The sequence below is a fragment of the Phoca vitulina genome, unplaced genomic scaffold (genome assembly GCF_004348235.1).
Source record: "Phoca vitulina isolate PV1807 unplaced genomic scaffold, GSC_HSeal_1.0 scaffold14, whole genome shotgun sequence".
Lineage (NCBI taxonomy): Eukaryota > Metazoa > Chordata > Mammalia > Carnivora > Phocidae > Phoca > Phoca vitulina.
This window is the reverse complement of record NW_022589717.1, coordinates 31,751,859-31,823,947: the sequence shown is the minus strand read 5'-3', so window position 1 is coordinate 31,823,947 and position 72,089 is coordinate 31,751,859. Positions and strand designations below refer to the sequence as shown.

General features: G+C 35.3%; 1 pseudogene; it reads right to left on the bottom strand.

Annotated features, from left to right (window-relative positions):
• Window positions 1-14,358: 14,358 nt before the first annotated feature.
• LOC116637328 lies at window positions 14,359-37,777 on the bottom strand (annotated as a pseudogene).
• Window positions 37,778-72,089: the final 34,312 nt, after the last annotated feature.

Genomic DNA, 72,089 nt, shown 5'->3' with positions numbered 1-72,089 from the left:
AGTCATACAAATAGAGAGATCTAGAAATACAGATGTCAGTGTATGCACGGGTTACCATCTCTATATACATTCCTACCTCCACTGGTTGCGGCTGAAGTCACTCTAAGTAATGACACCCAGAAGCAATGAGCACACCTATAACCCAGATCTTGGAAGTACTTAATAAAAGATGTGAACTTGTTTAAAAAAATGTAGAAGCCTTCTGAAAGGAATTTGAAGGGCCAAAGCTGAAACAACTTGAGAGGGGAAAAAAAAAAAAAAAAAAAAAGATAATTATATTGGTTTTTAACCCATATAATAAAATAAACATCCAAGAGTCTATTTTAACATGAACAACTAATTGAATAATTATATAAGTGGGGAACAAGGAATATTTTTTCATGACAAAAGAATTTCAGTTAATAAATGCAGGGGGAGAGAAGAAAATAGAAAATCACCATTAGACAAACACCACAATGATTATGGCAAACAAGTCCGTTGATGGATGCTAAAAGTGTTGGGCAAAAATTTGAAGAGAAGCTGTATCCTTACATAGTGCCAAAGATATCTCTCCAGAAGGTGTTTATAAGGAAAAAGAAACACTGGTTTTTAGAGGAGAAACCCTGCAGACACCACTTTAGCCAAATGAGCAAAATTAGAATCACCAGTACTGAGACATATTGACATTATGACCCCTATCCCATGATGCCCCGAGAGGCACACAGCATCATGTTTACACTAGACTTGCCAAAATAATACACAATTCACTTGTCATGAGAAAGCATCAGAAAAACCCGAATGGAGGAACATTCTACAAAATAGCTCACCTTTATTCTTGAAAATGTCAAGGTCCTTAGATGTAAGGGAAGAGGGTGTAACTCTTGCAGACTGGAGGGCATCAAGGGCAAATAGCAGCAAAATTAAATGTCGGATCCTGCAGATGATCCTAGAGCAGAAGAAGTACAACAGTGGGGAAATAGGTGAAGTTCACCTAAAGTAAGTTCTGTACTTCAGTTAATGGTACTATCTCAGCGTTAATTTCCTGCTTTTCATAATCGGACTACGATGATGCAAGATGCTCACCTGAGGAGAAGCTGGGAGAAAGATATATGACAACCCCCCGTACTATTTTTGCAACTTTTCTGTAAGTCTAAAATTAGTTTAAAATAAAAAGTTAAAAAAAGAAAAACTTCAAAAACATTCCTCAAACCACATCATTGAATATATTATTGAAAATTTTTTTCTTTTTCTTTCTTTCTTTTTTTTTTTTGAAAATTTTTTTCTTGATGCTACTTTGCTTACAGTAATGGAATTTATGAAATTCCTCTCAGAGGGTTCTCTTTTTTCTGCAAAACACCAATGTTTTTCTAGATCAATTAGATTTGCTCCTCTCTTCTAGAATCCCTCAGTTCTTCATCTCAATCCATAAAGAAAAAACTTCTCTCTGCAGTTTACATTGAAGTCCCTGTAACTTATCCAGTAGCTTTCTCTGCAATTCCCTTAGTATCATCCCTATTATAAAATCCTATTTTCTTTTTTTCTTAAGATTTTATTTATTTGAGAGAGAGATAGCACAAGCACGGGGAAAGAGGCAGAGGGAGAGGGAGAAGCAGACTTTCTGCTGAGCAGGGACCCTGATTTGGGGCTCAATCTCAGGACTCTGGGATCATGACCTGAGCCAAAGGCAGACTGAGCCACCCAGGCGCCCCTAAAATCCTATTTTCTTAACAATTCTTTTTCCAAAATCAAAGTTTTTTGTTTGTTGCCTTATGTAAGTTTTTATTTTAGTCATTCAAATCACTTTCCTATATAAATGAACTAACAGAAATATACGGATTTTGGGCCATATACATATTCTTCTTTAGGATTTCACTAAATTTCATGAAATAACTGGTCTCTGTGCTATGATGTCTACTTATCTCACATCCATTAAGGCCTTTGCCATCAATATTTTCATATATGTTATGTCTCTTACATCAGTTTTAGGCCTTCTCTGCTTATTGTCTCTTTCAAAAGGTTGTTAGTATAAGAATTAGAGATGCCATAGGGCTTACCCGCAGCCAAGCTGCTTACTGGATTATGGAAATTCATGGCTCTGTTTCCTTGGGACTTACTAAACTCATGTATATTCATCATGTGATCCATGGAATTTCAAAGGCAAGAAGAAAAAACTCTCTTGCTGGGTCCTCTGTCAGTTGTTCTGTAAATCCCTTATCTTGGATATTTTTCCCCAATAACTACCAGATTTAATGGCAGATTCTTAATTCTGTTCTTGAATACTTTACATACTTTCATACTTGGTTCACACTGCCATATGGTGGCCAAAAGTAAACAATAATTTTTGTATACCTCCTCTGAAGTTATTTTTCTTTTGGTCCTAAATCATTAATTCCCAACATTTCACAATAAGAAAATCTTGATCACATGCATTCTTGGACACCAGAAACAGTGCTAACAGCACAGTTTCCAGAAAATAGTTGTATTTCTAATAAATTTTTGTTAAATTAGTGGACAAATAACATATCTGCTTTCCAAGTTCAGTGATTATCACCGCTAATACTAGCTTTATTCCCTGTTGTAATAGAAATTGGTTATCCCTAAATAATCTTTCAGTGGAGTGATTAAATTTTGCTAGGTCATGTTGCAGTAATAAACTGTATGAGAATCTCAGTGGCATACAAAAATACAAGTTTGATTCCCACGGCTGTTAAATATTGGCTAGCAGCTGCCTGCCATTCTACTTTACTTCTCTCCACTTAAAGACCCAGGCTAGATGAATAGCCACTATCTAGGACAGTCTTGGCACAATTGGAAAGAGCAATGGCAGAACAACTTGACATTTCATATAACTTCTCAGAAAGAGTCCACATCATTTTTACTAGTATTTCTTGGTCCCAAACTGCTACTTGGCTCAGCCTGACATCCTGTAAGGATGGACTCAGTAGGAGAAGGTATGTTGACACTAATACGATCTATTACGGTTGCCTTCTTAATTAAACATATTTGCTTTTCTTCCCAAACACATAAAATATACTCAACCCCTTCCCCAAGGTCAGCAACTCAAAGGTCCCAGTTTAGGGATATTGTGATAATCTTCATATTGTCTCTATGTGGATCCTCTTTTATCTGTAGACCCATTAAGTATAAAGACAATTTTTCTGTCTCCCTTCACACAAAAAAACAAGAGTTGAACAAATCCAGAAAACCACAATAAACACTCCTTTTCAGAAAGAACAGGGGAGGCACAGGACCATACTTAGTACACAGCAATGCTGTAGTCCCATTTTGAAAATACGAGGGCCCTGCCCTAAGGGTGGGCAACGTTCCTTGTCTAAACTCCCGTGCTGCTCCCTGGGACTAGCTCTCAGATTCATGGTTCTCTATGGCTCTTGACCCCACCTTCTGAAAGATATCATTCCCCTTAACCACAGATGAGTAGACATTGGAGAATATGCTATTTTGGAAGAATGCAGAGATCTTTTAACCTGCCTCCTGTTTATAGAAGTTTGGGAGCAAGGGCATTCCACAGGTTATTTTAAGTCTTGGACAGGACAGTCAGTCTCTTGGTTCAGCCAAGTGGTTCTTTTGATAGTGACACCTTCTCCAAACGGAGTTGGATTTTTATCTATGTGATTCCAGTCGGTTCTATGTATCCATAATCTCACAATTCTTTTTTGTTTGTTTGTTTTTAAGATTTATTTATTCATCTCAGACAGAGATAGAGAGACACAGAGAGAGAGAGAGAGAGAGAGTGAGCAAGAGCAGCGGGGAGAGGCAGAGGGAGAAGCAGACTCCCCGCTGAGCCAGGAGTCTGACGTAGGGCTCGATCCCAGGACCCAGGGATCACGACCTGTGCCGAAGGGAGACGCTTAACCATCTGAGCCACCCAGGTGCCCCAGTAACCTCACAATTCTTTACAAGGTATCACTCGATTATAGGTTTATTAGGTTTTTCAATTTATAGGTAGTCCCATGTATTGGTTTTCTTACTCTGGGTGATGATGCTTTATTTTTTAGTTACAATCTCCATTTGGTATTGTGTAACTATAATACTGAATTACAGAATTTAACATTAATTACACATCTTATATTAAAGAGTATAGGAATGGCAAGGAGGGAGAACAAATTGGTAAATAGGTACAAATAAATACTTGTCAAAGTAAAGGAGGGGCGTACATCTTCCTTAGTTCTCATTTCTGCAGCCAGTCACATGGGCGTTGTTGGTATTTGGAACATTCCTCTTCCATCAGCCATCTTGCTCTTACTTTAGCCTCAGTCAGTATCTTATCTAGTGAAGTCATCTAAATCTCATTACCTGGTCAGGTGGTCCAAATTTTTTTTTAACTTTTTATTTTGATATAATGCAAATTTACAGAGAAGTTGCAAGAATAGTAGAAAAAAACTCTCATATATCTTTTATCCAGATTCACATTTTTGTCTCATTTACTTTTTCATCATCTCTATTTATACGTATGCATATTACATTTTTGTGAACCATTCAAGAGTTCAGCTGGAGACTTTATGCTCCTTTATTACTAAATATTTTAGCAGATACTAAGAACAAGGACATTCTCTTGGCACAATTATCAAAATTAGTAAATGTATCATTGATAAAAGACTATTAGGTGATCCAAACTTTCAATCCTCAAGTTCCTGTGTCAGTATTGGTCTTGCTTCTTTGGCTTTCTGTATTTTACCACTACATTTTACCATGACATTTGCAAGTATTATTATGTGCCCTAGAGAATTTCCTGGGTTGTAGACACCAGTTAGTATCTTAACCCTTCTTATTGCTTGTTAGCAAAACTATTAATAGAGGTTACCTCTATGTGATGAGATGATAGTTGACATACTTTGCTTGTGTGTGGATGTGTGTGATTTCATGTGTCTAATTTTTTCCATTGAACATATAGTTTCAATAGAATTAGAGAAAAAGCATTTTAGAATAATACCCTGATACAGGATAATTCACAAGTCAAAAGTGAAGAGGACACCACATTGCAAGTATAGCCATTTATCACTCCAGCTCATTATCATTGTAGCTATCCACTCCCAAACCATGTCTTTTCACTATGCTCCCTCTGGGTGAGGTATGTCCCCACCTGTCTCCTTTGTCCCCTTTCCCCACTCAGTCCCTGCCCCGCCTAGATTTCTCAGGCTTAGCCACTTATCAAGTGGCATTTTACTTTTTCCATTCAGAAACAATATTAGTCTGGATTTTACAAAGTTACTTTACTATGAATTCAAGTCTGATCAAGTGACAAGTATTTAAGGAAAATGAATTAAGCAAATATGTGTTTTTCTTTCATAAACGAGGCTCATAAATGGCAGAGAAAAGTATCTAACTTATAAATGAAAAATATCAAAAAACTGCAAAACTGCTATAACTTAATTGGGCTAATTAGATTCTATTATACCTGTGGATCCAGATCCTGGCTTCTATACTCACTATCTATATACTTGACCCAGGGCAAGTTGCTTAACTTTTGTGCCTCAACTTTTATTTTCCATGAAAATGGAATCACAGTTATACCTACCAAATGGAGGATTAAAACAAACAAACAAAAAGAATATGTGAGATAGTTATTGTTAGGTTTGATGACCAAACTCACAAACCTGAGTCTTTTCAGAAATGTAAACTGGTTTGCTCAGAGCTTATTAGTCCTCTTAATCACAAAACTGTTTTTTTTTTTTTTTTTGGATAAGACATCTCAATATGTTCAAGGAGGAACAATTTGAGAATTACTTTAAAGGAGTGTATGATGAAATACTTCAGAAGTGGGATACAGCGCTCTGAGAAATTGATTTAGAGTGCACAATGGTTTAAGAGCATAACAACCTCCCTTTCTTCCTCCCTGGTCTCCTTCATAGGATGGGATAGAGCTGGTGCCCTGGGTTACACAAGATCAGAGGCACTTGAGCAATAGAGGACATCTGCTGTGACTTCCCACATGCCACCATCTCTGGGACTGGACTGAAGCTTTATTTGGGGAGCCTGGAGCACTTTGAAGACACAGACTAGTTAATGTGCAAGTCCTTTGTGATTTAGATTGTGCAGATGAAGACTAGAGGTATGTAAAGGTTAAGGACAGGGCCGAGGTTTAGTCGTGACTCAGTTTATTGGGCTCCTTAGCTTTATCACAGAGATTACAAAATAAATTGTTCCTATCAGCTATCCATGGGACCAGGAGACACAGAAAGATTAGTTCTAAAAATATTTTGTTTTCTCTCTTGAGATGAGCTTGACTCAGGCAATTATATCGTGTAATATACTTCGTCACCGTCCTTCAGATGAAAAGAAACTTAATTTACAGGTCTTTTTTAATTTTCGAATTGAAATCATTCTTCAACTACCCCTATCCTTTGATCCTCAGTAATCACCCAGCCATTCGTCTTTACAACCTTCCCAGCCTCACTTTGCTTGTCTGTGGCATTCCAGGGTGACACATCCCAGTCTCCTCGGAAAGTCAAAAACATTTATTTCAAGATCCAGTTAAAATTCTTCTGTTTTAAAAACCCTTTAGGGAACAGTTACTCCCTGGAACTTGTTTACTTAATTCCTTTCCTACAAGTCCCGTTTGTTTGAATTTTTGCTTCCAACCTGACTTTCTGGGAGCTGTCGAAGCAGAGAAAAGGGTTTATTGATACTTTCTGCTGTATCAATCAGCTTTCTCTCATTTCCTTAATGTGTCAATTTTCTGGCTCAGGTCATAAAACCAAAGTAAAATAATATTTTCTTCTGTTCTGTTAATTAGTTTATTTTTCTTCACATAGTATCAGATCCAAGCCCTTATATTATAGTTAATATCTTCACCATAAGGGAGATGATAAAGTAACAGGCAAGAAGTAGAAAATAAAAAAAGTATGATTGAAAAATAAAAAGTTATAGAGGAGAAGAAGAAAAGGCAGGTAGAGATAAGGGGGAATATCCTCAGTACTTCCATACCCCCCAAAAAAACCCAAGAAACAAAACTTCCCTACAAAGTGGCCTTACTAACAAGTAGATCAAAGTTGCTAACAACAGCTACACCCAAGCAGAGTGGAAACAAAAACCGAAACTTTAGGATTATTTTCAAAATAATGTTAATAATTGCTTTCACAAAGCCACAGGAGAATGGAAAATAAAATTCAGAATTACTTTAATTAATTAATAGTAATTCCAATTAAGGCATATATAAAGAATGATGGAAATAAAAGTCATGTTTTGGCATATATCACAGAAAGAACCACTGATGAATGCCAACATTTGTGAGCAAAAGTATGAGAAACAGGATATCTGCATACTATCAAAATGTTTCCCCACAAAATGGTTTATAATTATAAAGAGAAAATAACTATAATAAACTAATAGTAATTAGTATATTATAATGAGACATATAAATACCATGTACCACTTAATATCATGCAGGGAGGAGGGCACAGAACCACTTCTGTGGCATTTTTGCAAAAAATGAAACTTAAATAGACGCATGAGAAGATATCAGAAAAGCCCAAATGAGGACAATACACAAAATGGCTGGCCAATATTCTTCCAAAGTGTCAAGGTCATGAAAGACAAGGAGGCTGGGAACTGTCACAGATTTGAAGGACTTTAAGGAGAGCAGATAACTAAATAAAATGTGTGATCCTGATTGACTCCTGGACCAGAGAAAGGACATTAATGGGATAAATAATAAATTGGAATGAGGCATATAGATTAGTTAATGTCTTATTATCGTTAATTTCCTGGGTCTTTTTTTTTTTTTTATGTGATTTTTTATTGTTATGTTAATCCCCATACATTACATCATTAGTTTTAGATATAGTGTTCCATGATTCATTGTTTGTGCATAACACCCAGTGCTCCATGCAGAACGTGCCCTCCTCAATACCCATCACCAGGCTAACCCATCCTCCCACCCCCCAATTTCCTGGGTCTTGATAACTGTAATATGGTTTTATGAAAACATTAGTATTTGGAGAAACTGGGTAAAGGATATATGGAAATTATTTGTAATATTTTTAACTTTTTTGTAAGTTTGAAATTATTTCAAAATGAAGTTTTTTTAAGAAAGGACTAATGGAGAGGCAGCTTTTATAAGAACATGTGATCTCCAGTAAAAATTTGGAAGTTTAAAGATAAATTCAAGATATCCAAATAAAACTTTTAGAAAGGGCCCGTTTTTTATTTTATTACTTAAGGTAATAAAATAGAGGTTCAGTCAGCAAAGAATGACCTCTTTTGGTGTGTATTTCACTAAAGAAGATTGTATAGTTTATGAAGTGTCCATGGAGCTATAATGGTCTTGGATGACACTTCGTAAGTCTTCTGTGTTTATTTTGTTTTCTGCGTAACACCAAATTAGAAATTAAAAATTTTATTTTCATTCCAGAAGAATAGAAAATATCGAATTCCTTCTAATTAACAATAAACCAATGTGGGCCCACTTACCTGTCCCTTTACCCTAATCTTTTCCTAAAATAGAAAACACAGACACACATACCCCAAACATGCAGTTCCTTGGTGTTCAGACCACATTGTGAAAGGCATGAAGCTAGAATGTTTCCACTCAGAAGGACTCAAAGGAAGATACTAAATTATTATTACTCAAAAAACCCCTCTAACACTATAAATATAGTATTAAAACTTGGTCATTGTTTCCAGAACTTAAATTTAAATTGTAAAAAATTCTATAGTGTAGTTACAACCATAACTCAGTTCTTTATAAGTAATCTATATCTAGGAAACCTTCCAGGGTATTTCTTAAACATGATTTTTTTGTTTCTAATTTGACCAAAGTGATGCGGATTTTAAGGGAAGTACAATAAACCTGAAAACTGAAAACTGTATTGCCTGAAGTGGCAGATTTTTAGATAGTCACTCATTCTTTGACAATCCCTCTATTATAAGGGAGCATTTACATCCCATAGCCCCTCTCTTGCATCTGAAGGGATGTTGTGCCAGTTTCAAGGCCTAATTATTAAGAGCCTGGCAGCTTCCACTTCCTTTTTCATAGAATACTCACTCTTGAAGTCTAAGCTACCCTGTTAGACAGCAGCCACCCACGGGAGAGATAGTGTCAAGAAATCATGAGATTGCACGAGAAAGGAAAGTGGACCAGCTCAGCCCAGCCTTCAAATCACGCCCACCAAGTGTCAGACATGAATAAAGCCTTCTTGGACCCTCCAGACTAGCCCTGGGGCCAGCTGAATACCACCAAGTGACCCCAGTTGATTCCTGGAGCAGAAAATTCACTCAGATGATCCCTACCCAAACTCTTGCCCCATAGATCTTGAATATAATGAAGGAAGTATTGCTTAAACTATTAATTTGGGGATGGTTTATTATATAGCAATAAAGAACCAGAAGGCATGGATGTGAGGATGTTGTTTTCGTGCCTGAGACTGCAGCTATATGTCCCATTCTCACCCCATCTTTCAAATATGGATCCCAAATGTATTGTGCCAATATGCCTGGTATAAGGACTGTAATTTCCAGGATCCCTTGAAGATCTATGTGGTCAAGTGACAAATTCCTCAGAGCTACAAGTAGAAACACTGCTTCCACACTCTAGAAAATATCCTTAAACCATCTCCCCTTCTTCCTTCCTTGGACTAGTATATGATGTGACTATCATGTTACAACCATCACCTTGGACCCTGAAGAGGAGGACTTTACCCTCAAGGTGTTAAGGTTTAGTGCTGTAAGGATAGTGAAACACTGTGATTTCAAGCAGCTAGTGAACTTATTTTCCATGAGGAAAGAACACATATTATATTGTATATTACTTTATAATTTTTGATAAATGAAGCTGAGACTAACCAATGCAGCAGGTAATTAAACAAAGTAAGACAGTAGAAAAGGCAATAATGTAGTTCAAAGAACGGTAACAAGTTTAAAATGTCATATTGGCTGGGTCTCAAGATTCTCATATTCAATTATCATATAAAAGAGTCCTTCATTTGTCCATCTCCATCATTAGTCAAGATCCAGAAGTTAGTTGCATATGTCCTAGCATATGTTCGCCAATTCTTAGACATTTAATCTATCTAATTGTGGTTGTATTTTCTATTTTAAAATGTTAATTATTTTATTATATCAAAAGCATAGAATAATATAACAAATGATAATATAACCAACCTAACCAAAGAAATAATAATCACAAATGCAACTGAAACATTTTGTATACTTCTCCCCGATTCCATTGCATTTTTTCCCAGTGATCACTATTGTGAATTTGGGTTATTTACATAGGCTAGCTTTATTCTGTATGCATTATTATTAATAGGCATATAGTTTTGATTTCCATAGCTTTAAATTTCATAAAAATATTGTCATGCTGTATGTATATTCCTGAAACTTTTATTTTTCTTTCTTTTTTTTTTTTAAGATTTTATTTATTTATTTAAGGGGCACCTGGGTGGCTCAGTCAGTTAAGCATCTGTGCTCTGCTCAGGTCATGATCCTGGGGTCCTGGGAACAAGCCCCGCATTTGGCTCCCTGCTCAGTGGAGATTCTGCTTTTCCTCTGTACCCTCCCCCCCGCTCGTGCTCTCTCTCTCTATCACTCACTCAAATAAATAAAAAAAAAAATCTTTATTTTATTTTTTATTTTTAAAAAAGGTTTTATTTATTTATTTGCAGGAGAGCGAGAGTGATAGAGAGAGCACACGCGGTGGGGAGGGGCAGAGGAGCAGGGAGCCCAGCGTGGCTCCATCCCAGGACGCCAGGATCCTGACCTGAGCCCAAGGCAGACGCTTGACCAACTGAGTCACGCAGGCGCCCTAACCTTTATTTTTCTAACATCACATTTTGGAGTTTAGTCATAGATGCATGTAGTTGGTAAATTTTCACTGCTCTCTAGTATTTCCCTGCACAAATATCCTAAATTATATTATTTCATTTTATCACCAATATTTAGATTTTAGATCTGTGACTATTTCAAACTCTAACAACACTCTTGTGTAAGTGTGCTGCACACTATAAGCGTTTACTACTCAGGGAAGCCTGTCATTTCCTCCAGCCCCGGGGCTTCTAAATTTTATTTTGGAGGTTTTAGAAACAGTTGGAGAGAATAGGTAGGAATCGTGATTTCAGGATTTCTGTCTTCTAATATTGAATTTGACAGAACTGAATAATCTAATTCAGGACAAAACCAAAGAAATTTAGTACCTGGAATAAAAACTTTAAACCTGGTTTCTGTGGAATATTCAAAATATCATTTTACCTTGTCTTAGTTTAGATTTCCTAATCACCCAAAATCCGAAGAATGAGAAAAGGGGAAGAAGAACCATCAGTGAATTACTATAATGATGGTGAATTGCTTGTTCAGAAAATTATATCTTCTGATTGCTTGATTACACGGGATCAACTCAATTTTCCTGTCATTTTTACGGAATGGTCTTTTACCTTCTTACCATTAGTGTTTTTGAAAAACTGAATGGCGATTATGGAGTTTTAGTGTAATATTTAGATGGCTTTGAAGACAGGAAAACATTTGTCATTTGTTTCCATATCACCTGACTGAAAAACTAGACTTTCAGATTGTGGGGAGTGCTGGTGTGGGTCAATGAGATGCAAATTCATATTTAATTTACCTTGTAAAATCCCTTCGGCTTTATGCCTATGCTGCTTTTACTTTTCCATACTTAACCTTCTTCAGTAATATAATTGTCTGCTTACATTGAATTCAATTCTTACATCAAACATTTGTTCTTTTGTTCCAGATTTACCTGGAAGAAAAAAAAAATGCAGCAACAGTGGAGTTATTACTAGGCTCTTCTTAAGGTTCAGTGCCATTTGCTGAATGAAAGCTCTCAATTAATTTTTGAAAATTCAAAACTTTATCAGCACCTGGCAGTAATAGATATGAACCCCCCTATGGAAAAGGGAGAAGCCACCCAGGGGAAGGGAACTAGATGGAAATATGGGTTTTGCTTCATCTTAAAGATACAGAAGAAAAAGAGGAAATCTTTAGGATCCTACTCACTTGATTTTTAGTTTAGCGTTCTTGAGATTCTTTGAATATTGCAATTTTACTTTCATTTCTTCTGCAAGTTTGGTGCAGGTTGTAGAACAGATGGTGAAGAGAGAAGAGAAGTAACTCCAGTCTGTCTCAGGGTCCGCTCCGCCGCACTATCTCATTCAAGATCCATATCGCTCCTCCACCGTGAGTTTTCACTTCCTTGTGAAGCCCGTAAGTGTCCTGATTTTTAAACAGGAATAATAAAATCCTAACTTAAAAGAATACAGCATATAAGAAAAATCTCCTGCGTGTTCATGGGTTCTTTTGAACTCCTATTCCCAAGAGGAGTTTCGAAGTGTAAGTAGAAAACATGTTAAAAGCCTTAGAGAAAGCCTCGGTACACTAAAGCGTAGGATAATACAGAGTGACCCGGGGCAACATTTGTACACAGGTGCACACGCACACACACTTCTGACTTGTATTTTGATGGATAAACCACCAGGAAAGTGGGACATTTTAAATATAATTCTCAACGTATTTTGTATATTTTCTCACTGTATCTACTGTGTATTCTTACCATCTAGGGAAATCTTACGGATCAACTACAAATATGTGTATTGAGGGGCTCCTGGGTGGCTGAGTCCGTTAAGCGTCCGCCTTCGGCTCAGGTTATGACCTGGGGTCCTGGGATTGAGCCCCGCATCGCCTAGGGCTCTCTGCTCAGCGGGGAGTGGGCTTCCTCTGCTCCCTCTGCCCCTCCCCCACTCGTGTTCTGTCTTGCTTGCTCTGCTCTCTCAAATAAATAAAATTTTTAAAAAATGTGTATTGAATATGAATTTTCAAGCTATATCTTTCTCCTGTGTTAAATCATGCTGTTGGAAATCAAGAGAGTAGAGTTTGATATATAAAATTTTCTTCAGAAATCTCAGGAGTCAGTTTTCAAAATGGAAAGACTAACATGTCTCTGATGCTTGTGTTTCAAAGGAATGCAGAGGGAATGGAAGATGTGAATGAAGTTAACAGGACACGGGTATGAGGCGGCCTCTAAGACGGATGATTTGATGATGTACCAGAGACCCTTCCGGAAGCCTAAATTAGTATACATTTTTCTCACCCTCCTACAGTGCTGTTGTCCCTACATTTTTCAATGAGCTGAATCATCAGGATAATTTGATATAATTCAAATTAACAATTGCATCAAATCAATGTAAATATTTGTAATGAGTTGAAGTCAGTGCTTGGCAAATAGCAAGCCATATGTGTTTATAAATCAAATAATAAAAAGATCCAGAGATCAAGCAATTAGTTTCATGTGGCAGTCTGAAGTTGTTTTATTGACAGAAGGTTCTTTCTTCCAGCTAATATACATTAAAGTGCCTAAAATACTGTTTGGCCTTTAAGGCATACTCATATAATGGAAGAGTATTAACTGTAAAATATTTCACGAAACCTATTATTTTCAGTACTTTGCATTTATTTTTTATTAATTCCTGGAATTTGTATAAATTTTTTTATTAGTTCCTTTATGGCAGGGGTTATGGTTTATCTACATTTCTGGATCCTCGATAAATTAGAAAAATAGTCAGTGCTCAATAAAAATAGCCTTCTGTGTTATAATGTTAAAGCTGATTTGGGAGCTTACAAATAGATTCATTTTAATTTATATTTTTAAAAAGTTTTAGTAATTGCATAAATATGGGGCTAATTGCAATTTGCATTATTAATTTTTAAAAAGCCTCACTTTTTAATTTGTTATTTGGTGTGTTCCTTATTCAGGAGCAATGCTGTGTGGAATAACATGATGGTGTATAAAGCATTTGTAAATCAATGCGACTCATTGTGGGCAGAGAAGGCAATTCCATACACAGAATAAATACCTATTCCAGTGAGAACAAAATGCAATCCCTTCCAAGGTAGAGGTGGTTCAGCTCTGTAATCAGCTATCACTCAGTTCCTTATGGGTAACTCAGATCACATGGGAACTTGGTGGCTCACAGTCAAGTGTTCAGTCTTTACTAAGGCCTAGTAGCAACCCTGAGCTATTTTTCAAAATGAGAAGAGTTATTTATAAAAGATGGCAGAGCATTATTCAGAAATCTTCAGATTCTTTGCTATGATTCACCTGAAGGAGCGTGCTAATGACTCCACACATCGCCATCTACCACATATACCTGAAGCATCATTGGACCTGTGATTCATATGGCCCAAATGTCTGAGCAAACTGCATGGCAGCCTGGATATGCCTTATATCTTTCTCTTGGTGGATTTTGGAGTCACTTAGTAAATGGATTGGAGTGAATGTTCAAATGAGGTCTATGTCTCCCTCAAAATCCAAGCAAGCCTACTAGATATTGTTCTTCTTTTTTCATGATAGGAAAGATGTGATCCTTCATTTTCAGATGATATCTCCTAACGGTTCACTAAGGTAACAGCTTCCTAAAGTCTTGTGGCATTTGTTTCCCATCCTTTGATTTGCGTGTGTCTTAACAACATGTCAAAAGCATCTGCTACTTTCTCATCACCAGGTCCAATTATCACGTTATTGCCAGTGTAATAATCCAACATGTTGTTCTATGGAATGGAGAGGAAATATTCTGGAGAAGTAGACAATGACAAAGGACTGTAGAATTGTGGAAATCTTTTTTTTTTTTTTTTTTAAGATTTTATTTATTTGTCAGAGAGAGAGAGCACAAGCAGGGGGAGCTGCAGGCAGAGGGAGAAGCAGGCTTCCCACTGAGCAGGGAGCCCAAGGCGAGGCTCTATCCCAGGACCCTGGGATCATGACCTGAGCTGAAGGCAGACGCTTAACGACTGAGCCAGCCAGGTGCCCCAAATTGTGGAAGTCTTAAGGCAAGAGAATGAAGATACGTCACTGGCCCTGGCAGCTGAAAGAGAACCATTTCCAATGGTCTTTATTAAGAGGTACAGAATAAATAAAACATTCACTGGATGAGAGTTTATCAAACTTGGCAATATTGACATTTTAGTTCAGATAATTCTTTCTTGTGGGTCTGGTCTGTGCACTGTAGGATTTTAACAGCTTCTCTGGCCTCGAACAGTAGCAACCCTTGTCAGTGGTGACAACCCAAAGTATCTCTAGACATTGCTCAACTTTACCCAGTTTCCTTACTGGGAATATCTTATAACAAAGCTATGGTATATTTGTCTAAACTAAGAAATTAACATTGGTATACACTGTTAACTAAACTGGGGGCTTTATGCAGATTTCACCAGTTTTAACTCTCAAGTCCTTTTTCTGTTACAGGATTCTATCCAGAATGCCATGTTGCATTTAGCTGCCATGTGCTACTCTCCTCCAATCTGTGAAAGTTTCTTGGTCTTTTCAATCATGATTGAAAATTTTGAGGAGCAATGGACATGTGTTTTGTAGAATGGTCCTCAACTTGACTGTTTTCTGAGGATTAGAGTGGGGCTTATGGATTTGGGGGAATAATACTTAAGAGGTGAAGTGTTTTTTCTATTGCATCATATCAGGAGGGATAAGAAATCAACAAAACTTATTACTGGCTGTGTTAATCTTGATTAAGCGGCTAAGTGGTGACTGCCATCTTTCTCCGGTAGTTACCATTTTTCCCCTTTTATACTATGTTCTTCAGAAGCAAGTCACTCTTGGGGGGCAGCTCAAGTTCCACTTCCTAGAGGTAGGATTATCAAAAAATGTGTGAACTTGTATTAAAAACCACCACAGTGATTAACAAAAATTTGGAGGGACTTACTGTGAAGTTAAGCAAATATTCTATCAATATTTTCCCCATTAATTTAATTTTATTTTTTTAAAGATTTTATTTATTTATTTGACAGAGAGAGCGAGAGCGAGAGAGGGAACACAAGCAGGGGGATTGGGAGAGGGAGAAGCAGGCTTCCTGTGGAGCAGGGAGCCCAATGTGGAGCTCGATCCCAGGACCCTGAGATCACGACCTGAGCCGAATGGCAGACGCTTAAGGACTGAGCCACCCAGGCGTCCCTATATTTTACCCATTAATTTTAACACTCATCAATGGATTTTGCTAGTAGCAGTTATTACTGTGTTGTTTTAATGATAGTTTTCTAATTTCCTCATTCTCTTCTATATTTATTACTTAAATGTCTTCTCTAGAGAACATCTGTCTCTTTCCCATTTACTTACATATGTTATCATTTATATCAATATGGATTCGTAGATCTATGTTTTGTTCTTTGGATTATAAACCAGTACAATAATTATTTATTTCATTGCACAAATGGGGCCAACTTCCGTCATTTGGAGCTCTTTCTGGTTGGCTCCAGTGTTTTTCTGACATATTCCCTTCTTATTGGTGAGTGTGTGTCAGAGGGAATGAGGTCATTTCTGTGCTTTCTGGCACTACAAGGTGATCCAGACTCACTTTCTCTTTTCCTTGCATCAACTCTAAAATCAGATATTTTTTGAAGGAGGCTGATTTCTGTTACTAGATAATAGTATGTCAAAAACAACATCTGGGTGTGTGGTATGCTCACTGCTCCTGTACAAATTTTCCTGTAGACGTTCTCACTGGACAGAACTAGGAAATACGTGTATGTATATTAAACTGCACATGCACATATATCTATATTTATTTCATGTATATTTTTCCCTTTACATATTATAATTAACATAGATTCATACTGGTATCTTTGATTAATTCAGTTCCACAAGATTTTTGATCTTCTCTTACACACACACACACACTTACTTTCTTATGTGTGACTTCATACTGTGACAATTAGAAACATGGATCCCATTACTTATAATTTATTTAAGAATTTGTTTAGCTCTAGATATATGTAGTTTCAGAATTGTCAATCCATATCGCTGTAAGAAATAAATTCACCAAATAGAATTACTGTTTATGCACTGTTCCTTTTGTCTTCTAGCCTTAGAATATCCTGTCAAAACATTGCTGACTCGAGGCCAGAGCTTTTTATTCTAATCCCTGTTCATGAGTTTATGCCAAACATTAATAATACAGTCGTATTCATTTGTTTCCATCCCATCCAGGTATCCCATAACATTCCAGGTACTTATTATTTAATTTGCATACAATAAAGTTTAATCTTTTTGTTATATAATTCTATGCGTTTTGACAAAGTCGTGAATCATTATCAGCAATACCATACAAAACAATTTTATCATCCTAAAAAACTGCTTCTGTAGCCCTATTCATTGTCAAGCCCCCAAGCCACAAAACACAGATCTTTTCTCCATCTCTATAGTGTTATGTTTTTCAAGATGCCATTTAAATGGGATCATACAATATGCAGCTTTTTGTGTCTGATTTCTTTTACTTAGCAAATTGCAATTAATATTAATCCATGTCATTAGGTGAATACTAGTTTACTTTTTATTGCTGAATAGTATTCCATTACATGGACATATCACAGTTTATTTATCCATTCATCTGTTGAGTTACTTCTTGATTGCTTCATTTTTGGTAATTATGAATAAAACTGCTGTAAACACTCATGTACAGGTTTTATGTACTCACGTATTTTTATTGTTATATATTTTTAATTCACTTGGTTAATAGTTAGTTATAGGCTTGTTGGGCTGCAGGGTAAGTGTATGTCTTACTTTATAAAAAAAGAGAACCTGCAGTGGCTGCCTCATTTTGTATTCCCACCCCAAATTAATTAAATTTCCTCTTGCTCTTATCCTCCCTAGAAGTTGATATTGTTCATTTATTTGTTGTTGTTGTTTGCATTTTCAGCCACATATGAAGTGTTATCTCACTGCGATTTTAATTGCGTTTTACAATGACTAATGATGTTGTGTATCTTTTTCATATTCTCATTTGTCTTCCATATCTTATTTTTGAGGAAGTCTGTTTATATCTTTTGCCCTTTTGAGTTCTTTATTTTTTTAAAAAATTAAGTGTTTTATGTGATTTAAGTGTTTCGTGTGATTTAAGTGTTTATAAGTGATGTGTTTTAAATGATGTTTTAATATATTCTGTATATGTATTCTTTATCTGATATGTGATTTGCGAATATTTTCTACCATTCCATTGTTTTCTTTGATTTTCTTAATAGTGTCCTGCATATATAGAACAAATTTTTTTTTTTAATTTTCAGAAAGTCCAATTCATCAATGGTTTTTCATGAATCATGTTTTCAGTGTCATATTTAAAAACTCATCACAAAATTAAAGTCATCCAGATTTTCTGTTTTCTTACATGAGTTTTATAGTTCAATAATAAATTCTTTGATTGTTTGAGTTAATTTTTAAATTAACATATGAGGTGTATATCAAAGCCACAGTGAAGGGGAGGTGAACCCAGGCAGAAACAGGTGGTTTCCTTGCATTGGGGAGAGAGAGCTAGGCGTCTGGGAGGCCAAGGAGGCTGGAATTCACAAAGAAGAATGCTAGAGAGCAAAGAGCTACACATTGACCAAACTCCAGAGACCTCTAGAATTTTTCCATTGATTTCTGAGGTGCACATACATGTGAGAAACCTACCTGAGCCTGGCAAAGGACCACCTGAAAGGACCAGACACAACCACTCCTCAGGCTCATCTAGCGTCAACTATACGTTCCAAGCAGCCGCAGTAGGAAACACTGAAACTGCGTCAGGTTCAGAAACTTCTTATAGTACTTTACAGTACTTTAGTAGTAGGGAAAAAAGGAACCCCTAAAATGAGCAAGCTGTTTCCAAGTAACTTAACACTGTCCCAGAGCAAACTGCAAGAATATTTAAGGGAATAGTGAGCATCCAACAAGGTAAAATCACAGTGTCTGGAACCCAGTAAAAAATTATAAGGCATGGAAAGAACCAGAAAATTATTACAATAATGAGGAGAATAATTGATCAGCTGAAACTAACTCAGAACTAAAACATGAATGAACCTCAAAAACCTAAGAATGCTTTGATATATCTATCAAATACTCATGTTGGACACTTTAAATATCTTACAATTTATTTATCAGTTATACCTCAATAAAACTGTAAGGTAACTATAAGAATGCACACTTTATGATTTTATTTATGTAATATTTTTAAAGGACCCTAGTAAACTGTAATGCTTCTGGATATATAATTAGTTGACAAACACATAAAGAAAAGTAAGGAAGTAATTATTATCTATTTGGAGGAGAAAAAAAAGGAAAATGGAACAGAATAGTAGGAAGGCATCTTGGGTTCTGGCAATACTTGTATGTTGACCTTGGTTGTGGTTACACAGTTACATTTTCCTTGGTGCATTTTTAAAATGTATACTGTATTTCACAATAATAAAGTTATAAAATTAGGACTGTTATTTCATCAATTACAATGGAAAATATAAAAAAAAAATTGACAATGCAAAGTATTTAAGAAGGTATGGGGACAGTTATTCTAATTCCTTGTTGGCAAATGAAAGTACCTATTAGGAATGAAAAACAATGAGGTTTTTAAAAAGTAAGATTTTGTAGTACTACACACCTACTAGAATAGATAAGATCCAGAACACTGACAACGCCAAATGCTGCTAAGGATGTGGAGTGAGCGGAAGCCTAATTTTTGATGGGAGTGCAAAATTGTAGTCAGTTGGGAAGGTAGTTCAACAGTTTCTTATAAAATTAAATGTACCCTAACCATATGAGCCAGCAATCACACCTCTTAGTATTTACCTAAAGGAATTGAAATAATGGTGGATACATGTCATTATACATTTGTCCAAACCCAAAGAATGTACAACAGCAAAAGTAAACCTTAATGTAAGCTAGGGACTTCGGTGGTTATGATGTGTCAGTGTAAGTTTATCAATTGTACAAATGTACCAGTATATGGGAGAATGTTGATAATGAGGGAAGCTGTGTATATGTGGGGATAAAGGGCATAAAGAAAATCCTCCTACATTGCTCTCAATTTTGCTGTGAACCAAAATGCTCTAGCATCTTTTTAAAAGAAAAAAAAAAAAGGTTTTGATAAACTGCTTTTGTTCAAGAGAATTAGAATACAATTTATATTGTGTAAAGATATTGATTACTTATCTCCTTTGTAGATTTTACCCATTTAGTAATTTATTTTGTATATTTATTTCCAAACTTTATTTTTTAAAAGATTTATTTATTTATTTTAGACAGCGAGAGAAGGGGAAGAGGGAGAGGGAGAGAAAGTCTTAAGCAGTCTCCATGCCCAGTGAGGATCCTTACATGGGGCTCGATCTCACAACCCTGAAATCACCACCTGAGCTGAAATCAAGAGTTGGATGCTTAACTGACTGAGCCACTCAGGTGCCCCTATTTTGAAACTTTAGATGAAAATTTATTTTTCATAAAGTAATTGTACATATTATTTCTAAAGTTCTAGATCAGATAAATAATATTTGTAAATTCATTCTGAAAATGTAGTTTAATATTCATTATTAGTAAGTTAGGTGCCACAAGAACACAAATACTTTATTTTTGATAACATGCACATTTTGCCACAGGTATTTTCTTATTAGCAAATGAAAGGCTGCCTTGGTTTTCTGTTTTGTTTAAAATAGATGATTTTGGTTTGAATTTATTATGAATATATATCTTTCTTGAAAATGTGCTAAATATTTGATCAAAATAATTTACTATTTTCATAGGTTTCATCTGTTTGCCAAGAACCTTTAAAAGTCATATTTTACTTTATTTACAAACTGAAAAATTACTTGATATATTTCATGGGTGCTGAAAGAAGATAGATTTCTGAGTAAGAAACAAAGGATTTTTATCACTTGTGGTCCAGCAAGTCCCATGAGAATTATATTGTGTTGGTTTCCTTTTCCCCCAGACATGTGATGGAGAGGGGCCCAGGCAGATGACACAGCTAATATTAGCTGAGGGACCCAAATCTTTTATGTTGTGGGGTGAACCTAACTATCCTTTGTCCCAAATGGAAACATTCTCCTTACTATCTTGAGCAATATATAAACTTTCTATTTGCTCTAGCAGGAGATACTAGCTCCATCTTGTAAAGCCATTTGTTATAAAACATCTTTGAAAAGATAATCTGGAATAAAAGTAACTAGTGTTTCTTCTTGTGTGATATACAGAACATGAGAGACCCATGATGCATCATTTAACAACAGTATTCATTCATGATTTCCATATCTTCTTGGCTTCAGCTGCATTTTCCCATGAGTATATCCCTGTCAACCACTCTGATTAATTTTACTCACAGTGTCTGGGACCAGATTTGTTCAATTTTTCTCATACAGCATTTAATTAAGGTTTATATCAACAGGAATCCAAAGAGCACCATGAAGCTCACCTATAGTAATGACCTCAACCATGCGCTCCAGTGTCCTGGACCCAACTAGTTAAGCAAGTGGTCAGGCCTTTTTTCTTAAGTTTCCTTATGCACTTTCACTTGGTCTGAAGCGTTATTTCAAGTACAGTAGGGTGTACTGGTGATTACACAGCCTCTGCCTGGAAGCATAAGGAGGAAGACTAGGACCATTTTCTCATAACAACCTAGTCAGTGAGTTAAGATTGATCTAATGCCTTTGGGGGCCAAGGTACTGTCACTGATCACTACAACTAAAGTTAGGTGAAATTTTATAGTACTTATTCTCCCATTGGATGACTTCAATTGTAGAGATAACTGCCCATACGGTGCACATAAAGAATGACTCAGCATCCACTGAATTATTTTTCATGGTTCACTCTGGTCAGTTAATAAGTGTACAGAGATTTCCTCAAATGCCTTAAAAACTGTTAAGTCTTCCAAACTTTCCTGAGGGCCTGTGGGGTGTGTGTGTGTGTGTGTGTGTGTGTGTGTGTGTGTGTGTGTGTGTTGGATATAAAGCTCAGTGCTCAAGAAGTTTACAACTCCATCTTAGCCTTAACTTCTTACTTATGCAGGGCCTCAAGGTCAGCCAGGGATGAGAGACTGGAGTCATCTTAGGCATTTTGTGGGCATATCCACAGTCCTGCACATGCATGTGACTTTCTAGTTTTCCAGGCATACATCAGAGCTTTCAAAGTTCTCTATGGATATCTCATTCCAGAGAACTTTCTACAGGTTTGCCAGATGCTTGTTTGCCCCGACTAGCCTATACTTCAAGAAAATGCTGTGTTAAACAAGTGCTGCTGATTTGGGGGAACAAATCCTTGGGATAGGGCTTCTCCTGTTCAGCAAGACCACCTTTTCCAGAGATCGGAAAGGCCTACTGAATAGTGAGACTGTTCTGAGATGGGGAATTTTTAAGGTCTCCAGTCTCATTCTCTCCCCTCTGGTGGTGGCCAGGCTATGTTAACAGTTACCATGCTGATGAGACTGCTGGCTTCGAAGACTACTGTGGAGCTGGGGAAAGAGAGATGGGAATAAGCTAAGTTAAAACGCTACAAATTCGGGGCACCTGGGTATTCAGTTGGTTAAGCGGCTGACTCTTTTTTTTTTTTTTTTAAAGATTTTATTTATTTATTTGAGACAGAGAGAATGAGAGAGAGAGAGCACATGAGAGGGGAGGGGGTCAGAGGGAGAAGCAGGCCCCCTGCCGAGCAGGGAGCCCGATGCGGGACTCGATCCAGGGACTCCAGGATCATGACCTGAGCGGAAGGCAGCCGCCCAACCAACTGAGCCACCCAGGCGCCCCAAGCGGCTGACTCTTGATTTCAGCTCAGGTCATGATCTCAGGGTCCTGGGATCGAGCCCTGCTCCGAGCCCTGCATCAGGCTCTGCACTCAGCGGGGAGTCGGCTTGAGGATTTTCTCTCTCCCTCTCCCTCGGCCCCTCCCTTCCCCATGCTCACGTGCAGGCCTGTGCTCTCTCTCTTTAAAATAAATAAATAAATCCTTAAAAAAAAAAAAAAGGAAAAGAAAAGCTATAAATCCTGCTGTTTGCCCTGAGGTTCAGCAGTTTCTCTTGAGTAAATGATCCTCTGTTGTTGGTGTTTTGTTTTTTTTTTTTCCCAAAACTCATTTAATACCCAGAGTTCTGAAAAAGTAGATTTTGAAATATTGTCAACATTTTGATTGTTTTTGTTGAGTAGCAGATTTACAGAGGATCCCATTTTCATTCTTTGAGTTTTGATTTTCCTATGAGGGGTTCTATCGTAATTACTTTTCAGTGTCTTGTGATAGTTGCTTTCTGTATTCTGTTGTCCAGTGTTTTCAGAGGCATGATTATTGCTAATTGAAATCAGTAAGAAGGATATGCTGGCATATGATCACTCTGTCTTAACTGCAACTGGAAACTCGACAGCATGTGCTTTATTCAAATCAAAGCAGGAATATTATATATAACAGACTTACTCTATTCATCACTGACTCATAAACAACAACAACAAAATCTAATTTTTTTTTTCAAAGGCCTAAATAACCAAGATTATTGTAAATATGTTTATGCATTAAGTGTTATTATACTGAAAGACTATTTTTCCTTACAATACATATTTTATAACATATATTCAGTCAAAGTTTAATATCAAAATAGTTTTAGTTCATATAAATGTTTTGATTTGGTTATTAACAAAAATGTGAATAATATATGCATGTGTAACAAAATAAAAATTTCCTTGGACTATATAAAAGGCCTACATTAGACATTGCTTTCCAGGCACTTTTAACCATTCCATTTCTGGTTGTTATTAAGTAAAACGTATTTTTGAAAAAGGGATTTGTTAAGTGGTATAAGATTAAAGGATAGATGTTCACAAAAGAGTTTTCTAAAAATATACATTCTATGTTTAGCACATTGTCTGATTCTAGAGTGGAGCTCTTGACCTTGCTCTAGTTTAGGTATCTATAAACTAAAGTGTAATAATGTATGTTGATGTATGAGAAAGCCTGTGTATGTCAGATAGGGGTGTTTTAAGGATCACAATTTGAGAAACATTGAGACAGATGCTAGAGTAGTTATGGCGCTCCCCAAACATTCTACAATGAGGGCAAGGAAAATGTCCACAGACATACATTATTTAATATTAATCTTAAAATTCATTTGTGTTCAATAACATCTATATTTTACTAATAAAAAGGATAGTAAAAAAACAAAATATAACACTATGTATGAGAAATATGTCTTAGTCAAAATTTTACATCCATTGGTTTATTTGTCCTTTGCAATAACCATTTTGGATGGGAAAAAAAAAAGATTTCCTATTCAAAAATTCTGGAATCTGAGGTGCAAAAAGCACAGAAGTAGAACACAGCAGTGGTGAGGCTACCAGAGAACACATGTTTTATAATTCCACACAACAGATGAATACATTTCTCTATATTTTACAAATTTAACATGGTTCCTCTAAAATGTTTCAAAAAAACATTGTATTTAAATGATCTGATGATCAATAAGAGACCCACAGATTGCCATAAATAATATTCTGCAAATATTATTTTTATTCGTAAGCAAAATGGCTTGTTGCAAAAGAAAAAGGAGAAATGGGATTTATATGGAGTGGTGTTATCATTTGGCACACTTCATTTCTGGCATTACAGATTATATAATCTTTCTCCACCTAGACAAACATGTATTATTATAATGCCATTTTGACTATTTATTTATTTATTTATTTAAGAGAGAGAGGGCATGCACCTGAGTGTGGGGAGGGGCAGAGGAAGAGGGAAAGAGAGAATCTCAAGTAGACTCCACACTGAGTGGGAGCCTGACCCAGGGCTTGATCTTAAGACCCTGAGATCATGACGTGAACCGAAACCAAGAGTGGGATGCTCAACCAGCTAAGCCACCCAGGAGCCCCTGATTATTATTTAAATTAAGATCTTCTAACCTTGGCAGAATTAAGAACGTTCTGTCTTTACAGGAGAAATGGAATGTATATACTGAAGCAAGTTGGAACTTACTATATTTCTGATTTTATGACACAAAATTAAAACTATAATCAGGAATTATCAGGAAAACTTAAAATATGTGATAAGCTAAAGTATTGTGGCCTGAATTATAAAACAAACAAACAAACAACTATATCTGTTCTTTATTGCACTATTTTTTCTGAGACACAAAATTATTCTTATTTTCGTTACCGTGATGAAATCTTAAAAACGATTTCTCTGAATGCTTCTTTTGGTTTTTTATTATACTTTTGGTTCTATTTTAGACCCTGAATGCTTTAATTGTCATCTCTTAGCAGTCGAGGGACAAAATTAAAGGAATTGTAGGTGAAAGAAGTGATAGTTTTTCCATGCTCTTGGATAGACATCAAAGGAAGAGGGTTTTATTTTATTCCCTGTGATTTTCTTTAGGTTTTGGGAGCCAGCAAGTATCATCAGAGAACAAAACTTCCAGTTCAAAATGAAGAAGAAAAAAAAAAGTGTTTCACTCCCAAAAAATGGTCTCAAAGTGATGAAAGGTTTTGAAAGGGATATTAATAGATCTCCGCACACAAAAACAGCTCTGAATGAAAGAAAATGTTTTCATTTTACAGAACTGTTTGCAATGATAAGAATGCAATGTTTGCAGACAAATATATGGCAAAATCATACTATTTTCTGTAGTTGTCAATCAAACAGCTGTACCAAGGAGAAAGAGTGACTCAAGGAACTCATGAACCAGTAGCTGAGTGAAGACAAGCATAGTTGACTCTAGTTTTAGATGCCGCTTTCCACCTAGAAAGGCCCCTTTGCAAATGGGGAGTAAATAGAGGAATTCTTAGTTCCACATTTGTGAAGACTTTTCCCAGCCACTGCCAGCCAGGCATTCTCATTATTGCTACCAAGAATCAGATATGATTGTTTTTAGTGATATAAGGACATTCATCTCTTCAAGGATTTGGGTAGAATGATTGAGGATGGTTACTATTCCCCAAAGCTTTCTGCTTCTTCAGTCTGACTCAAAGCAAATATACAAGAGCCAGTAATGAAGGTGTATAAAGCTCTTAAGAGGTCATCAAGTTGATGTAAACATACCCATACATAATTGAAGATATGAAGATATGAATTGTAGTTAATAACAGTCACTGACATGAGGCCATGTTCATCTATACTGTTGCATTATTTTCATTTTAAATATAAATGTATAAAATATTTTCTTCTTAGATGAATGGAATGAAATGAGTCCAATTTCTTACCTTATGCAGGTAATCTATATAGTAGTTCAAAACACTCTGTCATTTTGGATAGTTCTATCCCACATACTAAGGAAATCAAACGTCCCATTCAGCAGTGACATGTAAAGGACCAACAAGTGGCAGGGTATAGGCACTGAACAATCACAGTGTGGCACAGGCTATCACAGTGGTCCTGGCTGCAAATGACCAGCTGGACCGTACCAGGGTTACACCATACCAGGTGGTGTGTCAATCCTGGTCCTCTTGAGGTATCTATGAGTTCCCAAGGGCTCACTTTTCAATAGTCAGCTCCAATTTTCTGCTTTTGCACAATGACTGCTTTCTATACTCTTTTGTGGCTTTTCGTTTACTTCTGCCAAAGCTGTATTAGTCAAATAACCAAAGCAAAAAATGAATTTATTAGGTGGCCATTAGTTTACAGAATCTATGGATCTAAGGGTAATCGCGAGATCCGAGAACCAAGAAAAAGAAGTAAAGTAACAGAAATCAGAGCTGCTGGTTAATGGATGGCCCTGTTGCCATGCACCCAGGAAGAAATCTTGAGCAGTCCCTGTATCTATGCATTGCTTGCTGAGGTTTCAGTGTCCTGGGCTAGAGCATTTTCTTTGCCGAAGCTCGGTCCACTGGAACTTGCATTATTACACCAGAAAACCATTGGTTGAAAATTTCCTATTATACTATCCTGCTATTAAAAAGTCCTCAATTTTTCCATTCCTTACTCTATAATCCTCCCTACTTGCTAGATTCCCCTCCCTACCAAGAAATCCTGTACATTTATTAAAAACTTTGAGCCTTATTCTAATTCTTTCCTTTTAAGGCTTTTCATTTCTCACCTTATGGATTTTCTTATAATATTCCTAAAAATAAATACATACATGCATACATACGTAAACACATAAAGTCATTTTCTTCCCTCAAATGAACTTTCTTCTTTGCTAAATTGTGTTAGTTTTCCTCATCATAAAATTAGATGATCTACCTAGTGATAGTGTTGGGTTGCTATCTTCCTAGTGATTGTGTAGGATTTTATGACTGTGTGTGTCCTAAAAATACTTTCAATGGGAAATGGTGTAACAGGGGGTGGGGGACATCGTTTTGTCAATTTTTCATAGTAATGGTCATTTATCCCTTCTTCTGTTTATGAAACTAATAGTAAACTTCTTTATTTATGTCAAGGAGTTTGCAAGCAATGAAAACATCTACATTTAAATATTTAAAACAGTTTTTAGATTATTAACATGTGGAAAATTAAAAACACACAAGTTTGAGAATAATAAAAATTATAAATATTTAATATTAAATATTAGATTTAAACGCTTTGTAATCGGAAAGCATTTATTAATTGCTTATCTGTATATGATATTAAACTAGGAAAAACTTAAAAACAAGTTAACTAATGCAGTCTGGACCCAATTAGTCTGTGGATGATTAACTCACTTGCTTTGAGCATGGTGCTAATGAGGCCCAGATCCCAGGTTTGATCTCCCCGTGGGCTGGCGAGGTTGGCTTTTTGCCATCGCCGCATATCTCACTTCTAACTTTCATAAGGAACTCTTACACACAGGTCAGCTCGCAGGAGGACAAACAAGATGCAGAGTATAGATGCACATTTCCAAATTCATCAACTCAGTTGGAAAAACAAAACATGCCCTCTTCTAGGGGCAGGTCAGTAATCTTCATTCGGCAATAATGCTTCCGCCTGTAACAGTATTGCCATTGTTAAAAATGAACAAACCCTGTTTATGTAGAATGCTTGATAGGGCATAAACAGCGCCTTCATGGATGCTATAAGCATTAAAAGATACTTAAACTCTGTACATCTATCCACTCCATTTATACACTGATAGGGCACTGAAAGGTAGAAGATAATTTGAAACATATACTTCAATAAGGGCTCTCTAAAACAGTTAATTACATATAATTTAGCTATTACCTCACTGTTCAAATGATTTTTGTACGTGAAGCTTAGTCATATTTGGTTTGCTTCAGTTTCAATCTTTTTTTTTTTTTTTTTTTTGAGGAGTGGGGGGGAATGTGGGGGGAGGGGCAGAGGGAGAGAGAGAGAATCTTAAAGCAGGCTCCACGCCCAGAGCAGAGCCTGACTGGGGGCTCGATCTCACAACCCTGAGATCATGACCCGAGCCGAAATCAAGAGTAGGAGGCTTAACCAGGCACCCTAGTTTCAATCCTTTTTGAAATTTTGTGTCAATGTCAAAAACTGCTCTGGCTGCACCTTTCTTAAAGCACAGCATTCTACAATTACTGGTTTTGTTCATTTTTAAACAATAAATCAATAAGTGAACATGTGAATTAGAGTACAAGAAATATTTCAAAGGTTAAAAGCTAGTTGTCTTGAAATTTCTATCTCTGTCAAATGATTTTTTTGTTGCGTATGTGTGAGCCATTCTCCTAAACTCTCTATATTCTTGCAAATCTTGCGTGAGGAATTTGTGTGGGTCTTTAATAATATTATAAAGATCAGTATGCTATAGCTTAAAAAATATATTTTGGACATTAGAAGTTCTCTAATTTATGGGGGGCTGAAAACAGGTATTTAGCCAAATAACTCAGGTTAAAATTAAAATAACTCCCAAGGTTTTGAAGTATTATGCTAGTTGTTTTTGTTTTTTTTAATTTTCTGGAGCCTGAAAAAATGGTTTATTTCCTCAATCTTTAATTTCTGTACCAGATGTATGTTGATAACTAATGGGAGGCTATAAATTTTGTTATTAATTATGAATGCCTTATGAACACTATCTTTAAATATAGTTCTGGTCAATAAAAATTCATCTTTGAAAGATTTATTAAGCTTGACTAAGGAATTAGTAATCAGTTCAATGAAAAGTGATTCAACCTGCTTTACATGGACTAGACTATTTTTATTTTTTTTTATTTTTTATTTTTTTTAAAGATTTTATTTATTTATTTGACAGAGAGACACAGCGAGAGAGGGAACACAAGCAGGGGGAGTGGGAGAGGGAGAAGCAGGCTTCCCGTGGAGCAGGGAGCCCGATGCGGGGCTCGATCCCAGGACCCTGGGACCATGACCTGAGCCGAAGGCAGACGCTTAATGACTGAGCCACCCAGGCGCCCCTAGACTATTTTTAATGATTTCTTTCTAAATGCAACTTCCCTTAAAAAAATAAGTATCTTACTCCTAAAATAACTACATACTTTTAAAAAGAAAATAGGGCGCCTGGGTGGCTCAGTTGGTTAAGCGACTGCCTTCGGCTCAGGTCATGATCCTGGAGTCCCGGGATCGAGTCCCACATCAGGCTCCCTGCTCAGCAGGGGGTCTGCTTCTCCCTCTGACCCTCTTCCCTCTCGTGCTCTCTGTCTCTCATTCTCTCTCTCAAATAAATAAATAAAATCTTTAAAAAAAAAGAAAAAGAAAATATAGTGGCAATATGATTTAATTATAATAAAGAGAAGGCTGGTGTGGATCCAAGTTTCTAAGCATTGTTGTCTATGTTTCTTTTGATCATCAGCGGAAATTCATGATATTGTGGATGTCATAGGGAGGTTTTCGTAGTGCAAAGCCCCATATGCACAATTCAGGAATATGATATTAAAGGAAGATAGAGTGATGTTATAGAAATTAAAGTGTAATTCAACCATTTCTATGATTTCAACTATCATTTTTTTTAAAAGAGTGGGAGGGGGGAGGGAGAAAGGGAGAGGGAGAGAGAGAACCTTAAACAGGCTCCACACCCAGCCTGACACAGGGCTTGGTCTATCAGGGCTCAATCTCACAACACTGAGATCATGATCTGAGCTGAAATCAAGAGTTGGACGCTTAACCAAATGAGCCACCCAGGCGCCCCTCAACTATTATATTTAAAATATGGTTCGTTATAGTAACAGGAATAGGAATTACACAAGGCCCTGACCCCAGCACTTACTAGGCAGTTCAAAAGGGGCAACATCAAGTTTTATAAGAAAATACAAATATCTAGCTTGCAGAATGAAGGCATTTTGACATGTCTTTTGAGATTCCAGAGTACTAATAAAGGTTACTCGCTCTCTTCTGTTTTTCACTTTGAGACTTTGCAGTAGTTCCTGGGCATATTTCCTGGAAGATTTTCATTTTCTTTTCTTTCTTGCTTTATTTTTTGAAGACATGTTTAAAAAGAATGGCAACAAAACAACGTTTGAGAATATTGGATGAGTTAATCATTTTCTTCTCTTACGTGTTGAAAATAAAAATAATGAAGATCACAAGGGGACTGGATTTCCTCTAGGAAGTCATAGTTTATCTAGAATGTGTCCCTTTGATCCCCCATGTTTAGTCATCTTGTGTGTTCATTCTCTGAGTCCAACAGATCAATTCCAGTGGAAGCAGGATTTTCACAGTAATGAGTTCAAAAAGCAAAGTTGCAAGCTTAAGAGCAATTTATGTACTACATTTGCAATTCTCAAGGAAGTTGAGGGTGTATATGTAACTTGCAAAAATATTTGTTGATATTTATTATCTCTCATCAGGATTAAGTCACTAGCCACATGCAAAACCAAAAACAAACAAACGAACAAAAAAAACTGCTGAAAAAACATCAGCACTTACTTCAAACTCTAGTAGTTACATTAATACCGTGATAGAAGGTGAGACATCTTTATTTGCATATCAGTCTGTAAAGCATGGCTTCACTTAAAACAATTGGCTGTTCTAAATTCTACCCAGATTTTATTCCAAGTATTTTATGCATTTGTAAAAAGTGAAGGGGTAGTGGGCAATGAGTTGGCTTCGTTAGCAAAAGAAGATTTTTAAACACTTAAAAGATTCCAATTTTATATTATCATATGATGCTTCAAATAGAGAAAAACAGTTATTTACGATAATTGTTTGATGTTTAATCCAAGCTACTAAATCGAATCTTTGAAAATTTGAATGGTATATTAAGTTGAGTCAGGGCTTCCACCTTGAAAATTAAATTTTTATTTGCAGCGATAAGAATACTAATTTCCTGAGAGCACATCATCATGACGCAAGCATTATACTTGCTGAATTAAGAAAACATTGGAATAGGAATGTACTTGGAATTGGCAGTGATGCACACAAAGCTCATAATTTTGCCATACAAACCGCAGTACTCTATCTAAATATAAGCAGGTTGTTAAAATTTGCAAACATTTCTATATATGCACAGCAAATAAACTACAAAAATTAGGTGATGAAGCTGTATTTAATACAAAAATCCCTGTGCCACAGCAGTCGATGCTCTTTGCTACTTATTATCAATTAAATATTGGAAGTGGTTTTGTCTCATAATTATTGAAAAGAAAGCTTTCAAAACAAAAGATATTAAAATGTATTCCTTTAAAAAAATAAGAAAAAAGATGAACAAATTAATCTATGAGAGGTTGAGCAGTTTACAAGTATAAGTTTGAAATTTTATTATTGTGATTTGGAATACTTCATATTGTGGGAAGAATCTCTTGGATTTCCTATGTTTATCAGCTAAGTTTATATTCTGTACTGGTAAATAGAATGCATTTGAATGGGATTCTGATTTCCAGCATCTATACTTGCCAAAACATTCCAAATAGTAATAAACTTCAAAAACTTATTTTATAAATTTTGACTCATAAAAATATTTGTTGAAGAAATATGCTCAAAATGGAGACAAAAATGATGGGATGAAGTATTTATACATTTTTAATATAAAAATTAGAATTAAGAATTGTCAACGTCTAGTGCGTTGGGGTCCCTGGGTAAGGGTCGCGAAATCACCAGGACACAGGGGATGCAGAGCAAAGGCAGCACTTGCAACTGCATACTGCCGTTTATTTCTTGACATCTTATATACTCTTTACAATCAAAATATATTGTTACTGATTAACAATGTAAGCATTAAGATATCCCGATACTTCTTTACGCAAGAAAGGACAAAAACAAATCAACTCCGGTTGCACCGGAATAATTACATATCTTAAGTAAATCTCATTCTCTGATCAGCTTTTGTGCAAAGGTACTTCATGACCCATTCCCCGAAACTACATAGAGATAGAATCAAATCCTATGCAGGAATGCTGGGATCAGACAACACCCCGCATATACATTTGAAGCAGGATGTTATCTGATCATTACACTCCCGCACACGGAGCCATTCTCTCTGGTGAGCGTCACAAGGAACAATTTATTAGAAACATCAGGAGCCATTTCTCAGCTGACCGGATGCCTGAGGCATAGGCACACAACAAGGCGAGGGAGACTTTTCCCCCTCTCAGGCCTGGGCGTTCCCGACCTTACCCTGCGTGCGCCACAGCACACAAACAATCACGGCCACAGAGGGCTCACATGCCTGTGTTGGCCTCAAAGAATCTTCTTCATTTAATTTTTTTTAATTTTTCCTTTTTTAGTATTCAATAATTTATCATTGAATATAACACCCAGTGCTCATCATATCCTACGCCTTCCTTAATATCCATCACCCAGTTACCCCACCCCCTCACCCACCTTCTCCATTTAATATTATTTCCTCCCAGCTTATTGGGTGCTTCAACATCTGTTGGGAGACTTTATTCAATTAATAATATTATGACCTGAATAGGCAGTCATATAAAAAGTACAGCATAGGGAATATAATCAATAATTTTGTCATAAAAACTATTATGACCTGCAGAAGAAAAATCAATTGAAGGCAATTATTTTGAATTTTTTAAATAACATAAAAGTTTGAAGAAGATTACATGAGTTTTATAAAAATATAAAAATAAATAAAGCATATTTTTAAAATATATTCCCAGATAAATATCAATTCCATTGTATTAAAGACATTTGATTTATATATATAAGTAATTTATATATATAAATATTATATATTATATATTATATATCATATATATTATAAACACACACATCAAGAATAATGATTCTGCAATTCTGCTTATGGTATTTTTAAATTAATGTTCAAATAGCAATAAAAATGAACCAATTTTCAAAATTGAATGTAAGTAGTTTTAGTTTTGAAAGAATCTTATCTTTGAAAATAATTTGTGAAAAAAACTGTTTGAGGGGCACCTGGGTGGCTCAGTCGTTAAGTATCTGCCTTCGGCTCAGGTCATGGTCCTAGGGTCCTGGGATCAAGCCCTGCATTGGGCTCCCTGCTCGGTGGGAAGCCTGCTTCTCCCTCTCCCACTCCCCCTGCTTGTATTCCCTCTCTCACTGTGTCTCTCTCTGTCAAATAAATAAAATCTTAAAAAAAAAAAAAAAAAACTATTTGAAGATCCACGGTAAAATAAAACATGTCATCAATAAAGAACTATTTAAAAATATTGTATGATTTTAATTATTTTTAAAAGATTTTATTAACTTATTTGAGAGAGAAAGAGAATGAATGAGAGAGAGGGAGAAGTAGACTCCTTGCTGAGCAGGGAAGCCTGATTGGGGGCTCGATCCCAGGACCCTGTGATCATGACCTGAGCTGAAAGCAGCCACTTAACCAACTGAGCCACCCAGGGCCCCTGATTTTAATTATTTTAACACACTCTTTCTCATTCAAAAATGTCCTGACTTGGATGATGCATTACATAATCACAATATTCTTAGTCATCACTTCCTCCATCAGGTCTAAATTAAGAGCCAAGGTACCTGATGGAATATTTGAGACAATATTTTCTCACATAATGTAATAATCAAACTTTGAGCACTACACAATTTTAGAAAAGGAAAAACTGGGTAGACTATCCCAGACAAAGCAAAGTTAATAGAGAGAGAGCAAAAATTTAGAATTAGCCTAAAAAATATTGTCAAAGAGGTGAAGGAGCATATGTGTAAAACTAAGAAAGAAGCAGTCATGAAGAAAGGCCAACTCTAAATATAGTCTCTGAGAAATACTGCGGCTGAAATACAAATTTAGTGGATGGATTGAAGAATAGTCTGCATAGGGCACAAAATAAATTTATGCATGAGAATATTGGGTTAATGAGAGACTATGGACTCTGAGAAACCAACTGAGAGTTCTAGAGGGGAGGGGGGAGGGGGGATGGGTTAGCCTCGTGATGGGTATTAAAGAGGGCACATACTACATGGAGCACTGGGTGTTATACACAAACAATGAATCATGGAACACTACATCAAAAACTAGTGATGTAATGTGTGGTGATTAACATAACGTAATAAAATAAAATTAAAAAAAAATATTGGGTTAATATCTTTCAGAGACCATTGGAAAACCACAAAGAGAAATATTAAAAGAAAGTAAAAAAAAGTGTGGGTGATAAGATAAAACAGAAGTGTTGTGATCTCTAAATTAAGAGACCCCACACAAAAGTAAGAGTGGCAGGAAAGAGGGATGCCTAGGTGGTTCAGTCGGTTAAGCATCTGCCTTGAGCTCACTCAAGTCATGGTCTCAGGGTCCTGGGATGGAGCTAGCCAGCATCGGGCTCCCTGCTCAGTGGGAATCCCGCTTCTCCCTCTCCCTCTACCCCTCCTCCCTGCTCATGCTCGCTCTCTCTCTCAAATAAATACATAAAACATCCTAAAAAAAAAAAAAAAAAAAAAGAGTGGCAGAAAATAAAATATTTAAGGAAATGGACTCACTGAACATCGACTCAGAGTTTCTCCTAGTTAAAGAAAAGTGAATTCAGATTGAAAGGCTTCCGATGCTGTCATACAAAACAGATTTTAAAATTTCTACATATGGACACATTATATTAAAACTAAAGATTTAAAAGATAAAAGCTTTCTGAAAGAAAAAGCCAACCATCCATAAAGAAACAAGATACAGATTTATTTCAATTTTCTCATTAGCAATAGTTGAGTGAGTAGGAGAATAAGTAATATTTTCACAGGGCTGAAGGAAAAGAAACTCAAGTCAAGATATTTTTTTAATCCCACACAACTGCCATTTAAAAGTGAAGACAAAAAAAGAATTTCAGCATACAGAGTTTCAGAAATTTTAAACTCGTATAAAAACTCTCTTGGAAAATAATCTTGGATGAGGTAGTCCAGCATGAAAAATAAGTCCAGAATTCTTCAAGATAAATGGATATGTGAGATATGCCAGGTGTCTAGTTTCCAACATTATTCTATATTGAAATACCTCAAATGCAATGTCTTTTCATGACTAGAACCTGACTGACACATAGGTCAAAAAACAAAAACAAAATCTAAACAACAGATCCACAAAATATAATGATGAAAAAAATGAAAAATATATTATCATTATTTTTCATAATATGAAGAAATATTAATCTTGCAATGTTATTTCAAAATTATTAAGCAAAGCTTTATAGAACTTGGGTGAAGAAAATGATCTGTACAAAAATATTTCGTTCATATAATGATAGATGGAGTGAGTAAAAGCTAAGCAAAAATATTTAAAAGTTAATCACTTAGTATAGCTGTAAAATGGCTTATGGTCTGTACGATAAAAAACTATCAAATGTAATTTGTGTAAAGAGAAATTTATGAAACACTTCAGACTTTAATGAAAACAAACCTACTACATGTCAAAATTTGACAGATACAACCAAAACAGTACTTACAGGGAAATTTATAATTGTAAATACATGTATTAAAATAAGAACAAGTGACACAAAGAACTGAATGATCCTATTGGAATAAAACAGAAGATAATTTTTAAAAATTTAGACATAAATGAATACATGCATTAAAAACACATAAATTAAAAATAGAGAAACTATCTTGCAGCTTAAAAACCTGACGTTGACAAGAAACAGAGTGGGGAGAGGAAAATTAAATTATTTAGAATTACAATATGAACTTAATCTTGTTTCTACTTGCTTCTTTCTCTAATAGGTATTCATGTAGAAATATATATGTCAAATATATTTTCATAAGTATGTAGGCATATATAATTCCAAAGACACAGCAGAGATTAAAGCAAAAATAATATACAAAATTGATTAGTTACACAGTTGAAAAAAGCATAAATAGATACACTTCAAAAAGAATATAAAATGAAAATCAACATAAGAAAAAAAGAGAACACCAAAAGCCGTTAATGTAATTAAAATAGGAATAGAAGGTTGGAATATGCAATTATTAAGCTTGAGTTAATAGATATGAAGAATGATTTGGTACAATTTTTATTTTCATTCATTTATTTCTATATTTCTTAGTTGCAGAAAACAGAAATTGACCCTGGCATTTAAAAGTACTGGTTGTATTAAACTTCATTCCCCAGACCAATGGAATTTATTACTTTTGGTGAAGAGTGGGCTAATCAAAAAGGGTAACAGGTCAGTTTTTTCCCCATTCACAAGTCATTGTTTCACACTTGTTTTTATTAGTTGTTGCCCACTGTCCTGATTCACCCTTATCCTGTGGTCAAGTATGACCATTTCTAAATTTGTCCAAAAATATTTGCACAAAGGCAAATTTGTCCCACCTGGTATTTGTGGTCTTTGTTTTTCTTCCACATGATTTCCTTTGTGCTTATTTCTTCTGAACTTAACCCTGTTTGTGCTTGTTCCCATCTCTAACATTTACTCATGGAGAAATGTTAGGCGCAAGCCATGATAGCTCTTACAGTTTACCCACAGAAGTGTGAGGTCAAATAGTCTTTAAATATGACCCACTTATTTACCAACGTCTTTAGGGACAATAAATATTATGCAAGAGATTATCTGGTAAATGACATTTTTGTCAAATGTTAGGATCCCAAGAGAAATGTATCAAATTATGAAACTATATAACAGTTATAAATATGATGGATGTGTCCTGCAAGCATAGTTTCTGTACTACTTAATTGTTCTGTTAATTTTAGGTTAAAGACTACAATAAAGTATATGAAATTCTCTTTCCAACATTGAACACTAAATACACAAGGAATGTGGCAGTATTGTGAACTGCCTCTATTTTTTCCCCTGAAGTTTGTCCCCATATTATTAACTTGGAATTCTCATCTTTAAATATGCATTTTTTTTTGAGAATGACTATAGAAGGAGTATCTCAAGAATTTTGCTGTTCTAATGTCCATATGTGTTTTTCTTTCCTTTTCTCTTTTCCTTTCTTTTCTTTTTTCTTTTCATCCCTTTCCTTTCCTTTCTTTTCTTTTCTTTTTTTGTTTTTTGAGACTTTTTTTTTGTTTTTAAGGAACCGTTATTTTTTTTGTTTTTAAAGGAACCGTTATTTAGAACACCAACTTGTGAAGGATAAACTCCATTTGTGAGAGAAAACACAGAGCAGAGGTAGCCCTGAAGCTGAGGAACAGCTTTGATTGCTGGAAGAATTTTCGAGTCCACAGTTTTCAGATTAACTTTGCACTGCTCTGTAATCTCCTATTTCTCTTTCCCTGTGACAAAGACCTCACCTTCCTGGCGTCTGGGTGTACGCAGCTTCTTCTTCTTGAAGGAAGCATCAGTGAGACGTTTTGGGATTTTTCACATTGCTGATATCGATTTTGGTGCAAGTGGCAATCACAAATTTCTGGTGTGTTCTACACAGAGGAATTCAATTGAGGGCCAGAGATCTGGTTACAAGTAGCAAGCCACTGCTCGGTTTCTTCAGGAAAACCACCCTCTTGCCTCTTTGGCACCCAGTGAGGATGATCAAAATGGCACCAGGAGTGATGCTAGCTCACAGTTTGCTCACATGCTGACTGACAGGTTTTTTGCTGTGGCTCAACAGCTTCCTGAGGCATGCCTTCAGTAGGATAATACCCAGGCATTTTGCAAATTTTAACTACTTGGGTACCACCATTCTTGTCACCAACAACTGGTTTCCTGACAGTAGCCAAGAACCTTCTCCTTTTGCTTTTCAACCTTGGTTTTAGGTGCTCAATATTTCCTCTTGTACACAGCCTTTCTGGAATCCAGAGCCGATCAGGAATACCTGCCACTTCCTTCTGACTAGGACAGAGCTTCGGCTGCCATAGGTTTTCCCCCTCTTCTGCATTTTAGCCTTCTCAACCTTGCCACCAGCATCAGCTTTCTTGGCTTCAGGTTAATATCGGCTTTTTCACCCACCATCTTGCAAGATGGAAAAGAGCTCGAGACAATGTTTTTTAACTTTGTCAGCACTATAGGGGTCTCTGCAAGATCTGGACTAGTGACAGCTGGAGAGAATAAAAGGCTGAATGGGAGAGCCCCTGCACCAAAGATCAACCTCATCTTTGCAGGTCTATATATACTCTACCAGCATCTTATTAGTAAACCACCCCCAAACCCTAAAATACCTGGATTTAATTTAATTTAATTTGAGTCTCTACACAGAAGTACTTCACAGTGAAACTGGACACTCCACGGGTAAACATGAGGTAAGTACACTTGTCATTAGATAAATCAGCACCTATTATTACAGATAGCTTAGTTGCCTAAAAATGAATTAATTAATTTAATTTGAATAGAGAATGCCTTCATCTTTCTGCACATTTACATGCTTAGAATGTCAAGCATGGATGTGAATTCCAAAGGAAATGCTGTTGTATATTGTTTTTGCAGAGAAGCAAAAGCTGCTTTTCCCATTCCTACTGTAAGCTGCTTTGAACATCATTTCCAATGAATGTGCCAATTTGGTGAATGGTGTGAGCCAAGGTCTACTGATTTCAAAGCCAGCTCACATCACTGCAAATATTTCATTTCTGTTTTTTGCATGCAGGATCAAAATGATGAAAGCTGACTTGTTCTCTTATGATCTAGAAAAGACTTAGTTTTGGGTCAAAACTCACTGACAACTTTATCAAATGTTTTCTTCATGTTGTGTTTTCCCTTACTCACTTACTCACTCACTCACTCACTAACTCACTTACTCACTTGGAGAGCTTGAATTCATTACTATCAATCATTGCATGTACCTTGCTCTACTCAGCTGGTAGTTTTGAGGACCAGAACTGTCGTATTGGAACAAGGGACTGGCAAGGGCTATTTGGGGGTTGGAGGTCAGGACAGATCTCCAGCCTCGGGAAAGCTTTTGAACCAGAACCCCAAGGCAAAAGCATAGTCCTGAGAATCGAGCAATTACTATGCAGAAACGAAGATATTAAAGAAAAAATTGTAGCCCAAGTATATGAGCAACGTAGAACAATGAAAATGTGTTCCCTGAAGAGGGAACACATGTAAGCCTACGGATAGCTGAATGCCTGCAAATCCTGGTTCCAGTCCTGGACTTCGCTTAGTTCCTGTCCAACTACAGGTCCTCATAACATTTCTGGAATCACAGATTATCTAGAGTTTCCAGTGAATACTGTGGATGTCAAATCTACAATTCCCTTTATTAAAGGAAGCTGGAGTCATATTATTTTAAGCAAAAAAACACTGGGGCTTTAGAGAGCTCTGGTTCCAGATGGTGACATAGGAAGATCCTGAACCCCCCTCCTTCACGGACACACCAAATCCACACCTATTTATGGAACAATTCCTCCTGAAGAAGAAAAAACTCTCAGGTTTAAAAATTCAGCTATCCTATGATAGGGATAAAATAATATCTAAATAACTTAAGCTACCTTAATCTTCCCTGCCAAAAAAATCTCTAATGACGGAAGAAATACATTCATTTGGCTTGACTTCTATGTATTAATCCAAACATCAGATAATTGTAAAACTTTTGATTTGCATTTTGTCCTTTGTGTATAGACCTACTGTTCAGTTTTTTAACATAAAAATTGTCCCCTCACCAAAGTTATATTCTCAACCTTTCTGCCCTTCCTTATACTGTCTTCATTCAAAACATTCAGAGAGCACAATTCTTTCCCACCAAGTAAAGGATGCCTACCTCTCTCTAACCTCATCCTCTTTCAAGCTCCAGTACGTTATCTCTAACCAGCTTCTGTCATCTCCCACCTCAAGCTGCCTCAAAAAAGCGGCTTATAATTTATCTCTTTCTGACAAATTTATTATGTAAATAAAAGCACATTAGTACATTTTTCATAATTTAGGTGACTTTTTATTGTGGTGTCAAAAATGGGCCTTCCTATGAAAGGTTATTTTCTCCTTGACCACCTATGCAACATTACCATAAAGATATATGGGTCAGGTGATCAATTGTACAGTATGAATTCAGCTGTTTCTGCCATGGTCCATTGGTTTGATAGGTTTCTTTCTTTAAACTATAGTTATTATTTAACATAATAATACAATTGCTTTGGCAACATATGAAAGGGTTAAATATGCAAAAACGAAGGAAGGAAGGAAGGAAGGAAGGAAGGAAGGAAGGAAGGAAGGAAGGAGGAAGGAAGGAAGGAAGGAAGGAAGGAAGGTGCCTGTGAGAGAGGGAGAAAGGGAGAGAGGGAGAGAGGGAAGAAGGAATTGCCTGAACTTTTTATGCTATCTGTCCACTTTCAAACTGGCTGGCTGTAGGGAAGATAAACAGCAGAAGAAACAGATAACTGAAGTTGAAAAGAAAGAGAAAAGTCCCTTTGTCCTATTGTTGCTTAGAGGTTTTAAAATTAGAAGATAAATAGAAGTACTTTAAAAATGATTTTAGATACATGAATTTGGGTTTTGGTCTCCCAGCACATGAGTCACTAGTGATTCCTATCTCAGGATTTCTCAACAATACCCCTAAACTGTGACAACCAAAAATGTTTTCAGATTCTGCCAAATGTCTTCTGAGGGGCAAAATCGTCCTGCATGGGAAATCACTGCTTCAAGTGAAGGCGAGTCTTAGAGAAAGCTGTGGCTTCAGCCCATTGTTCAGATGAGCACTTCGCCATCCGCTTTGCACCTGAAGTACTTAGAATACATATATAATCATGCTTAAAAATCTATCTCCATAGATTTACATGTAATTCCTCTGTGTTGCAGCCTGGTAAGAGGTATTAGGTACTTTAAAATTCTATGAGTCTAGCATATAGCCAGGGTTTAAAACCCTGGCTTGGAGACAGTTTCGCTGGCCCTAATATGAGACCTCGGGCTAATGAAGAGACTGTTTTTCTGTACTCTAAAATCCTTGAAATTTCGGAGCATTATATTCACAGCACATGTTTCATTCTCATGAATTTATGCATTGAATATCTTCTGTCAGCACAAAATAAATCACCGAAATCTATAAACGTTTCCAAAATACCAGGCATCCAGTTTATTTTGCATGGAAGGATATCTTGAATTAAATTTACTGATGCGTTAAGTATTAGGTAAAATTGTCTATATGGAACAAAACTTTCCTTACTACTTGTATAGGACCTCACTTTATCTAGTGTTAAGGCAATGCAGGAAGCCAACTTCCTAACACATGTTTAAAGGTGCAGTTGGGTGGATGAACAATACATGTGAATATAATGGAGCAGCCAACTTACTTTTTGTCTAAAAGACCCCAACTGCATTTCTTTGACAAATGCTCAAACCATTGTTTAAAAAGCAATAAAAATAGATAAACACAAATCTCAAAGGCTATTTATTTCATAGCCAAAGATCTTAAAAATAATTATTTGAAATCAACAGGATCTGTGAATTTAGTCAATTCACATGTTGAATCCATTTCTCCATTTTATTGGATAAAAATGTGACCTGTCCCCATTTTTTATCTAGTGACCCTAAATTTTGGGACTACATGTATTGATATTTTGTTTCCTAACATATTTTCAGCTTCTGCTCTAAATCTCCTCTGAAGTTCTTTGTTTACCTATTGCTTCTTATTTGGATGATCAGCCAACATTTATAAATAGCTAAAAGCCTCTAAGTTATTAGAATAGCAAAAATTTTAAGAGATATTTCAGAAAGCATGAGAATGTTTAAGTGCAATGTCAATCTTCTGGAAAAAATGATGGTTATTTAATGAAGATTCCTCTAACTGTAATAAGTTTTGAGGGTTAGTAAAAAATAAGTGTATTTTAAAGTATAATATGCATTTTAAAAACCTTTAGTATTCTTTTATGTGAAACATACAATCTGAAAATTAACAATGAGAGTACCCAGTCCAGAGGCTTGACACCTACTGTGTGGTATTCCAGATGAGTTTACTGATGTCATGCTCAAACTACTGCCATAGAAGCGCTAAATTAATGGTATTGAATCAAGTGATTGATCACAGAGTACATATACATTCTTAATATTTGCATATTTGCAAGCACCACTGTAATAACACATGTGAGATTCTATCAGATCTTTATAATTAAAGAATCATGAAAATTAATTTCAGTCAAAAGGTTACTTATAAAAAAAATAAAGAGTTTGAAGTCCACATTTGGTTGATAGAAGTTAAATACAGGTCTTAAATAAAAATATATCAATGCTATAAAATGTTCGTAAGTGGAAATTCTGTCAGTTTTTATTGATAATAAGAAGTCTATAAAACTTTGTTGAGAATTCTTGTCCATTTTGATTCCCCATTTTCTCAATTCCAGTAATACTGTTAACTTGAAATGCGTAACTTAAATCTTTTTTCATTATTTTGTTTTTTATAGTGTTACATTAGTTTCAGATGTATAATAAAGTGATTCAACAATTCCATATATCACTTAGTGTTCATCAGGAGAAGCGCACTCCTTAGTCTCCATCACCTGTTTAACCCAAATCCCCACTCCCCTTCCCTCTGGTTAAAGTTTTTTTTCTTTTTTAAATCTTTATTAAAATATTCTTTAGTTAATATACTGTTTGTTATTGTTTTATAGTTTCAGTATGAAGGCCCACAGAAGGGGATGAATATCCTGACTTTGTGAATTTTGGAAATTTGAACCGATATGCAATCTCACAGAGAAAAAATAAGTAGAAATCAACTCTAATCTTGAAGATCTACTAAGCTATACTAAGTATAATTATATTGATTCTTATGTTTTGTCACTTATGTAATGTAATATATGTTGTCTCCTTGTTAATATTTATTTTCTGGTGTAAACAAAGCAAATATAATTTGGTTTCAATAATTTCAGTTAATTTTACAAAGTTAATTATTGTGTAAATGATTAATGTTTAATTATATATGCAAATGATTCTCCTTTAACATGTTGCTTCCCATGTATAGTGGAAATAGCATTTCACATGGAAACATAACATGATAGGAACATAATCCTGTTTCTGGACACCGGTAGTAACTTCGCTCTTCAGAAATGATACTAGTGAAGGTAGGCAGCAATAGCCTGAGCTTCTACTGCAGGTCTGGAATATCCAACATTCCCTCATAACTATTTCTGTCACAAAGCCTCTGTCCCTTTCCCAGGTCCCTTTGGCTCAGTCAGAAATTATCTTTCTACAATATCCAAAATATGATATGTGAACACAGTCTTCAGAATTTTAATTCTGGCTAATTAACTTTTGTGAATTAATGGAATTTTGGAAAACTGCTCACTATTGTCTTTTTGCACATTAATTTTCCTAAGAAACTAAGTAGCCATGGCCTTCAGGAGTGATTCTGTCCCACACCACTTTAGTCAACACGACTGTGCTTCTCTGGGAAGGTGTTCTTTCTTGTGAAGAGTTGCTCTAAAAGTGAAAAAGAAAGCAGAATTGTTATTTTACCTTCCTAAACACTTATTTGTTCATTAACACATTCAGTGAGTATTTATTCTAGGCTGTATGGTACATGATACATTCTAGGCTTTATATCAGTGAATACAAGTGATGATTCTTTTCTTCGTGGAACTTAGTCTGAGTCTCCCTTTTGTAGCATCTCTACTCTGTGTTTTGTTTTATTTATTTATTTTTAAAGATTTTATTTATTTATTTGACAGAGAGAGGGAGAGCACAAGCAGGGGGAGTGGGAGAGGGAGAAGCAGGCTCCCCACTGAGCAGGGAGCATGATGCAGGACTTGATCCCAGGACCCTGGGATCATGACCTGACCTGAAGGCAGATGCTTAACCGACTGAGCTACCCAGGTGCCCCACTACTTTGTGTTTTAGACTCAATTTTAGTATCAGCAGTTACTGGTTGTGACCCAAATTTAACTTTCTGTGATTTGTTGAGAGATATTATTATTTTTTTCTTTTTAAACATGTCACTGTTGAGATGGAGTTTTTCACCTAAATATGATTCTGTAAATGCGAGGATAATTGATTTGTAATTGAAATCATTCTTTACACCTGAAAGTTTGAGGATCGGTATTATGATACTTATTGGTGAGAAACTCAAAGCTATCCCTTCGAGTTTCAGGAACAAAGCAAAGATATCCCTTCTCACCACTCCCTTTCAACACGTGTGGGAAGTTCTAGCTTAATGCAGTGAAACAAGAAAAGGAAATACAGGTTACCCAGATTGGATACAAAGAAACAAACTATCTTTGTTTGCAGAAGACATGATCATCTATGTAGAAAATCTGAAAGAATCTACAGGAACATCTTAGAACTAATGAATGATTATAGCAAGTTTTTAGGAAACAAAGTTAATAAACAAAAATCAATCACTTTCCTATATACCAGCAATGAACAAGTGGAATTTGAGATTAGAAAAACAGAATAGTATTTACATTAACATCCTTCAAAATGACACTTAGTTATAAATTTAACAAAATAAATAAAAGATCTATATGAAGGAAGCTACAAACTCTGATGAACAGAATCAAAGAACAAATAAGTAGATGAAGAGATATTTCATATTCTTTGATAAGAAGACTCAATAGTTTCAAGATGTCACTTCTTCCTAACTTAATTATACTTCAATGTAATTTCAATCAATATCCCAGCAAGTTATGTTATTGCCGTTGACACATTGATTCTAAAGCTTATGTAGAGGCAAAAGATCTAGAACAGCCAACACAATATTGAAGAAGAACAAAGTTGGTATAAAGCCACAGTAATCAAAAAAGTATGGTATTGGTAAAAGAAAAGACAAATAGATCAATGGAACAGAATAGGGAGCCCAGTGGGCTTTCAATATTTATTTTTAAAGAATATAGGAAGGAAAGAAGGACTATAGACAAAAAAATATAAGAAGGAAGGAAGGAAGGAAGGAGGGAGGGAGGAGGGAAAGAAAGAGGAAAGAAAAAAAGAAAGAAAGAAAGAAAGAAAGAAAGAAAGAAAGAAAGAAAGAAAGAAAAGAAGGAAGGAAGGAAGAGAAAGGAAGGAAGGAAGAGAGGAAGAGAGGAAAGAAGGAACGGTCTTGCCCAGTGCCATGCATATATCTGTGCAGTGCTATGAATTGATAAAATTTAATTAGATGGTTTTAACATCTGCCTGAAATAAAGAGATCTTGTCAATGATCACCTTTATTTTTCCCCCACCTGCCCTAAGACCCCTGTGCTCCTGGAGTCAATGATCACCTTTAAAGTGCACCTTCATTTATAGAGAGGACAGTCAGGTACCACATACCAGCAATTTTCACCCAAGGTATTACAAGTCACAGTTATGTCCCAAGAAATTTGCTGTCATTAATATTTACAATACCTAAGCATACAAAAAATTACTTAAAAAATAAATTAGAGCAGATTAAAAATTCTCTCTCTAACATGTACCATTCTCATTCATGTGCTGATATATTTTCCAGAGAGAAAGGAGTGGAGAAGCACCATACATAACCCTGGGTTCATCCATGAGGGATCCTTGTACACATGAAGTCCCTTCATGTATGTAGTTGTGGAAATAGAAAGAGAGAAGTACTGATGTTTCTCCCTGTATGCACTCTTCCAGAGAGGACAAAATAGGAGTTCTATATGACTCCCGGAGCGTACGTTGTAGAACAGAAATGAAAAATGTGGGGAAAAGTGGCCAATGGAACATTAATTGGCCAGAGTCCTCAGAAGATTTCCATAACTTCATTCGGGCCTGAAATGAAAAGACGGAAATTCACTTTTGAAATTATTTCCAACATCAGCTTAAGATTTTCATATAAAATCATGTGTAGAACAAATAAGATGCTGCTCAGGATGTTGTTATAAAGATAAATATCTCAAGCAATGAGTGGAAATCAACTAGGGCCAGCCCTAATTTGCCAAGCTTATGAATCTTTTGATTAGTACTTTATATTCAAGAAAATGTTATTCTTATTTATACAAAAGAAAGTACAGCAGGAGGTTAGGCAAATAGATTTGGACATTTGGTATGTAATGTATGTGTGTTTGTATATGCAAGAGACATACAGATGGTATAGAATGTGGTTAGAAAAGTTTAAACAAAATGTATTTCAAGTTTGCATTAGAATAAAATATTAGTAAGAGATTTTCATAAAACCAAATGAGAAAAGTATTTTTAATGCTTATGATTAAAATATTTTAAGAACATGTTAGAAGTCACACAGTCGCATTTTCCAGAAAGCGTTAAGATTTGTAAATATTAAGTATCCCCAAAATATTATATTTAAAGAAAATAAAGTGCAGTTCATATTATTTGTAATTAATTTCAGTTGTGAGAAACAGAAAATCCAAATTACAATACTTACACAAGACAGAAATTTATTTCACTCAGACAAAAATCAAATCTGCAGTTTGGAAGATTAGGACTGGGATGGTTTCTGACAGTCTCAAGGAGCCGAAGACCTTTTTTTTTCTTTTTTTTTTTTACCAGCCATTTTTAACATATAGCTTCCACATCATGGTCCAATGTAACTTCCTGAGCTCTCGTTCTCCAGTCTACAATCCAGCCAACAGAAAAGAGAGGACAACAAAAGAGAACGTACCCTTACTTTTAAGGACATGTTGGAAATCATATACACCAATACCACTTACATTCCTAACAATTCCTATTGCAAGGGAACCTGAAGTATGCATTTCCTTATTCTGAGAAGCCATGCTCCCAGCTAAATACCAGGCCAACTATTCTATACAAAGGAAGAATGCCTGCTTGAGTACAACCTGCAGGCTTTGACACACATTCTAAATGGCCCTGAAGTCACAAGTTGAAAGTGTAGCCATTTCCTGCTTCATGAGCAAAATTAGGATTCTCCACCATCATCCTATTTTGTATTGCAACAGATGTTTTAACTTCCATGTTAGACAGCCAAATGCACACTTAAACAGAAAACTTTTATATGTGCATCAAAAACAATGGCCTATAGAATTTTTTAGGAAACTTTTTTATTTTGGAATTTTGGATTTAGAGAAAGTTTTCAAAGAAAGTGTACAAAGTTCCCCATCTCCCCCTCACGTTGTTTCCCCTACATGTTATCATCTTACAGTACATGGCACATTGGTCACAATTAAAAATTCGCATTGATAGATTATTATTAAATAAGTGCATACTTTATTTGGATTTCACTAATTTTTCCACTGATGTCTTCCTATGTGTGTGTATATATATATATATATATTCCAGGATCTAATCCAGGATATCACATTTCATTTAGTGTCATATCTTCTTAGTCTCCTCTGGTCTGTGACAGTTGCTCAGTCTTTCCTTGTTTCTTATGACCTGGACAATTGGAGGAGTGCTGGTCAGGTATTTTGCAGAATGTCCATCAATTTGTTTTTCTCTAAAAATAAGATTGGGCTATGAACTTTGGGAAGAACGCCACAGAGATGAAATGACCTCATCGCATCATCTTAGGAGTATATGCCTTAAAATGTTTAAATAAAAATTCCCCCCAGAATGGTCTCATTGAAAATATTTCCTGTCTGATTTAATTAAGTATCATTATTATAAGAATGGCCTTGAAGTGCACAATACAGAAAGTCAGTTTTAATCCTGGTACACAATCCGGATTTTTAACAAAGTTTTATTTAATAGAATTATTTTTAGAGATTTTTTTATATAACAAAAAAGACAAAAATTAAATTGTATGATATTGTCTAGAATAATGTACTACCAAAGCGGTTTAAAGAGCTCATTATAGTAACTAGATTAAATATTTCTCCTATAATCTTTTTTTCTGGTAATTCTCTTAGTAAAGAAGCTCTGCACAAACAGCAAACACTAAGTAATTAGTCAAAACCTGTTCAAATTATGATGTATTCTATGTTAAAGTATTCAACTTATCTATAATATCCTCCTCCTCGTTATCATCTTCATCATTATATAACTGTAATTCTCATCTTACCACCATAAATTTAAAAATGTTATCAGATGATAACTAGAGAATCAGATAGACAGTGTCTTGATTAATTGCCTTTTGTCTGGATTTTTCCCAGAAATGTATAAACTAATGTAATAATTACTATAGGCTCAATAAATTTGCCAAAAATCAATGAAGGATCATAGTTTTTCTTGGTCTCTCTAAAGTGGGCAATTTTATGGTGACTGCTGGATAGAAGGTGAAATGTCTCAAGTACTTTGGGAGATGAACCAAGACAGGCTATGATCCTGATGCACAGGATGAGCAATTCTCATTCCCAACCAGAACCTGAGTCTAAATAGCTCCTGTTTCTAAATTATAAGGGTCGTTATCTGAGTTATTCTGAATACTCTTCTTCACTTCTTTACCACATTGCTACTAGTGTACATATGACTGATTACCAATTATATTTTATAAGTAAAAAGTACATTTTTATTATCAATCATTTAACATATTATTCAACCTTAATAGTTGAGACAGTTTATATTTAAGAAGTACAGTGAATTAGCTTAGATTTAGTGCTCATGATACATTATAGGCTATTTGTTGAGATTACTGCATAAAAGTCAAATTTTTATATTAATATTAAAATCTAGTATAATCCATATTTAAGAAAGGAAAAATAAGGAGACTTAAAGGTCGAGTAGAGTTATAACCATGTTTTCTTGATCTAAAAACTTTGCCTTCCTTTACTATTAATCCTTAATAATTAAAAAAAGAAAATTATACATACAAGAAGAAAATCACAGGGTCTACAGAAAATTTCATTCATATAGCATTATTTTGTACATGACCAAACACTTTTTTTTTAGTTGAGCACCAAGTTCTCTTTCTTTATTTTTTTTAATTATGTTATGTTAATCACCATACATTACATCATTAGTTTTTGATGTAGTGTTCCATGATTCATTGTTTGCGTATAACACCCAGTGCTCCATGCAGAACGTGCCCTCTTTAATACCCATCACCAGGCTAACCCATCCTCCCACCCCCCTCCCCTCTAGAACCCTCAGTTTGTTTCTCAGAGTCCATTGTCTCTCATGGTTCATCTCCCCCTCTGATTTCCCCCCCCTTTCTTTTTCCCTTCCTGCTATCTTCTTTTTTTTTTTTTTTTTTTTAACATATAATGCATTATTTGTTTCAGAGGTACAGGTCTGTGATTCCAACAGTCTTACACGATTCACAGCGCTCACCACAGCACATACCCTCCCCAATGTCCATCACCCAGCCACCCCATCCCTCCTACTCCCCACCACTCCACCAACCCTCAGTTTGTTTCCTGAGATTAAGAATTCCTCATATCAGTGATGACCAAACACTTTTGAAATACAATACATTTTTATCTCAGTTATTTTTAAACTTCTTTAAAAATTATATTGCTCATCTTTCATCTTTATAACATATTGATTTCTTTAAATACCATTATGTTTTCTAAATACAACTTTACTAGGATGAGAAGCAACTGAGTATAGCCATTTTGGTACTTCCCAAAACACAGATTTGCATAAAGGTAGCCTGTAAGAATATTAGTAGCCTCCTGTCTTCTTTTGTGTTCACAGAATAATAAAACATTTGGATATCCAATCTCTGTTGGCTTTATGAAACATGTAACCGGTATATAAATTTTAATATAAATATAATGCACAATATTCTTGGAATATATAATAATAAGCCTTTAAAAAAGCATGCTGAGTTATTTAAAAAGGAATGCGAATAATCCCAGGACAAATGAGGTCCTATCAATTGCAAACACTCAGGTATTCCTCAGGCACTCCTTGAAAGCTTCTGCTTGATCTGTACTGTGTATATGCAGGAGTCTGCCCCTGTCTTCTCAAGACAAAATGTAGTTAGTTCTTCTAGGTGCTTTGTATGAATTCTGACTTTCTTCTTCATACATGTGAGGTGAAAATAATTAGATAATCTTGACATGTAGACTTTAAAAGCAGAAATCTATTTATAGGGACACAGTATATCTCTCCTTTCCCAATGGAAAGAATACCATCAAGTTGCCAAGTCAGCAGGGAGTTGGCCACCAGCTGGTACTCTTCAGGCTTCCTCTACTCAGTTGCTTGGTCTCCAACAGGCTAACTTGGGTTTATTCACATGGTGTCTGGCTTTCAGGCTCCTGAAAGGAGTGAAAGGTGTAATACGCAATCACTTTTCAAGTCGCTCTATCACATTTTTTTCCTGTCCCATTAACTAAAGGAAGTCACCTGGCCAAGCCCAGATTCAAGGGGTAAAAATAAACTTGATCTCTTCATGAGGGAAGAGCAAAGTCATATTCCAAGGAGGGCTGCATGCAAGGATTGGAATAATTGGTGGTCATTTTCAGACTCCACCACATATCCCAGTCCTATTCCAATAGGTCTTAGTCTCATTAAAAGGTAAGGTATGATAATTACATTTGCTACAGACTATCACTTAAGTTGGTCCCCGGATCAAATATGAGGTGCGACTGAGAAAGTTTCTTAACCTCAACTCCTTGGCAGGTGATGTATGCACTACTGTATGGAGGATTAGCTCTTAATATTTGGGTTTTCAACTTAATTAAGTAGCTAAAATAATAAACTATTTCTTCCCTTATAAATAGTAAATCTAACATAACTTTACTTCCACTGGGTTGTAAGTTCTTGTCTCTGCCACTTCTTTCAAAATGGCAGCAACATATTTTGAAGCTTTAGCTTTGATAAAGACAAGAATCTTGCTTGGCACAACTAGACTAAAATATCCCACCCATATTTTCCAAAATTAGAAGGACTTCAGAGTTTCCATAACTTTGGATGCCAAAGGTTAACCATGAGAACCACAGGAATTTTCACAGTAATGACAACATGCTTGATCCAGAGTTTTTATTTAGTAGCTCAAAATTTCATTTGGTAAGATGTTTTGAAAATGCATTTTTTCATAGGAAGCAAACATCAAATATCTTTTTTTCCTAAACAAATCAATGATGTTCACAGCATAATTATATTTTAAGAACTAAAGCTCTTTTCTTAAAAGTATAAAACTTTAAAAAATAATGTGCCTTCTTTTCTTTGAGTCCTTCTTTTAAAAATATATCACACTACGCGAGTCTCAAGAGGATGAGTCAACATGTTTAAGCTAGTATAAAGTATTTTAGGCAACCCAACATGCATGTGGGGTGGCGGTAAAAATACTGAAGTTCCTATGCACTGCCTTCTTGACACAAATAGATCACTAAAATGGACTGTGGACAGGTCAGAGCAAAAATAAAGCAGTCCCAAAGCTGCAGATATATGATTAGGGGGTTGTATGGTAAATTTAATCTCTTTTCTACAAGTCGCCAGGAGTCCACAAACATGTTTACTTGATGTAAAAATAGATGAGTTGGCCTCTGGCAGCCATATTACTTTAATGTAGACTTAACTGCTAGCGCATAGTTCCTTTCCATTGGAAACAAGCAAACCAACCAACCAAACCAAACTGATGTAATTGTAAAGGACATGGATTGCATATGAGGCACAAGAAGATAAATGCTAACTATGTGGGAGGAGGGAAGGGAGGCAAAATTAATATCTGGGGCTCTGGAGTCAGAGAGATGGCATATAAATCTTAGCTGGGTCTCTTGTCATATGTAGGAAAAGTGCACTCACTATCCTCAGTAACTTCACTAATTTATTGATTTACTAGTTATTCCCTCCACAAGAATGAAAAACTGAGTGAACCTTGTCCTTTTCCTTACCTAATGCATAATGGGTCTCATCAGAATTTTTACAAAAAATGTTTTTAAGGTCTACATTTGTAATTTTTAAAAAAAGTTTTTAAAAATTTAAAAAAATTATATGAAGGGAGATCATGACCGTTAAATATTTTTAGAGCTTTGAGATGTCAAGAAAAACTGAATTATGTAGAATTAATTTTTCTATATGAAGAACTACATATTTTATTTTTATTCTTTTTTATTGAGATATAATTGACTTGTAACACATTAGTTTCAGGTGCACAAGATAATGATTAGACATTTGTATATATTGTGAAATGTTCACCACATTAAGTCTAGTTAACATCCATCACCATACAAAGTTACAAACTTTTTTTTGTGATAAGAACTTTGAAGATGTGCTCTCTCAGCACAAAAAAGTTTCAAATAAACAATACAGTATTATTCATGATAGCATGTTGTACATAACATTCCCAGGACTTACTTATTTTATAACTAAAAGGAACTGCATACTTTATATGATCAAAATTAATAAAATCCTACCATTGTTCCAAGTTAAGCAGTGTGTCATATTCACAAAGAAAAAGATCTTACTTAAGGGACTTTGCAAGTGGTTTCCCATTCTTCATTCAACATAGTACCTAATCTTGATTTCAAATAGTAATTGGATTGTTATACTTCTTATTTTAGAGAGAAGTTGAGATGTAGAAGGAGATGAGGACAGATATAAGGGAGGAAGGAGATGTAGAGAAGGAATAGAGTTTGAGGCCAGATACAGGTCGAAATGGAGATAGGGATACAGGGCAAAGCCAACAGAAATGTAAACATTGTTATAGATATGACACTTCTAAACACATAAGCATATGTTATTAAAATGTTTAATAACATAAGAGAACCTGGACAACTGAAAATTTTCTACTGTTTCACTCATATGATCTCATCTCCCTCAAGGGTGTTCCTCCCCCGACTTCTTGCTAAACTCAAATTGCAAACCAAGGGTTGTTAAGTCTTAAGAGTATTTTAAGAGACCATTTTTGAGCAAATATTCCCAAAGCAGCTGAAGTTCAGCTGACTCCTTTTGCTAATTCTCTATGAAATTCCTGCCCTCCTTCTCCCAAGTGAGCACACTCTTTCAGGGTTGTTCTCAAACCTCAGCCTTCTAAATCAAGGCTTATGTCTTTCTGCACTCTAGTTGATTTTCCTCAGTATCTAGGCTTACTATGCTATATTATTATATTTATTATTATATAATTCTTATTATTAGTATTTCTTATTGAAGTAATGATAACATTGTCAGCTTTTTGTTCCAATGATATATTTTCGAATTATTTTTTTCTGTATAACATATCCGTCATCATTATCAATTTCTACATCCAATCTTCTTTACCCAACTACTTCATCTTGTAAATCATTCCATGACAGACCATCCACTTCTATCAGTGCTGATAAAAAAAAAAAAAAAATACAGAGAATTATTGGTTGAATCCCAATGAACACAGAGTCTCAATAGACATGTTTGAGTGATTCCACTCACCAAAACACAAATTCATAAACTGTTTCAGTTCCAAGTGGCTATGGCTATGTAATATATCATTACTTTGTGTGGATAGAAAGAAATACATAGGACCTCTACCAAAATACTTACAATTGCCCATGAGTTGCTGGGAATGTCCTAGTTTCTGTAGCACAAGAACAGATTGATTATCCTAAATTTAACATGAAGAAATTACTGCTGAGATCATTAGAATGTCAAAGAGCCTCCATTGCAGAAGAAAACCTCCCTTCATGATTTATTCCTGCATTGGATTATCACACCTCCTTGGTAAAAGCCACAGCCTGGGTCTTTACTATCTAATATTTTCACGCTTTCTTATGTGTGTGTGTTTTATATCTTTCTGCTGAAAAGGAAAGAAGATCTTCATCTAGCACATGCTCATTCTCTCTTGGAGGTTTGTGCATGGAAAACGGACATCGTAAATCCTCAGGGGTACAAAGCATGTTCAAAGAACAAAGCAACAACCGAGAGCATGGTGTGGCCACCTGCTCATCCTTTCCTTCTCTCAGTGTCTCCCTGCTTGCCCCACCAAAAGGAACAAACAGAAACTTTTGTCCTTAGTGTAAACATAATTGAGTCATTTAAAAATGTAACTTAAAAGTTGTGCTTCCCCGTTGACTTATTTGTTCAAGTTATCAATAAATCAAGTCATAATCCACTAAGAGTGTCTAAGCTATTAAATGCTTTAGGTTTACTTTTCAGTGAACTCATGTTTTATTCAGATTCCTAGAGAAAAACCTTCATATTTGCTTTATCAATGGATAAACCATTCCTCTTCTCTCACAAAGTATTTCATTTAAACTTAAGAAGGAATTTTCAAAGTATGACAAAGATAAGCCAGCCAGAGGGCGGTTTTTATGTTGCATTGTAACACCGCACATTGCTAAAGATTGATTTCAACAGCATTGCTCATCTTTTTCTTAAAAAAAAGAAAATAGAACTGAAACTCTCTGGCCTTTAAAAGGAAAGAAGCATTTCTCCTCAATAAAGTAGTAGGTAGAAAAGAAGCAAATTACTGTATTTATTAAAGGAATCTTAGATGTGTCACCCATAAAAAGAGATGGTATGACAAATTTTAGGTGGCAAGCTGTTCAAACAAACATATCTCACATAGTTTTGTTTTCTGTTTATTTTAAAATGTGTTCAAGTCATTACATGACAGGCTGTTCACAATACCATTAAAGGATACTTCAAAAAGCAATTTTTCCTTGAATAGGCGTTGGGCCTTGGAAAAGTATTCAGAGGGAAAAATAGATTCGTAAGCATATAGCATCATTAGTTTCCATCTTCATGAAAACAGTTTTATTTAGAATCCTCTTTAGACTTTTCAGTTTTAAAATATGTTTATTGTTTTGTAGACATAAAATGAGAAAAAAAGACTCTTAAGACGTTGGAAAGAGAAAACAAGAATATATTTTAAATTGATAGGTTAAGTTTTTTTATAGACCTTCTGATTTTAGAATTTAAATGTCCCTCATGAGTTAATTAGTGAAGTACTTTGAAATTTAAAAAATAATTTATTAATTATATCAGAAAAATAAAAAGATGCATTTGTGATGTTAGTAGCAGGACTCATTACTCTGAAGATATATTTAGGGTCAGAGAAGTCTCAAATTTGAAAGGCAGTAATTAATAGAGTGATGTTTCTGAGTAGGCATGAAAGGATGAATTCCAGAACACAATTAAGAGATTTAGCCTTAGGGAAAAAAGAAGGACCTTTCATTCCATTGTAGCCACGGGGAAACAAAGGATGAATGCAGGGATGCCTGGGTGGCTCACTTGGTTAAACATCTGCCTTTGGCTCAGGTGGTGATCCCAGGGTCCTGGGATCAAGCCCCACATTAGGCTCCCTGCCTCAGCAGAGAGCCTGCTTTTCCCTCTCCCTCTGCTGCACCCTTGCTTCTGTATTCTCTTTCTTTGACAAATAAATAGATAAAATCTTTAAAAGAAAAAAAAAGGATGAATGCACGTAAAAATATACTTACTTACCTTTAAAAGTTTTGGGGAAAGTAGAGGAAATTCACAGCTGTTACCATAGAAAACTATAGAGAGAATTGACTAAGTCCAATAGGAGTATTAGTGGATCTCGTTGTTGAAAGCCAGTTGGAAACCATGAAGTTATAGTTGTGCTATCAAAAATAGATGTAGATAAATCAGATAATTTGATCACCCAAAATTGGAATTTTCCTAGTCAATTCAATGGTAAGTTAGAATAAAAATGAATTTGAGAATAGTATCAAGAGAAAAAATAGTATACAGTGAAATCGAGGGTGAAAGATAATGAAGTGAATGCAAAAAAGAGGAGGAAAAAAAGCAGAAAGATCACAGCTGAAAGGTCCCTATGAGATCAAATATTAAATATTGTGGGTATTCCTGAGTGACAGGCATATATGGTCAGGATATAATAACTTTGAAGTTAATATTTCAGAAGGCTCACAGTGCTCAATATTGACAAGATACGTGGAATAAACAGCTCAAGCATAGTGAAGGTTAAGGTCACTGGCAAAAATTAGGTGAGTAAACAGCAAGCATCCTGGCTTTGGGTAGATTTATCAAGTGTATGTGAAGTTGTCAGGGATGATTCAACTGGTGGTGAAGAGTAAGACACAAAAGTATTCAGTGAACCAAAGGGAGAAATGAGTAGAGCTCAGAGGGATGATGAAGCAGAGAGGAAAGATTGCTAATGCAGAAGAGAGGAGATAAAGAAACAAAGTAACATTCTCCAAGAACGAAAATCCTCTCATGTTTTCACATACCTCAAAACATGATCCCTTCCTCAGTGTAGCAACTCTGCTCTATGTTGATAAGTTTGAGAATGACCCAGAAATGATCCCAAAAAGGAGAACCACTGTTGGAAGGACAAAATGAACAAAACAAAACAAAACAAAACAAAACAAAAAAAACCAAAAAACAAAACAAAAAAACCTGACAAATTATTGAGAAAAATGAAGATGTTTTATGAAGAACTGCACACTTTGATAAAGAAATTGTGTATAACTTGAGTGAAAGTGGATGCTTCTGGGCAAGTGGATTTTTATTTTTATGGACAGAGAATTTTGTAACACTGTGGGCAGGGATTTATCATTGCCTCACACTCGATTAAACAGCTGTCTAAAGGCAACAGAACTCTTTGTTGGAGAACTTGCCTGGACTGCATATGACCAATTGGCTGGGTATTTTGATGTTCAAGGAGAATATATTAAACTTTGGTACAGAAAGCATAGTGGCAGCTTCTGGAAACTAATACACTCATGCATTACTTTTGAATATCCCACACATGGTAATTAAGCAAAAATTCATTATTTGCACATGGCTTCTATATTATAGACTTGAGTCCAGATGGTCTTCCATTTTAAAGATTATTTGATTTGATTTTTTTTCTGTGAAAGGTTTAAGAAAACTGATTTTCATGTGAAGTGAACTGTGAATATATGAATAAATCATATTTTAAAACTTTCTGTGACTTAGTTTATTTAACTTAAGCAAGAACAATGGTGCAGTAGAATTGTGTTGTTCCAGATTTTTAAATACTAACTTCAACAAAAGTAATGTCTAGAAGCATAACGATTATAAAAGCTCCAGATAAAACATAATTAGCTTTTAAGACAGATAACCCTCTTGATACTAATGCCTTACCAGCAGCAAAAGAAGGTGCCTAGGTAACCATATAAAACCACATATATGATATATGTCATGATTTCCCCTAAAAAAAAGAGAGACAGACATTTTGCCATCTTGCTTTTCTTTTTTTTTTTTTTGGAGCAGGGGGAGGAGTGGTGCGAGGGGCAGAGGGAGAAAAAGAGAATCTTAAGCAGGCTCAACGCCCAATGCAGGGCTCATCTCATGACCTTGAGATCATAACCTGAGCTGAAACCAAGAGTTGGATGCTTAATGGACTGAGCCACTCAGGCGCCCCTTGCCATCTTGCTTTTGAGCCTCTCATATCATGGGCAATACTCTCAGCTATTTTATTTTGAATGACAAAGTGATGTAAGCAACTGACAACTTTATGTGAATGGATGTTTTTAAGTAAGGGTTACTTATTTTGGGTGAGTGTAATCTTTTTGCCTCATTATTTTCATTACTATTGTTTACATTCTTTAGGTGGCAGGAGCTATGGTAAACAGTAAGGAAGTTGCTCAAAAAATTAAAAATAGAACAATCATTTGATCCAAAAATCCAACTTCTGGGTATATACCAAAAAGAAATCAGTATCTCAAAGAAATATCCGCCCTCCATGTTCATTACAGCGTTATTCAAAATAGCCATAATATGGACCAAGTGTCCATTGATAGATGAGTGGATGGGAAACATATGGTATATATTGGAATATTATTCAGCCTTAAAAAAGAGAAATTCTGCCATATGTGACAATACAGACGAAGATGCGAACGTTATACTACGTGAAATGAGCCAGTCACAGAAGCACACATGCTGCATAATTCTACTTACATGATATATCTAAAATTGTCAAACTCATAGAGGAAGAAAACAGAATAGTGACTGCCAGGGGCTGGGAGGTCTGAGAAATGAAGAATTGTTGTTTAGTGGGCATGAAGTTTCAGTTATGTAGATGAATAATTTCTAGAGGTGTGTTGTACAACAAAGTTCTTATAGTTAATACTGTATCGTGCACTTGAAACTCAAGAGGGTATATCACATATTAAGTGTTATTAACACACAAAACAAAGGGATACTAAAAAACTTTGAGAGGTGTTGTATATGTTCATTACTTTGATTATGGTGATGATATCACAGGTATTTGCATATGCTTAAGTCCATCAAATTGTTCACATTAAATATGTGCAGTTCTTGAAATATATCAATTATGCCTCAATTACAATTGTAAAAATAATGAATGAAGAGGTAGAATTTAAGCTTTATTCAATATTTGAGACACTTGGTCTTATTGAGGTCATTTTCCATCTAGAGGTGTGAATCCACGTCCTTCTGCTTCCTCATTGCCTATTTGTAAACTTTATCCCTGGTGTTCTTTTTTAATGTTTAGGTCAATATTTCTTAACACATTTTTATCTTCCAAAAGGTTTTTCCTTGTCCCAATATCACAAAGATATTTTCTTATATACTTTTCATTAGATTTCTTTAGGTTTAGAATTTTATATGTATCGCTTATATCTTTCAACCATCTGGGGGTCACCCTAACATAGGAAGGAAGACAGGGATAACATTTATTTTTCTCCATGAAGTGACATAATTTCCTAAACCATCCATTAAAATTTTCGCTCAGAGATTTTGGTTTGATTTTATGTCAAGCTTCCATTTGTACTCTGATCTGTTTCTGACCCCTCTACTGTGTTATATTAACCTATGTGTTTCACCTTACATCAGTAGCACATTGTATTTTTTGCTTCTTTGTTTTTAATTTGTATTAACTATGGCTCTGTAGCAAGTTGTGTTCTCTATCATAGCAAGTGCCCTCTCTTTGAACTTTTTTCAACAAGTGACTTAGTGACTCAGGAGCATTTATTTTTCTATATAACCTTTAGGAGATTTTTGTTGTGTCACATACAAATGTCCTGCTAAAAGCAAAATTGTAATTTTGTGGATGTGATTGGACTTTGGTACAAGAACTTCTCCACTCTCCACGTCAGCAGACTTCAATAGCTCTGACCTATTGTTGAGCCCCTTCCTGTGCTTTAAAAAATAAGTACATTAGAATTGTGGACTCTGAAGATCTGAAGATCTTGCCATTATAGCCACATTCAGAAGACTGTCACATTAATATCGAGAGGAAAATATGGAGAGGAGTCCTTTTATTACTCTTTAAGTAATAAGATCAGAGTTTAATGCTGGTTGTGGAATGCTCACTTTGCACTTGATAAGTACACCCAGGAAGCACTTGATATTTTGGCAAATAATATGTAATATTCTTTGTTTTCTGGATTTTTCTATACATTACTAGCTTTTCGGTTTCTTTGATTTTTGAAATGCTATCTCCATTGAAATTTCAATGTTGAAAAGAGCATATATAACATGCTTTACTGTAATCTTTGATTTTTAAAACATTATCAGTACAAATTATGGTTAGAATGGACACCATCCACTCTGATATGAAACATCTTTCATGTTTGAAACTATATCATACAATTTCTATCTGAGACCCTTTTTATTTCTATAAAATTCATCCTTTTGTTGTCTTCATATTTGCCTGAATTGTCCCTGAGCATGTTTGATGAAACATTTGTGTGTCTTTGGATCCTAGTACAGCTATTTCTGGGGAACAGATCACAGGAGTTATATTGCCTGTGTCTTTCTATTCTACATAGGTTCAAGGTAGAGATGGGAACAATACTAACAGGATGAGGTTTGGGAGGAATAAGTTCATGGTAAATCATATCAAGAAAAATACAAATCCAAATACCAGGCTGGACAAAATTACATTTGCACAAGCATTTTAGAAAATGTTTGAAGGAAATGGTCACATCTACTCTGGGGAAAAATGGATCAGCATTTCACAAAGACATAAGGATGTATTGACATGTTTTTGGTAAAAAGAAAAAAAGATGTTTGCCTGTTTTTATTAACTACTTCTTCATGGTAAATAATTAAATCAACTGGTTTTTTTTGGAAATAAAATCTTTCATCATCATTTTTTTTATTATCAGTGACAATTTTTAGGTTACATTTTTGTTTTCTAAGGGTTCTTAACTTTAACCTATGCATTTTTACTTAATAAATATATGCTTATACCTAAAATATAAAATGGATAAAAAATTATATTAAATATTCTTAAGCCTTATATACCAAATACTTGCCTTGTTTCATTATACCAACAGGTTTCTGCCTTCATATTGAAAATAGAAGGAGAGTGGATAACATTAATGAAAATCTATCATTTTAAACTTAAGAAAAATAGGAGATCAGGTAAAACTCACTATGTAAACACCTGCTTCTTTCAGGGTATCCTTCTTTCTTGTTATGTTAAGATACAAAACAGTTATGAGGCAGATAAAATATGTTTATTGCCCCTAGAGTAAGATAGAGCATGCTTTTCAATTAAAAAATGTGTAATTGATGCATTTTCCAGTTTTTCCTTTATAGCTATAAAAATAAGTGTAGATAAGAGAAAATAAAAAAAAAAAAGAAAATATTGATTAAGCTTTAAATGAAATATTAGGCCTTGTTAGGGCCAATAATCCTACTGTTTTTAAATTGTGGTCAATTATATTGATAATATACTTAATCTCATAGTTTGAAAATCACTCTGGACTTATATTTCCACTAAATTCCATGACTATACAGTTTGAAAATCACTTTGGAATTATATCTCCACTAAATTCCATGTCTACGTAAATAACACTCTGTAAAGTACCTACATATATATGTAGAAAAAATAACTTTATAAAGTTTTTATGGAAAATATGCTCGTTTAGAGTATATTCAGGAATAAGGTATAAGAATAATTGATCTCTTCCCCAAACTCAATCAGATATCCAAATCCTGGCTCTCTTTTTAGGATCTCCACTTAAGAATTTAAGATGATGAATCCTTTGGGTTATCTCTACTCTTAAGTCTTGTTAGAGTTATATTAAGTTACTCAAGCATATTCCCTGGAATGGCCTGATATCTCATCACATTTTAAAGCATGTGTTTCCTTTCTCAAGCTGTAAGCCTTAATATTGCTGGGCTGGAAATAAAAATTTCAAATGTCAAAAAAAAAAAAAATTAACTTATATGAATATTGCCCAAAATGAGTGAAGATAAACAATGAGATCATTTCATTTTTGAGCATTTCTTTTTACTATTAAAAACCAATCTAGCACAATATTTTGATTGCATACAGGGTGATAGATAAAATAACCATCCATATTTATTTCTTATTATAATTTCCCCCTGCCCTCACATAACAAAATGACAGGCAAATGCCTGGATAGTCAAATAGCTTTAGGTAACAAGTTAGAATTTTTCCCCTTACTGAAAGTCTACTAAATTGGTAAAACACAGAGATAATTAAGAGGACAAAAATAAAATAGGAAGTGAGTAGTGGTTCTTTTCATATGTTTTAAAGTTACAGGCATTGTCTTATAACAATATTAATTTTGAATACTACTAAGAATGCATGATAACCAATACTTATTAATAAGAAATATGCAAAATAGGAAGCAGCCTCCCGTACCCCTCAAGAAATCTTATTTCTCCCAAACGGGAATTGCTGGATAGAAATTTAATGTTGTACCTATGTTTCTTTACTTTCCTTCAAATATGCTCTATCTTTGAGCGCCTGGGTGGCTTAGTTGGTTAAACGTCTGCCTTTGGCTCAGGTCATGATCCCAGGGTCCTGGGATGGAGTCCCACGTTGGGCTCTCCGCTCAGCGGGGAGTCTGCTTCTCCCTCTGCCCCTCCCCCCACTTGTGCACACTCGTTCTCTCTCTCTCTCTCTCACAAAAATAAATAAATAAAAAATCTTTAAAAAATATGTTTTACCTTCATATTTTTTAAAATCAGTTATTTATAAAGAATATTCCAACTCATTTCATCTAGTTTCTTCTAAGTATTTTGCTCTTCATCTCTCATTGAACTGAAACTGCTCTTACATTAGTCACTAATGATTTAGGATGGTCAAATTTAATGACCTGTTTTGTATACCAATCAATCACTAGAGGTATTTGACACTGTTTAAACTGGGACCCAATCTATCACCTAAGACCCATTACTCACATAAAAGCACTGAACAAGCTCCATCAATTTTATCCTTGCAATCTTTCTCTTCATATCTTTTCCAAGCCCTACAGAAATAGCTTAATTTGAAGTTCACCTGATTTACTGTAAAAATCTCCTGGCTGATATTTCTGATTTCCTTCAGTTCTCCCCATTCTAAAAACAACGTGTGAATACTGTTGAAATATAATGACAAATGTTCTTGTGCAAAGTTTATCTTCACTGGTTTGCATTTTAGCTAATTAACTAAAATAATTCAATGTTTTATTCAAAGAAAATGCTTAATTCAAACTATGTAAGTGGCATCTTGCCCAATTTATTATTAATATAGTTTATTTATATATATTAATATATTTAAAATATATTTTCTAGATAGATAAAACCTGCTCATTTCCCTAATAAGGTGGTCTTTGTCACCAAGGTATTGGCTTTGGTTCTTAGCACAAATAGGTTGTTTTAAGGTGTATAAAGTGAAGAACTGTGTATGTATATAAGATGAAGAAAGGGGTAAAGCCCCACAAGAAGAGATATTCTTGTAAGAACAGAATTGCTGGATAGAAATTTAATGTTGTACCTATGTTTCTGTTATAAATATTGGTTATTTGTAAATTCATAATGGTAACTAATGTACATATATGGAATATGTACAAAGAGCAGACTAGAAGGAAATAACTTATACTCAAAAGTTAGGAAATAATTTAAATTTCTAAAAAATATGTTACAATGTATTTAAATTTTTTTCTCCAATTATGGACACATGGCTTTTTAATAGCCAGGAGTAAAATATGCACATTCATTAGATACCTTGAATGAGAAAATCCAATTGTATAAGCTGCAATGATCTGTCAAGGGCAGAAGGACACTGTACTGATTGAAGTTATTTATTGTTTTTATGTATTTTAGATGGACTTGTAAGAACAGAATTTGATTTTGAATGTATGGAATAGTAGACTGAAACTCTTATTAGTACTCATAGAAATTGGATAAGTTATTTCAGAAAACTATTACAAATGTGTTTTGGGAAAAGAAAATTATTTAACATATTCCTATATCTATATCTATCTATCTGTCTAGTATTCTAAATAATTTCCAATATAATTATGTTTAAGTAGAAATTTTAAATGCTGTAAGGAGTAGATATTCTTTTGGTGATTTTGTATCTTACTAATAATCCAAATTATCTATTTTGTTACCTTTGTATTGCTATTAAAATATTGAAACATTTAAAATATCTCATTATTATATTATCTTTAAAAACTGATTTAGCATTGAAGAAAGGGGGGGGGGGAAGCCCTGAAACTCATCTCTTAATTTTATGAAAACTTCATTTTGAATGCTAAACATTCAAAATAAATAATTTATAAATAAATATATAAATATAAACAATTTATTTTGTTAATTTTACTAAATCTTCTTTTGATATATTTTCTTTTTAATTCCTGTCTTCTTTCACTTTCTCAATTACATACCTTCTCTTTCATTTAACTCTTAACCCAAGAAGTTCTAAGAAAAAAATACATCCTTTGAATACTGCATAAAGTTGTAAAGAGTGGGCCATACTTTTTACTTGATATTTTATGACTGAATGGGTTCAAACTCCTTTGCATGCATTCTAGGCAACTTTGAGTTCCATTTGTTACAGGCTTTAAATGATAGATCACTTTCCTGACTTTATATTTTCTTTTCATTTCTGTTGTTCATTTCCTCAAAATGTTATGAGCCTTTTGTACTAACAACCTGACAGTATAAACTTCTCAGTTTGATCTATTATATGGGGATAAATTTAGCCTCAGTAAAAACTGTTTTTCTTCTGACAATTCTAGTACTCACTGTTACCTTATGAAGAAAATCTCTAAGAACAGCGAAAGAACATTTAAACATTTCATTGAATGATTATTTAGTTAACTATGTATATAAGAACTGATTTAGGTTTGGCTATTTGAACTTAACTATACAACTTGTCCTTTATATTTTCTTCATGAAAGCAACAACACATTTTTGGGCAAGCCTTGGTATATTGTTTCACAAATCATTAGTATAGCGTGCATACACAAAAATCATAAACAAAATTGGGTCTTCCATAGGATGACTGATGTTACCAATAACCAGATGCCAGGTAAGTATATGCTTTACATGTCTACATAATTAATGTATGCAAAATACTGCCTGAAATGACATATTTGAATATGCTCAAAGCCATTGAATTGTACACTACCAATGGGTCCAATATATGGTATTTGAATTATAACTAAAAAATTTGTTAAAAAAAACTGTTTCAAGAAAGAATGATATAGATACAAGCAAAGCTAACAACTAGACAGAAGTATGTTTCCATTATTTGTAGATCTGGAGGACTCTTAATACAAAAGTGTATGTATTTATCACATATAAAAAACTGTATATAATTAATGATAACTTAGAATTTGAAGATAATTGTACACCCATGAAATCATCACCACAGTCTATGCCATAAACCTATCACTTCTAAAAGTTTTTTCTCACCCTCTTATTTATTATTATTATCATTATTATTATTATTTATTTTTGTAACAGTAACACAAGAGATTACTTTCTTCACAAATGTTTAAGTATACATTACAGTATTGTTAACTATAGGCATTATGTTGCACAGTAGATCTCTAAAACTTACTTGTCTTGTATAACTGAAACTTTGTACCATTTGGCTATACCTCCCCATTTCTCCACCCCCAGACTCCAGCAACCACCATTCTACTCTCTGCTTCTATGAGTTTGATTATTTTAATTTCATAATACAAGTGGAATTATACAGTGTTTGTTTTTTGGGGACTGGCTTATTTCAGTTAGCGTATATAATATCCTCCAGGTTCATCCAGGTTGTTGCATAATGCCATGATTTGTTTTTCTTTTTTAAGCCTGGATAATATCTTATTGATGTAAATACTACATGTTCTTTATCCATTCATCCCTTGAAGGACATTTAGATGGCTTCCATGTCTTGGCTATTGTGAATAATGATGCAATGAACATGGGAGTGCAGATAACTCTTTAAGAACTTGATTTCAATTTCTTTAAATATAATATGGTTCTGACATAAAAACACACATAAACCAATGGAACAGAATAGAGAGTCTAGAAATAAACCCACATGCATATGGTCAACTGATCTTTGACAAGGGTTCCAAGACTACACAATGGGGAAAGGAATGTCTTTTCAATAAATGGTATTGGGGAAACTGGTGTCCATATGCAATAAATAAATAAATAAATAAATAAAATTGGTCATTTATCTTGCATCATATACAAAAAACAATTTAAATGGATTAAAGACAGGTGCCTGGATGGCTCAGTCAGTTAAGCATCTGCCTTTGGCTCAGGTCATGACCATGGGGTCCTGGGATCAAGCCCCACGTCTGGCTCCCACCTGCTTCTCCCTCTCCTCTCTGCTCATGCTCTCTCTCTTGCTATCTCTGTCTCTCTTTCAAATAAATAAATAAAATCTTTAAAATAAATAAATAAATAAATAAATAAATAAATAAATAAATAAAATGGATTAAAGACTTAGATGTGAGACCCAAAACCATAAAACTCCGAGAAGAAAGCTCTTAGGGAAAAAGCTTCTTGACATTGGCCTTGGCAATGATTTCTTGGATATTACACCAAAAGTACAGGCAACAAAAGCAATAACAGATGAATGGAATTAAGTTAAGCTAAAAAATTAAGTTAAGCTATTTTCCTCTATACGGCAGAGAAAAAGAGAAGCGAAAGGAAAAGACAACCTATGTAATGGAAGAAAATATTTGCAAGCCATAAATCCGTTAAAGAATTGATATTCAAAATATATAAGGAATTCCTACAGTTCAATAGCATAAAACCAAATAACTCAATTGAAAAGTGGACAAAGGAACTGAATAGATATTTTTCCACAGAAGACATACAAATGGTCAAGAGGTATATGAAAGGATAATCAATATCACTAATTATTGGGGAAATGCAAACCAAAACCACAATGAAATATTGCCTCACACCTATTAGATTAGCTCTTATCAGGCAACAACAACAACAAAGGATGAAAAATATTGGAGAGATGTGGAGAAGAAAAAAAGCCTCTTACATACTGTTGGTAGGAATGTCAGTTGCTGCAGCAACTATGGAAAATAGTATCGCCATTCCTCAAAAAACTACTAAAACTAGGGGCACCTGGGTGGTTCAGTCAGTTAAGCATCTGCCTTCGGCTCAGGTCGTGATCCCAGGGTCCTGGGATCAAGCCCCGGATAGGGTTCCCTGCTCAGTGGGGAGTCTGCTTCTCCCTCTCCCTCTGCCGCTCCCTCTGCTTGTGCTCTCTCTCTCTCTCTCGCTATCTCTCTCTCTGTCAAATGAATAAATAAAATCTTTAAAAAAAACCTACTAAAACTACTAAAAAATAAAACTACTATACGGACTTTGTTTTTAATGAATAGAAAGCTGAAGAGGTTTCCTCCAGTGGTAAGTTTAATCACATATAAGGAGTTCTAACAAGAAGTCATCAAACTGCATGCTGATGATGGCATACACCACATATTTTTCCTGTATAATTTCTTAGGAAAAGATAGTAAAAACAAAGTAAGAGGATAAAACATGTATCTGCATGTTTACACATCTGGAATGAAATTTTATCCTTCCAGATGTCTTGTGAAGTTCCATGGACCAGATGTTCCAATCTGTTTTGTTTCTGCAAATTTTAAGATTCTCTCTTATACTGATGGACTCCCAAAGAATGCCATGTTCCTTCAAGATAGTGTTTCTATACTTAGATGAATTGGCCAGAGAGCTCGAACTTTGCTAATTCTATATATTACACCTGTAGATCAGGAATTTGAGATAACATTCATGTGGACTTTTGTCTGGTAAATAAGTTAATTGTCAATGCCAGAGAATTCAGATGTGCTTTTGCATATCATTAGTAAGACCTAGCATTTGTTGTGTGCCTACTATGCCCTGGCCATAGAAGGTTATCAAATCCCATTCTCCTGACTCTGTGAAGTAAGTAGTGTTATTTCTATTTTATTATTGACACAACTGGGGTTCAAAGGATAAATAATGTACCTAAGGCTAAACAGTCAAATGCTGTAACTCTTGCCTGTATGCCTTGGTTTATGTCTTCCATAATGCTCAATTTCAGAATATGTTTATCTTAACTCTGAAATGTCTCTTCATATTTCTGCTGAGTCCTCAGAGGAGCTTCAAAGACAAATACTTTCTCGTGTATATTGAAAGATAATACCAAAAAATTAAAGCGGATGAGAGTCAAAGTAACATCCACCCCCCCATACTCCCCTTTTTTAGAATAGCCAGATGGAAGAACATAGTCCAGAGTAAAAGTCAATGAAGCCAGCTACCAGAACACACACATTTGCCAACACTGCCCACCGATTTATCAATAACAAGAGTCCCCACAAGGAAGGACCTGCCAATAAGACTTAGAACATGGAAGGGAAGAATATATTTGTCTTCTGAGGCAGGCTTGTTTCCAAAAGAAAGAGAGCAAAGCAGAGCTATAAATGCTAGCTCTTGCCTGATCTCTCCAGAGAAAGACTGAGTGAAAGAGCAGAATCTAACCAAGAGTATATTTAGAGAAGTTCCCAGTCCAAGGAAACCAGAAGGCTAAAGAGAAGCAATCCCTTTAAAAATATACTTTTTCACAATAAATGTTAAAAATAACGGTAGGTAATTAAATTAATTCATTTCATTGACTAGTTATTTACTGATTATTTCTTTTATTCCCCAGAAATTAGTTTAAGGTTAAATTAAAACAAGTTTTCATCTCAGTATGACATTGTTTTCAGCATTCGCTCTAAATAAAATATCATGACTAGGAGATAGGAAGAAACAGAAACCAAAAAAACACATCAGTTGAACCGGCAAAGATGCTAGCTTCAACGTGAATTTAAATATTATTTCTAGTTCAAATATAATAGGCTAAATAATTTGGGGATAAAAGTTTTCTGGAATATTAATTAAGTTGATGCCCTTTGACAAGTCATTGTTGCCTCTCTAGGACTTTGATTCTTCCCTATCATTTTAGAAAGTACTGGACTAGGTGATCTAAAATAGTACATCCCAAATGTGTGTGTGTGTGTGTGTGTGTGTGTGTGTGTGTGTGTGATGGTAGTGCTGGTGATGGGTGGCAGAGAAACTGTATAGTGTGTTACTCCTGCCCCTTTACCAAAGGAAGCGTATGACGTAGTTTTCATTTTCTAGACATTTCTTTTTTCCCTCCTTGGAATTTCTAACAGTCTCTCACATACCTCCCCACTTGAGAGAGCATGGGCAATGCCATAGGTTCTCATATGAGTTGTTGTTTATTTTGTCCCTTAGATGTGTCTAGGTGAGGAAGGTACTGAAAACTGTTGATAAGTCCACATAAAAGTGTAACGTCCTCCCACGTAATTTGCTCCAAGAGGCCCTAAATACACATTTCGTTGAAACACTGTAGAGAATTTAAGAAACACTCATAGGGACAGAGAAGTTCCATGCACAAATGGTGGGATGATTCACATGAAGTCATGGAAAGCTGTAAAACCAAGTTTGTTTTTTTTTTATGCAGGGATATTTTTAAATCAAGCCTACATCTATTGTGCCTAATGATTTTGTTTCAGAGAGATGCCTGGTTACTCTTCCATAAATAGATTTAAAGAGAATTTACCAGCATGTAATGAACTTGCAAAAAAGAAAATTAATTGCCTCATTATGTTAAGGTTATTTCACAAGTTACTAATATTTACTACAGTTTACCGGTTCTCCAAATTAAATGTCCAGAGCTGTAATGATGGTTTTCATGTGATAGGATTCATGATGAAAAGAATGATAAGGGAAGTACCGTACAGTATGTGGGTGGAACATCTGTCAAAGACACTTTCTTTGCCTCCCTTCCTACGGGAAAATATTTTAATTTTTGGAAACACTTTCTTTGTCCATATGTTGCATAATTTTATGAATGTACTAGTACAGAAACCTAGAGAAGGAAAGAATACAGGCACACACACACTCATACGTGCACACACACACAAGATGGAAATGACCATACATTATTTTTTTTTAGATTTGCTATGTGTAACAGTATTTTAGGCTATAAAATTCAGTTGGTGATGTCATAATAACATGATATTCAGGCAAATTTCAAGTAGGATATTGATTTTTACAAAACATTGGGTTATATAATGAAATCTGTCAGTGCTGATGAACAGCCTAGAGAATTCCATGATAGCCACTTTTTAGTGAAATCTAATTGTGCCGGCTGCAAACAAGACATGTTATGTTGGAGAAGGAAAGGAAAAAATTGATTTCTGAATAAACAGATAGGCCCTAATTACAGGGAAGCTGAATGCAATTTCAAACTACTTTTTTATTTAGGGTAAAAAATAAATATTTAGTTAGTTGAAGGAATTTCATATTCTATTTCCACTCAGAGAACATACAAAAGTTTCTCTGGCATCTGTCAATTTCCTGGACATATTTTGTAAAAATAATGCTTTTAAAATTGCAAATGGTAAAATTTAAATGGTTTCACAGAGCCAGAACAGCTTTTGCTGTGTGTGTGTATGTTTTAGAAAAAACAGTTGTTATTACCATTGATAAAGCTAAGAGACAAGAAAGAAATCTATGGAAAGGTAAGATTTCTAATTCTAAGATCTTTTTCACAGTAAACATTGTTATGGGAGAAATCAAATGTTTCTTAATAAAAGGAGGTATAACAGAATTCAAAAAGAGAACTAGAAAAATCATCTAAACACACAGTAAATATTTCTTTCTACATCTTTTCAGGTAAAAAATCAGGATAACTCTTCGGTGTCGTCTCGAACTAATGTGATTCCATGGCACGGGCAGATGACAGTCGGGCACCAATAACCCAGATTGATTCTTAGGCCAAACTCTTCTGTCCTAAGAGAGCAATGGATGCTATAAATCACTCATCTATTTATCCACACAGGGAAAATTCTTTTTTTAAAGATTTTTTTTTATTATTTTAGAGAAGGCGTGGTGAACAGGAGGGATAGAGGGAAAAGGAGAGAGAATCCCATGCAGACTCCCTGCTGAGTGCAGAGCCCGGATGCAGGGCCTGATCTCAGGAAACTGAGATCATGACCTGAGCCGAAATCAAGACTCAGACGCTTAACTGACTGAGCCATCCAGATGCCCCACACAGTGAAAATTCTTTACATATTTCACAGGTCTGTTTTCTACTTTGTTGGGGGACTTTTCATCACCATTTGAAGTTTCTCTATAGAGGCTAGTTCTTCTGCTTCCAGATTAAGCCTCTTGAAAAACATGTATCCACTTCACCTGCCTTTTTCTGAGAAGTAAGAGTGGCAAGATATTTAGACAGGATCAGCTTTAGGAGCAGAAATCAAGAATATTGGTTTTTTTTTATTATGCTTATATTTAGACCATTACATCAAATATTTACTTAGGATTCAAAAACAAAGACTCTTGTTTCAATCCTTCTGTTCTTAACCTCTATGCTATGCTTCCTATGCATTTATTTTTTCTTTATTTTGGCAGTGATTCCTGTGGAAATATATTAATAAGACAACATTTAGTTTCATAAAGACCATTTATTTATTATTTTATGGAAACATTATATATGCTCAGATTCAGATATCAGCATTTGTTCTGCCACATTTGTTCCTTCATTCGAAGCCATGCTCAAAGATTGTCACCAAGTAGCTGCTGAAGGACTGCATGAATATATTGAAAAACTAAATAATTACAAAGACAGATACTTGAGGTAAAGAGATCTGATATAATTCCAGTACCCCAGAATTATAGCATGAGCTCTGTGGACCAGTTCCCCTAAGAAATAATCATTACTTGTTGATTTTTCTTAACAGTGCAAATTTATTTTCTGGAAATTGTTCAAAGTGTATACAATAAATGAAGAAACATTGATTCAGGAAAATCTACTCAACCTTGGTAAGAGCATCCAGTAGTACTTGAATCACAATTCATCTCCCACCCACACACACATAGCTCAAACTAATGGAAACTCCACTTGGAGATGATGTGGCCAAGAAAATGGGACTCCCTTTCCATCCAGCTCCCAGTTAAGGGCTATGGTATTTCTCTGGGATGGGTGGTGAGCCAGCATTTTTCATTCCCCCAGCTACATGTTGTAGAAGCTAAATTCCAAGTGAATGAGGCCAATGGGCCAGGAGCTCCTTTTCTCCACCCAGACCTGACTCATGAACTAGAGGCTTACCATAGGTGTGAAGGGTCAAAAATACTATGGTTTTGATCGCCCTTACCACAGCTTACTCATAGGGTGGAGGTACCATATTGGGTAAGATAATCTGAAAGCACCAGAAGTTACTTCCCCCACACAGCCCTCCAATCACAAACCAAGGGTGCTACTCTGAGAGTGGTGGTCAGCTCCTTGGTGAGTTACAAACATAGACTACACTAGGTGGAGTTGCCTCACAGAGTCACCTTTATCTGCAGCATATAAGGAGACCAGGGGAATAATTTCAAAAGCTGTGAGTCCCCCAACAGGACTAGGCAGGCTCTTTTTATTAGGGTTTGGGATGAATTTTGAGAGGGGGAGGCCTCATCATCACATATAATGGGCAGGCATAAAGTTGCACAAGTACACTCAAAAAACATGCCTGTATGTACATGTATGTTATGCTAATGAAGCTGATACTCCTGCCAGGGTGGGTATTTTAACATTATGAGGAGGCTGAGGTAATTCATCTGTGTAGGCATCCTCCTGGGGTCATCTTCAAAATGTTTCTTTTGTTCCAGCAACTCATTAGTGAGTTTATAAAAGATAAAATTGATAGTTAAGCAGAAGCTTCTAAGAGTTTCCTGAGTTTAGGGGAGTCTTGCTGGTGACAGCTGTTCTTGCTTCCTGCCCCTGAGCAGTGGCTCAGAGATTCTGTTCAGTGGGAGAGGCCTATCATAAGAGCAAGCTTCAAAGCTTTGCCCGAAATAATGAATTGGGAAGTTCAAGCCTAACGGTACTTCCCATAACAATGGATATTTGTGGCTATTTTGGTGGTCAGCAATTAAGAATAAGCTATAGGTACATGAGAACAACAGCTAACCCGTAGGCCAGCTAGTTTATCAGAGAGACCTAGACCTCCTTTTGTCAAAACAAACCTCAAAGACTGGCCCACAGATTGACCCCTGCGAAGGACCTGAACGTGATGGGATCAGACTAGAGCAATTTATATCTCAGGGCGTCACCAGAAACTCCAGGACAAACAGCCACCGAATTGTGGAGCCTAACACCTGGGTGGGAACACAATAAAGGCAGACAGCATAATGGAGAAATCAGGGACAGAAAAAGATCAAAAGATCCCTGCTTAAAGCCATTGCCAGTGCGGGCTGACTGTGCATGAGCCCAAAGCTGAGCCCTCCCAGGAGTGACACCAGAGGCTTCAAACTTCAGGGGAATGAATTCACTAAAATTCCCAGGCCAAGTT